The 72,089-nt window shown below is 42.5% G+C and overlaps 1 protein-coding gene across 1 annotated transcript; it reads right to left on the bottom strand.

Moving 5' to 3' along the window:
* Nucleotides 1–44,181: 44,181 nt before the first annotated feature.
* On the bottom strand, nucleotides 44,182–68,968 carry LOC142826958 (uncharacterized). Its single transcript, XM_075920196.1, has 5 exons — nucleotides 68,673–68,968; nucleotides 62,620–62,700; nucleotides 57,713–57,769; nucleotides 46,529–46,856; nucleotides 44,182–46,278 (listed from the first exon to the last, which is right to left on the bottom strand). Exons 1-5 carry the CDS (start codon nucleotides 68,802–68,804, stop codon nucleotides 46,226–46,228), a joined length of 651 nt encoding a protein of 216 aa, XP_075776311.1. The 5' UTR covers nucleotides 68,805–68,968; the 3' UTR covers nucleotides 44,182–46,225.
* Nucleotides 68,969–72,089: the final 3,121 nt, after the last annotated feature.

Here is a 72,089-nt window from a genome sequence, read left to right as displayed (position 1 = left end):
AAAGAAGCTAGGACTGTGGTCTGTTATCTGTGTATCAGGGGAACGCTGATAAATGCTGATATTACGTTTGGATAAATATAGGTTTGGGATAATGTAGAACAATATTTAGATTCATTGAGGATTTTTCTGCTTTGCAAATACTGAACTGGATTGCCCCAAGGAGTGTGTGTGTGTGTGGGGGGGGGGGGGGCGGCGAGATGTGACAGCTTCACAAGGAGTGCCCTTGGTCTGTGAATGCCCTTGAATATTCAAAAAACAGGACTATGTAGCACTTTAAAGACTAACAAGATGGTTTATTAGGTGGTGAGCTTTCGTGGGCCAGACCTACTTCCTCAGATCAAATAAAGCATCTTGTTAGTCTTTAAAGTGCTACATAGTCCTGTTTTTTGTTTCAGCTACACCAGACTAGCACAGCTACATTTCTATCACTTGAATATTCAGGAATCCCAAGGAAATTACAAGGAAATTACAAGAGGTGAGAGCTCTCCACACTGGCTCTAGAACACTCTCTCTGTGTTAGTGTAGCTGCATGACTGGCCATGGAGAGCCACATAAAGACAGTTTCCGTGGTGCCAAAGGGGCTAGAAAAACTCTCTGCTTGGGGTTTTCACAAGACTAGAAGGGGAGAAAATATACAGCCATTAGCCTCACTTCTGTCCCTCTCCCTCCTTTTCCCAGCTTGCCTCTTCTCCTCCTTCGAATATCCTCACCCAGAAGGGGGCTCTTTAGAAGGTCCAGTCTTAAGTTGATGGTGCTGCGATCCAGGGAAAAAGAACTCCCTTACCCTTAACATAGCCTAGACGAGCTAGCCCTTTAGCATTAGTGGCCAGCTCCATATTGACCCTACAGCATTTGATAGGCTGACAGTGAAAGGCTTCTCAGAACTCCTGCCCAGTGTGAACAGCATCCAGTGCTTGATGTTCAAGGCAGCAACTGCTGTAACCTCAATATATACAGTGCATTCCTATACTCTGGTATCACATGAAAGACATTCAACAGTTCAGGAACAAGATAGCCTTCCTAACAGAGTTTATGGTGGAACCACTAAGGCTATGTCTAGACTGCAAACCTCTTTCGAAAGAGGCTCTTTCGAAAGATACTTTCGAAAGAGCCTCTTTCGAAAGAGAGCGTCTAGACTGCACGTTGAACTTTCGAAAAAGCGGCTTGCTTTTTCGAAAGAAAGCATCCAGTGAGTCTGGATGCTCTCTTTTGAAGAAGCCCTATTTACATTGAAGAACGCCTTCTTTCTAAAGAGGAACTTTCGAAAGAAGGCGTTCTTCCTCGTGAAATGAGGTTTACCGCCATCGAAAGAAAAGCCACGTTTGGACGCAGGTGAGGTTTTTTCGAAAAAAGGCTACTTTTTTCGAAAAAACCCCTGAGTCTGGACACAGCTTAAGTATCTTATGTATCCCACACACCAGATTTTGAAATGCAGTCCACAGGTGCATGTCTTTGTGGAACACATTTCACTGTTTGCTTTGCTCACAGGGAGTGTATTTCTTTGGGTAATAACAAAGCCTAGGGATGAGAGGAAAATATCCTTTGAGGGCAGTTTTTGCAATTTTGAAAGACTTAGAGGATTTCTTCTGGGTGTTAGACAGGAAAGATCATGCCCCACCTCCTCTGCCCCTGCATCATTTGTTCATTTGGTTTTTATGTTTGTGTCCATTGTTATTGGAAGTTAAGTCAAAGGGAAAAGGAGGGAAGGAGAGAATTACTTATCTCTAATAGCAAAGAACAAAATGTTCATCCAGCGAATCTAGTTGATTGCAATCTACTGGATGACTTCTGCATGCTTGACTTATAATTAACTTCCATATATTTTATTAGGATTAGTGACTAGTCAGCATTTTTTGGAACTTGTTCTAAGGATTTAAAATAATAAGAGCATTTATCTTCTTTATGGGCATGTTTCAGTTTGGTTGATAAAGATAAGTGAGGAGTTACAACAGGTTTTCTTGGGCTTTTATTTTTAGGGCACAGAAAACATTATAAGCCTTTTAATTGAGTGGCATGTAAGAACAATTTCTTACAGTCAGCCTCTTACAGTCTGGCACTCATGACGAAATGGAGGAGCTCTTGACTCTCCACTGTGATCTGTTCGCAAAGCACTTTGCAGATAAGATTGCTCACATCCGGTCTGATTTGGACTCTGGCTGTTATGTAGGTGGAGTATGGAATGTGTTGAGTGCACCATTTAATCGTTTTTCTTTGGAACTGTTTCAGCTGTTGCAGACTGAGGATGTGGACAAGGTGCTTGGAGGAGTGTGACCAACCACGTGCACACTCAACACCAGCCCTTCATGGCTTCTTAAATCTAACCAGGAATGGATGACTGTTGGGTACAGGGGATTATTAATGCTTCTTTTAGTTCTGGGATGGTTCCCGCTGCCTTGAAAGAGGCAGTGATAAAACCGCTACTTAAGAAGCCTTCCCTGGACCCACATGATTTGAATAACTATCGCCCAGTTGCTAATATTCCCTTCATGGGCAAAGTACTCGACTGGGTGGTGGCGTTGCAGCTCCAAACTTTCTTGGAAGAAACAGATTATTTAGATCCATTTCTGTCTGGTTTTAGGCAAGGTTTTGGAACTGAAACTGCCTTGGTCACCCTGGTAGACAACCTATGCCGGGAGATAAACGGGGGGAGTCATCCCTGTTGATTCTCTTGGACCTCTCAGCGGCTCTTGATACCATCGACCATGGTATACTTCTGGAGCACCTGGTGGAGCTGGGTATTGGATGCACTGTTTTGGGGTGGTTCCAGTCTTACCTGTCAGGACACTTTTAGAAGGTGTAGGTAGGTGGCTGCTATTCAACCCCTTGGCAATTGTGGAACGGGGTCCCACAAGTTTCCATCTTGTCCCCTATGCTGTTTAACATCTATATGAAGCCACTGGGAGAGGTCATAAGGAATTTTGGAGGATGGTGCCATCAATATGCAAATGACACCCAACTCTATTTTTCGGTGACATTAGAACTAGGTGTGGCAGTGACTGATCTAAACTAGTTTCTGGAGGTGGTGATGAACTGGATGAGGTCAAATAAGCTGAAGCTAAATCCAGATAAGACTGAGGTCCTGTGGATCAGGAAGCCATCTTTTTGGGAATGTGGCATGGTACCTTTTCTAGACAGGGTTACAGTCCTCCTGAAAGAACAGGTACGCAACTTGGGAGTCCTCCTAGATGATTTTTTCAAAATTTGAGAACCAAATTTCTTTGGTGGCCAGGAATGTTTTTGGGCAGCTTCAGCTGACCCACCAGCTGTGACCCTTCCTGAATAAGCATGACTTGGCTACAGTGATCCATGCTCTGGTTATATCCCTACTGGATTATTGCAATGTGTTTTATGTGGGGCTGCCTCTAAAGAGCCTTCAGAAACTTCAACCGGTCCAGAATGCGGCTACTCAAGTTTTAACTAATATTTCTTATACGGAGCACATTATGCCAGTGCTCCGGCAGCTACACTGGCTTCCGGTATGTTTCCAGGAAAAATTTAAGGTCTTGGTTATGACCTATAAAGCTCTAAATGGGCTGGATCTGCAGTATCTGAAGGACTGTCTTCTTCCATATGAACCTGCCCAGGAATTGAGGTCAGCTGGGGAGGCTATGCTCTGTGTACCTCCACTTACGGAGATAAGATTAACATCTCATGGAGCAGGGCCTTCTCAGTTTTTGCTCCCAGGCTGTGGAATTCTCTCTCCCGGGATATTTGCCTGGCACCAATGCTAGCATTGTTTCGGTGCCAGGCTAACGCCACCCTTTTTACTTGTGCTTTTAGTGGTGTTTGAGTCTGTGTGTGTGTGTGTGTGTGTGTCCCTCCTCTCAAGATGTCTTAGCAGGGTTTATGTCTCCCTGGAGCCTCGTATTTTAATTTTTTATACATATTTATATTGTGTTTTAAAAATGTTGTAAGCCACCTCAAATATTTTAAATAGAGAAGCGGGGTAAAAATATTTTAAACAAACAAACAATTTCAGTTAGTAAAAAAATCTTTCAAGAAGTAGGAGACACAAAGAGCTTTCAGATCAGTATTAAATACAAACTTAAACCCTTTGGCCTACTGAACATCTTGTCCTTGCATTGCCATCTAAGGAGATGGAGCATCACTCTCTGAATTATATTTTACAAATTTAAAATTCCATTTATTCTGAAGTGTGTTATAAAGCCTCAGGACCCTCTTTCCCCATCACTGAAGTGCAATTGCTTCTGCGATAAAGTATAGCCACCATTAAATGGTGCATAGAAATACAAAGCAACATCTTAGGGCAGGACTATAGCCCACTGAAAATGTAAGGAGAAGTTAGGGAAGCAAAAAGAATGGTTAACATGAAAGGTTTACCAGCAAAATGTATTCAACTAATACAATGGGAATACCACTCCTCATTTTGCAAAGAATGACCAGGGAGATACAGTGACCACATATGTGCCTTTTGACCACATATGTGCCTTTTGAAGTTAATGAAAACATGTCTATTGACTTTAACATGAACAGAGTCAGGCCAATGGATGGAACCTAAGTGCTAGGCCTGACAGCACTTCTAGCAGCACAGTGCTGGCTAATCCTATGTTACGTGGAACATTGCTTCAGTGTAGCACCAAAATCACTCCCTTTAGTGGTAGCAGAGACCTGCTCCTTGAACATCTTTTTTCCAAGTACTAACCTAGCCTAGCCTTGATATTTCTTGAGAACTCAGATAAGACCAGAGCCTAAGATGACATAAGAACATAAGAATAGCCATACTGGGTTAGACCAAAGGTCAATCTAGCCCAGTATCCTGTCTGCCGACAGTGGCCAATGCCAGTTGCCCCAAAGAGGGTAGACCGAAGACAATGATCAAGCAATTTGTCTCCCACTATCCTTCTCCAGTCTTTGACAAACAGAGGACAGGGCACCATTCCTTACTCACTGGCTAATAGCCTTTTATGGACCTAACCTCCATGAATTTATCTATCTCTTTTTAAAACTCTATTATAGTCATAGCCTTCACAGCCTCCTCCGGCAAGGAGTTCCACAGGTTGACTGTACGTTGAATGAAGAAGAATTTTCTTTTATTAGTTTTAAACCTACTACCCATTAATTTCATTTGGAGTCCTCTAGTTCTTATATTATGGGAACAAGTAAATAACTTTTCTTTATTCACCCTCTCCACACTACTCATGATTTTATATGCCTATCATATCCCCCCTCAGTCTTCTCTTTTCTAAACTGAAAAGTCCCAGTCCCTTTAGCTTCTCCTCATATGGGACCTGTTCCAAACCCCTAATTATTTTAATTGTCCTTTTCTGCACCTTTTCTAATGGCAAAATATCTTTTTTGAGGTGAGGCGACCACATCTGTACACAGTATTCAAGTTGTGGGCGTACCATAGTTTTATACAGGGGCAGTAAGATATTCTTCGTCTTATTTTCTATCCCTTTTTTAATAAGTCCTGGCATCCTATTTGCTTTTTTGACTGCCGCTGCACATTGCATGGATGTTTTCAGAGAACTGTCCACGATAACTCCAAGATCTCTTTCCTGATTCGTTGTAGCTAAATTAGCCCCCATCGTATTGTATGTATAGTTGGGATTATTTTTTCCAATGTGCATTACTTTACACTTATCCACATTAAATTTCATTTGCCATTTTGTTGCCCAATCACTGAGTTTGGTGAGATCTTCTTGAAGTTCTTCACAGTCTGCTTTGATCTTGACTATCTTGAACAGTTTAGTATCGTCCACAAACTTTGCCACCTCACTGCTTACCCCTTTTTCTGGATCATTTTTTAATAAGTTGCATAGGATCGGTCCAAGGACTGACCCTTGAGGAACACCACTAGTTATATGGCTGCACTTGGTGTCATGTGCCATACAGGTAGCTGGCAGTATGAGGCAGTCAATTAAGGAATGCAGCTCTGTGTCTGTGTGTGCTCGCACACACTCTATATTTTTGCCCAGATCGTTGGGACGCATTTCTCCTCCTTCAGGCAAAATTGTCAGGGATCCCTGGGGTGCTGCAGCACTGCATTGCTCTTTGTGCAACGTGTGCATAGCCCCTATCAGGCTACACCAGTAGTTCTCAGTCTGTAGCCCATGAGCTTCTTGCAGCCCAGTTAGCACAGAGATGTGTCCCGTGAATCATCCTCAGGGAGTATTGAACACAATGGGATGCACAGGTGCACACAATGGTAAATAGGATGAGACCCACTGGTTTAGCCCCAGATTGCTCAGATGGGCTCCCTTCAATGTGTCTAAAACAGCGTTTCTCAGACTAGAGCTTCTGACCCAAAAGAGAGTCTAAAGACTCCTTTAGGGAGGGCAGGGATTGTGAGAGCAGCAGCTGCTGGGCTGGGTACCTAGCTCTGAAGGCAGTGTGGTTACCTGCTGCAGTCAGAAGTAAGGATAGAAAGATATGGGAGGGAGTGTCACTTTTTGAGGGGGGTCATCACAGCCTGAAATATTTTCAAAGGGGGATCCAAGCAAAAAAGTTTGAGAACCCCTGGTTTATAAATTCAAAGCTCCTGTGTCTGAAGTAGGTAGGAGTCCAAGAAAGAACATTCAGAGAAGCACTTATATGCATGCTTCAGCTCATCCCTATTCAGGATATCGCTTAAGTCATCCATAAAAGAGAAGAGCCATGAGGCTGGCAAAAGGATTAGAAAACATGCCTTACAGTGAGATTCAAGGAGCTCACTCTATGTATCTTAACAAAGAAGGGTAGGAGTGACTTGACTGCAGTGTATAGTAAGTACCTGCGTGGGAAAGATATATTTGACATGTTCCTTTTTTTAACCTTTCCTTTTTTTGTATCAGAAAAATATGTTTGGTCAAATAGGAATAAAGGAATTGCTATACTGGATCTTACCTGCGGTATGTGTTCTTTCTCCAAGACTGGCTAGGACCAGATGCTTGAGCGGAAGGTGCAAGAAACTTTGCACTGGGCATATTTGAAATAATCTTCCCCTACACACACATACAATTTTCTCCTAATCTTGAATATCTAGTTGATACATGAGATTTTTAATATTTTCAATATCATCTTACATTTTTTAGAAAGCCAGGAAAAATGAATCTATGGTTGTGTTGATGGAAAAATATTACTAGGTCTTTTTTAAATGAAATTAATTTTATTTTTCTTTGCCAGTACAAACATTTTAAAGTTTTGTGGTTAGTGTGCAATAAGAATATAACAAACTCTCTTCTGTTACAAATAATGTAACAGAAACCAGACAGAATCCACTGAGTGATACAGACATTGTGCCAAATTCTGATCTGATCTACACTGGTAAAAATCCAGAGTAACTCCCTTTAACTCACTGAAGTTACTCCTGATTTACAAGTGCAACTGAGATCAGAATTTACTCCACTGTGTTTAAATATTCTGATGCTTTATTTCCCCATAATTTTTCATTGTGATAATTAGTATCTCAGTGAAACATTATCTTCAAGCCCATTCTGTCCCCTACACAACAAAATACAGTGTTTTCCTCCATAAATTGCAGATTTACAGGAATTTGTCTTTTTGCCAAATCTTTCCATTAGTGCTTTCATTCTACATCATCAATTTTTAAATTGTTGCTTTTTAAAAAATAAAACAGAGCTCACTCCCTTTTTAAAATATTTAGAGACCCCCAAAAGAATCCTCAAATCCTAGTAATGAAAGGGAATTAGTCTACTCTCCTGCACTGATGGGAGAACTAAGTACAGGCAGTCCCACTTATGTCGGATCCGCACTTACGAACGGGGCTTTCTCGCCCCGGAGGTCGAGGTGGCGGATTGCTGCCTGCGAGCTCCGGGGAGAGAAAGCCCCGTTCGTAAGCTGCTCCGGTGCCCCTGGTCTGCTGGAGACCATCTCCAGCAGACCAGGGACACCAGGACTGAAGCCGCAGCAGTGGCGGGTTCCCGGGCTTCTGAGGCTTTGCTCTGGCAAAGTCTCAGAGGCGAGGGACCCCGCCGCTGCTGCGGCTTCGCTCCCGGTGCCCGTGGTCTGCTGGGGACGGTCCCCAGCAGACCACAGGCACTGGGACTGAAGCCGCAGCCGCGGCGGGGTCCCTCGCCTCTGAGACTTTGCCAGAGCAAAGCCTCAGAGGTGCAGCACCCCGCTGCCGCTGCGGCTCTGCTCCCCGTGTCCCTGGTCTTCTGGGGGGGGGGGTGCAGCTAGTGTGCCCCCCCCCCCTCAGCAGACCAGGCTTTTGTTGTGGAACCTCAGGCAGAGCAGCTGGGGCGCTGCCGATTGGTCCTGCAGCGCCGCTCTGGGCACTACTGGACCAACCCGGCAGCACCCCAGCTGCTCTGCCCCAGGTCCTGATTCAGCCGCTGCTGGTCAGTTTCAGCAGTGGCTGAATCAGGGCGCCTGGGGCATAGCAGCTGGGGTGCTGCTGGGTTGGTCCAGTAGCACCAAGGAGCGAGGAGTGGTGCTACTGGAGCAACCCAGCAGCACCCCAGCTGCTCTGCCCCAGGCGTCCCCAAGTCAGCCGCTGCTGAAACTGACCAGAGCTGACTACAGGAAGCCCGAGGCAGAGTTGCTCTGCCCCAGGCTTCCTGGAATCAGCCGCTGATCAGTTTCAGCAGCAGCTGACTTGGGGAGCTTGGGGTTCTTAAGTTGAATCTGTATGTAAGTCAGAACTGGCGGTCAGTTTCAGCAGCGGCTGAATCTGGACGCCAGTTCCGACTTACATACAGATTCAACTTAAGAACAAACCTACAGTCCCTATCTTGTACGTAACCTGGGGACTGCCTGTATTGTCCAGGCCTTCCATAATAGGTTTTTCTCTCCCCTCCTTTTAAAAATTTCCAATGATGGAGATTCCACAATCTCTCTGAGTAATTTTTTCAGTGCTTAATCACCCTGACAGTTAGGAAGATTTTCCTAATGTCCAACCTAAACCTCACTTGCTGCAGTTTAAGCCCATTGCTTCTTGTCCTGTCCTCAGATGTTAATGAGAACTATTTTTCTCCTTAGTCCTTGTACAAACCTCTTGGCTGTGTCTACACTGCACTCCTTTTCCGGAAAAGGGATGCAGATGAGACAAGTCAGAATTGCAAATGAAGTGGGGGATTTAAATATCCCCTGCTTCATTTGTATAAACATGGCTGCCGCTTTTTTCCGGCTCGGGGCTTTGCCGGAGAAAAGCGCCAGTCTAGACGGGATCTTTCGGAAAATAAACCCTTTTCCGAAAGATCCCTTATTCCTCTTAAAATCAGGAATTAACTAATTCGAACTAAGTTAGTTCAAATTAACGTTGTAGTGTAGACGTACCCTAGGATATCAATTTTTGACATTGAGCTAGAACTGAGGGAGATAAAGTTGGGTGCACTTCCCTCATAAGAATAAGAAATTTTGATGAGCTGTTTGATTTCAACAGGTGATAAACCTGAAGCATCAAACTTGCACTGAAAGGAGTTTCACACCCAATTATACATTGTCTAAGTTGGGGGGAAAGTATGCAAACAGTTCCTCAAGCTAGCTCAGATGTTCAGCAATCACCTGTGTGGGGGGCTGAATAAGTTTCCTGTCAACTAGGAACTTGCAAAACTGCAGGAAGGATTCATAGTTTGTCTTCAATAGAGTATTCCTCCAGAAAACATTTTTTTAAAATTAATCCTGTGATTCAATCATTCAGCTGAAGAATGTGAGCATTCTTTCCTTGTAGATTTGAATTCAATTAATTCAATTTCCTAAATATGTCTGGGACATTGGTAAGAAGGCTCATCTTCCTTTGTTCACAAAGAAAATCAATGTAGCCACTTTTTTGTAGTTACTATATGCACACAGCTCATCTCTTGATTCAGAAACTTGTCCAATGTTTTTCTCTTGAAGGTTAAGAAGCTTCAACATGGAACAACAAAACATCATGAATCAGACTCAATTTTTTCATACATTTACAAACAGATATGTGGGAAGAGGCTTAGTTTTGATGTAGTTTTCAAAGATGAGACCTGCTGTAAACTCCACGTAGCTCGGGACTCTGAGCTTAAGGGTGTGTCTAGACTTCAGGTTTTTTTTTAAGAAAAGTGGCCTTTTTTTAAAAAAAACTTCCTCTGAGTCTAGACTGCTGCTGTGTTCTTTCAAAAGTAAATTGAAAGAATTTGGCATTTTTTTTGACCGCAGAAAACCTTGTTTTACGAGGAAGAACGCCTTTTTTCGAAAGTGCTCTTTTGAAAAAAGGCGCTGTGTATTACAAACTGTGCTTTTTTGAAAGAGAGCATCCAGACTGCTTGGGTGCTCTCTTTTGAAAAAGCGGCTTGCTTTTTCGAAAGTACTGGTTGCAGTCTAGATGCTCCCTTAGTCCTTCTCTCCTTGAAGGCACCACTGACACTGAGCTGACTCTGGTCCTGCAGCTCCTTTTATAGGGCCTTCTTTGCCTCTGATTGGCTGCTTCCTCTTGCAGACACTCTAGCCTTCTTGGAGGACATCTCTATGGCCCTTTTCTGGCCTCAGGGCCTGCCTGTCCTGTCACAGGTACTAAGGGTGATATGATATGGTCCTGACTTAAGGAGGTTACATGCCACTGCTGATTCCTATGTCAGAGGCTAGCCCAGGCTCCTGTCATCTGAAGCAAAGAGGATGAGACTACTGCCCACAGATAAGGATCTTCTGCTTTCAAGTGCCTCAGATGGCTGCTTGCATACCTGTATCGTGCAAGAGCCCAAACAATTGTCTCTGCATAGCCAACATTCCTGGACCTGCTTTACCTGCTCACCAAACCAGGAGACTGCCATTTTGATCTACAAAATGGCAGCCTCACCACAATGTAACTTTGCACACACTGTATGTGCCAGGACCTGCTGTGCAGAGGCTGGTATTTTGTAGATCACAATGGCAGCCTCCTGATGTAGCATTTATGGAACAAGACCACACATGGGGGAGGGCAATTGGCATCACTTCTAGGGATGTCAATGTGTAGATGTCTGCACAATTAACTGATAAGCCTGGGCTTATCAGTTGATCTTGTCAACTACACACATTCCCCCCACTTGCTGCCTCCATATCAGAGGCAGCAGCACAGATGGTGAGGGGGGCAGGCAGAGCAGATACACATGGAAAGCGAGCTTTTAAGCTGGCTTCCCACAGGCACTGGCTCCTGCTTCCCTACCCTTGTTGACTCCTACCTAGGCAGAGAGAGGCAGGCAGGAATGTGTGCTGAGAGGAGCTGGCCTAAAAGCTGGCTCCACCCAGCACCTGCTCTGCATTGCCACTTGCCCCATCCACCACAATGCTGCCTCTATCAGAGGCAGCAGCATAGGAAGGGCAGGGGAGGCTGCTGCGAAGTAGCCTCTGTCCACAGCAGACCTGGGCTCACTGTGGACAGAGGCTGCTCCGCAACAGCAGCCCCTGTCCATGGGGGTGTGTGTCCAAACTCCCAGCAGACAGACGCTGCTGCCATGCTGCACGGTTGCCTCTGTATCAGAGGCAGCAGCGCAGGTTGGCTGGCAGGTGTTGGTCTGCACAAGGAGCTGGTTTTTAAACTGGTTCCCCTCATCAACTGGCTCCTGCTTGCCAACTGCACAGCTGCCTCTTATAGAGAGGCAGAAGAATGGCGTGGCAGGGGCCTCCCCAGAAGTGGGAGCGCACTGGCTGCTTGCTTCGTCCCCGGGGACTATCGAATAGTCATGCAACTGCTAAAATTTTATGTGGTTACATGACTATTCAAGTATATGCTATCCAACATCTCTAATCACTTTGCAGTCTGAATATGCAGCCCCACCTGCTGATGCTGTGACCCCAGTTAGGACTGAAATCCACAGTTTGGGAATTTATGCATTAATTCTGTCTGTCCTTAAACTCTATACACCTCTACTACTCTACTACTGTGTAAGAAATTAGGGCTGTGTTAGAAATTAAGGCTGATACGTTCACTTTTTTCTGCACAAAAATTATATGGATTCTAGTTTTAAACTATTTACTGAAATTGTTCAGAGGCAATCTTTACAAAAGTGGAAATGCAGATTCTGCCATATGTTCCTGTTGTGTGGTACCACACTCCTTGTAGTCCCACAGGGTCTACTCCTCTGTTAGCGTGTACCGGCCTATTGCCTTTTAAGTCAATAGAGCTGTGCTGCTTATACCAACTGTGGATCTGGCACCCTAAGCTGAAAGCAATGAGACTACTTGCAATCATTCAGTGTGTAAAGATAGCAGATTGTGGCCTTCAGGTCACAAGCACTATCAGAGAGTTTGTAATTGGCAGCACTAAACCTGCCATCATTCCCAGAATGCTGTTATTTTCATTAGTCTTCTTGACCTGATGCTTATTAAAACTCAAGAACCACTTTGGGAATGGGTAGGGATCTCCCATGGGATAAATGTAGACATCCAAGCCCATAAGCTGTGAGATGAGTAGACAGGAAAGTGTTATCAAATCTAAACTGCAAACTATTTCAGCTAAAAAATGCATTGGCACTTTCCGATGATATTTCTGTCTAGCCAGTCGCTATCATTCTGAAGGGAAGTAAATGCACGGAGAATGATTTTTTTTTTGACAAATGATTGTAAAAACAATGTTCACCACTCACTTGCACACATAAAATACTGCAGCACAGTAGTTGGAGAAATGTCAAATTACCGGTATACAGTGCAATAAAATTCCTATCTATCTTATAAAGAGTCCTAAGTGCATTGCTGATTATTATTTATTAGTACTGAGGTAGCACCAAGAAACCCAAGTCTGGGATTAGGTCCCATTGATCTTGACATGGCACACACATGTGACAAGAAGATAGTTCTTGTCCCAAAAATCTAAGACTGACATTTTTACCATACTAGATATGCATTTTGGAACCCTTCCTAAAGAGAAATTTCCTGAAGTTACTGTTAACGTCTCCATTTCTTTGAGGATCAATTTGTAAACTGTATATTAAAATTGAAAATGAATTGTGGGTAACTGATAAGCAAGAAGTTGGACCGTTTACGAGCTGCAAATAACCACTAACCAAGTGTATGAGTTGACTTGGTGAATGATTGTTCACATTGAAAGCAATTACTTGACTGTGAACATATATTTTCTGTCTGGCAGCAAATACAGAAAGCTTGTTTATTACTGGCTAACGTGTTCTCAGTTTTTAACACAGAGACCCTTTAGATAATCCAACACATTTTCAGCAGCAATATACCCAAACTGGAACTCCTCCAGTTAATAATAGTTCAAAAACTCTTACCAGTTCTTTTTTGAGTGAAGCTAAAGCACTTTCAATGTCTAAGCTCTGTCGATTTTGTCCATCTTCTGCTTGGTAATATCTGCAGGAAGAAACTTCTGTTGCATGCTGGCTATTAAATGTGGCAGATTTGGAAGAAAAATCTTTAATCTGTGTTAGAATGAGCTCCATTTTTCTAACTTTAAATTCAACTGAAAAGGATACAGCTTTGTCAAGGTTAACTTAGTTTTGTACAGGGATTTGGATGAGCTGGAATGAAAATCCTTGGAAGCTTGCAATGAATTGAATGCAAACCCTGATGTAATAAAATAGCCAATAGGACAGTGTACCATTATTTGTAACCTTGTTTCTTCCCCTCTACTTTTGTGATGTGATCACCAATGAAGTGTAGGGGTGGATCATCAAACAGACATTGCCTTTGTTAATACCAAGCTCAATTGGGCTCATTAAAAACAACTCCAGTGAACTTGAAGTTGATTAGTACTAGCTCTATTACCATTGAATTTACAAGAAATGCAAACACATACATAACAAAAATACCGGGTAAAGTATTAGTATAGTTTTCCCTTTAAGTGCCAGTAAGAGGAAAATAAAGATAACAAGATTTCCTAGATACAAAGGAAAAAATTAATTTAGAAACTAAACATAAGTCTCAGAGAGGTAGCTGTGTTAGTCTATAACTTTAAAAATGAGTAGTTCTCTGGCACCTTAGAGACTAACAAAAATCTATAGAATCATGCGCTTTTGGGGGTAAAACGCACTTTGATGAAGTGGGTTTTATTCACAAAATCTCATGATTCTATATATTTTTGTTAGTTCTCTAAGGTGCCACAGATCTAAATAGTTGTTTTTAAACTAAACATAGTGGTTTATGATGGTGAGAAACACAGTCCAGCTAAGCTGTTTCTGACAGTACACTGTACCACTTGAGTCTGAAGAAGGCATAAAATTCCTATCATGCACGGAGACCTATAAAAAACTGCATCTTGGCTGCTGTGGGGATTGGGGAATGAATTTCTTCCTGACATCAGCCAACAGTGCATCCTGAAGCGAGATGATTGATACACATTATAATAGTTATCCTACACAGTATAACTGCAGATTCTGTTCTTACATGAAATGTAGTTGTAGTTGTGTCAGTCCCAGATTATTAGAGAGACAAGGTGAGTGAGGTAAGATCTTTTATTGGACCAGTTTCTGTAGGCTCAAAAGCTTCTCTGTCTCACCAAAAGAAGTTGGTCCACTAAAAGAATCTGTCCTTATTCAGAGATTAGATGGGAGTAACTCCCCTGAGGTATTGTGGATAACAGAGCTAGTCTGGAACTACTCCAGTCTACGAGCAGAATTTGACCCTTATGTTCTAATCTCTTTTTGAATCTAAGCAAGCCTCATTAGCTCACTGTCTCAGCTCAAAGAGCTGCGCATGGTAATAACACTATTTACAAGAAAGGATTTCCCTTTGTCCATACTAAATTAGTTTCATCTAGCTTCATTGACTTTGACCCTTTCACATAAGAAATAAATAAGGATGACTGAACATTCCCTGTTCTATACCATATCCCCCAGAAGCACTGATTCTCTAATGAGCCGGGGGCAGGAGGGTACCCAATCTTCACTACTTCCTAAGGCTCCACTACCAGCTAGCCTCTTCCCGCCCTGCCCGTGCTTCTTCCTGCCCTGTTCCACTCCCTCCCTGAAGCACACTCCATCCTCACTCCTCCTCTACCCTCCGATCACCTCTTGCATGCCAGTAAATAGCTGACTGAGATGGGCAGGAAGTGCTGGGAGAGAGCGGGAGGCACTGACTGGTGGGGCCCATCAGTGGGAGGGAATTGATGAGGGGTAGGAAGGAGCTGATCAGCATGGCTGCCGGTGAATGCTGAGCACCCACCACTTCCTTTCATGGGTGCTCCATCCCCGGAGTGCTCACAGAGTCAGCACCTATAATATGTTCTCTTAGTCGTCTTATTTACATGTAAAATAATCCTAGCGCCAGATTCTCAGCCACACTCCACTTTCACTGTTCTGGCAGCAAAGTGAATTTAACCAGGCTTTGGAGGATCCCCAAGGCTGAGGGACAAGGGCAGAGAGGTGTGGATGAAAGAGAAATCCCTTCTAGGTGGTGCTTGGTCCTGCTGAGAGGGCAGGAATTGGACTTGATGACCTCTCGAGGTCCCTTCCAGTTCTAGTATTCTATGATTCTATGTTACAGTTGTTCTCTGTGGGATATTTAAATGGTAGTTTAATTCCACCATCATTTTGGCCTTGGGGCCTCTCCCCCACTTGCACAAGTTTTTTTGGCACCCCAGATAGTACAAAGCGGGGGAAAGGACAGCAGAATTGAGTTTCATATGAATAATGTAAAAGTCTTTGAAGTAGATAAGAATTTACTTTTGGTGGGGTAGGAGAGAAAGCAACATCTCAGCAATGTTTAAATCCTATAAAGAGTGAAACTTTATTACTATGTCAAGACTTTTCCCACACTAGCATCCATTAAAAAGATAGAGAAGGATTTATGTCTACTGAAATTCTGGGACTGGTTCTGAACCCCCAATGCTAGTCCTTTGAACAAGGGCATGCCAGTTCAAAGTATAAGAACCCAATCACAGATAGGAGACTCTCCTTGCTTTGCTGACAGTGAACTGATTCTGCCAGCACAAATAACATGTATTTCACTTAGTGTCTTCATTCTTCCTTCACTGTTTTCATTTAGTGGGTAGACAGTTGAAATACTGCCAATGAAGGAAAACATATTTTATGATAAATAGTCCTGCACCATGAAAAATGAGATTAGTGGGATGCCTAAACTAATTTCGGATTATTATGATCTTCATCTTGGACTAATTCTCAGTAGCTTTACTTCAGGTTTATGGACAGAAATGTAGAGCCAGTGTATTTTATCATCAGTATTATTCAGTCTTGCTTTTTACTGAAGCTTTGCAATGTTCTCTTTAATTTCCAGGAGAATAAATTTCACCTTTTAAAACATTCAAAGACAATTATACTGTCTGCATGATGAATGATTTCACCCTGATCTAAGCAATAAAAGAGAATGTATTAATGCCAATAAACACACTGATGGTATCACTCCTTCTGATTTTATTTTATTTTATTTTATTGTTAAGTAGCAACAGCATGCAACCTGGAGATTTTAAATAGTTAACACTTCCAGTAACCATATGGTGACTCTTTAAATCTTGGTTTTGTCATAGGCTGGGGTGAATGGCACAAATAAATAATTGAATACACCAGCAAAACAAAGCCTTGATCTATGGGCTAGTCGTAAACTGAATTTGGTTTAAAGATTTATTCACACTCTTCTGGAAATGGTTGAGCTGTGCCTTCTAGAAGTAGCAGTACAATACAATATGTTTTACATTATGTCTTTTGAAGCAGAAAAGTGCTTTGCAATGAATATAATCCTGGATTTGGAAATTGGTACAAAATCTTGGATCAATTCCCTTTGAAGTCAATGGGGTTGATTTTGGGTCTTACATGAGATTAAATGAGAGCTATCTCCATTGAAATCAAAAGGATGACAAAAATATGATAGCAGCATCAGGTCCAATAATGAGGCTATTCTCTGTAGCTCTGTATTCAGCCGGAGCAGACTGCCATGTCTGCTTGGAGGGTATAATCTTGTCTTTCAGTCTCATTTTCTTTGTTTTCTTTTTCTATAGTAATTTGATCTTCAAACAATTCCAAAAAGCACCAGTGTTTTGAACACTGGACAAATAGAGGTTCCCCAGACCTGTATGCAATCTCACTTCCCAACATGTCACATTCAAATAGCACTGCTGACTTCAAAAGAGCAAATTCACACCTGCACTCTAACCAAGATTTGAATCTGATTCCTTTTTTATTCATCCCCACCCTGACAAACAGAATACTAAATGATTCTGCATGAGTGGAAAGGTGTTTCTTTTTTGATCATCAAAATATTGATCATGATAAAATTGCTGGAAAATGAAATGGAAAATGCCTTTGATAAAAAAAATCATTGTACAGACACATGCAGTATTGTTACACATCTCCTTTAAAACATAGTCAGGTGCTGCCATCTTGTGTTGCAAAGAAAATTATAGGGAGAGGGCCAGCTGGAATCCTTCCACTGTTACTGGTTACACACTCTCTGGTTATGTTGCGGAGGTCTACAAATGCGAATGAATGGAACTGACTGTGTGCTTACTGCTTTGGACAGCAAGTACTTTCCTTAGACAACAATAGCATTGTCTGTTTGTGAAGCTTTTTGATGGTATAAAGTAATTATTAAGAAGTAAATAATGTGTAGTATTCTGATTTATTCCCTGCATTCCTCTTCCTTTGTTTCCTCAACCTTTAGAAACAAGTATTTATTTTCTTGGTAGCCGAAACAATTGTCTAGTTACAGATTGATTCTTTTTTATAACATATTTGTAATTTTCCCTGGACCTGTCATAAACAGACCTGCAAGAAATGATGCACATGTATTCTAATGCAATACTGGAAATCAGGACTCCTTAGTTTGAGCCATCTAGTTCTGCTACTTGCTTGCTGTGTAACCTAGAGAAAGTTACTAAATTCTTCTGGGTCAACTGTAAAGCTAATGAGAAATCTTGTATATGTCAGAAGGGTGATGTAAGGTTTGACTAAACAGGATCGAAGTAAGGTTTCTAGGTTGGGATTTTTCAATGAACCTTTAGGGCAATAAATACCCAACCTTTTCTCTCCCACCCTGCCATCACTATGAATGTCAATGAGAGTTGGGCACCTTATACCCTTAGGCTTCCGTGAAAACTCCTGCCCAAGAATTTAGAGCAGCTCTGTAAGGAGGGATGCTGCCCAGATATCAATACCTGAATGCACTGCACTTCCTGGTTCATTAACAGAAATGAGCTCATGAGAGACCCTTGCTATAATAGCAGGGGAGTGCCCAGCACCCTCCTCCATGCTTTGCTTTGCAAGAGAATAGGATAACGGCCATGCACCTGCTCCAACAAGACATGCCCTCCCTGGGCCAGCAGCACTTGCAGTGTGATCCTCCTCTTTGTCCCCCAGAGCAAGACAGACAAATTATGGTACCTACTTAGAATCATAGAGCCATAAGGCTAGAAGAGTTTGCAGGCCCTGTCAAGAGTCAGAGTTTATTGTGTCTAAAGCATCCAAGAAGCTTCTTGTCTTCCCACAATACCCAGAATGCTATGCAGCCCTTAGTGTTTGTTAAACACTTTGGCTGTGTCCAGACTCAGGGTTTTTTTCGAAAAAAGTAGCCTTTTTTTGAAAAAACTTCACCTGCGTCTAGACTGCAGCCGCGTTCTTTCGAAATTAAATCGAAAGAATGCGGCTTTTCTTTCGACGGTGGTAAACCTAATTCCACGAGGAAGAACGCCTTCTTTCGAAAGTGCTCTTTCGAAAGAAGGCGTTCTTGAAAGCAAACAGGCTTTTTAGAAAGAGAGCATCCAGACTCACTGGGTGCTTTCTTTCGAAAAAGCGGCTTGCTTTTTCGAAAGTTCCGCATGCAGTCTAGACGCTCTCTTTCGAAAGAGGCTTGCAGTCTAGACATAGCCTTTCAGATCCCTCTTGTGCCCTCAGCTGCCATGAGCACAAGGAGTTAGTGGCACTCACCAAATAAATGGAAAAACTTGAAAAACAATGAATAGTCTAGCAGCCCCTTAAAGACTAAGAAAACATGTAGATGGTGAAAGGTGAATGTGGGCCAGCTCCTCTGTCCCTTTGATCATAAAGCAGGAGTAACCCCTGGGTGTGACCTGTTGGTAAGCATGCGGTATAAACTCCCATTGCAGCTGATCAGCAGAGGGTTTAAGATGCTCTAGCCCCTAGTTTCAGAAACGTGGTTCTTTAGATCAAGCTGTTGCAGCTCATGCTTTTAACTCTGGATTGTTCCTGACTTAATCCCTGAGATCAGATATTAAGGAAGCTGGCATAGAGGGGTTTTACTTTACTACCCTTCAGAAAAACCACTAGCTATTATAGAACTAGTATATGCTATTGTTGGCTTGAGAATTAGAAATATAATAAAATGCCTAATAAATATTTAGATGTATACAGGTTGAACCTCTATTCTCTGGCACCCTGGACCTGACCAGTGCCAAAGTGGCGAATTTGCCAAACCACAGGAGGTCAATATTGTCTAGCAGCAGTACCAACACTTCCATTGTTTACCGGGCTCTTAGAGGAGATTTAGCGGTAAATTAGAGCTAAATAATGGCACAGAATGCTGAGGGCCAGGACTGGCAGCTGTAAATACATTTTATGGGACCACAGGAAACTTGGCCACACCCATGCTAAGTGGACATCCAGCTAACTAAATCATGCTGGACCAGAAAGTGCTGGATTAGAGAGGCTCAACTTGTACTAAGAAATATTAAATTACCATTAGTGGTTATCAATAAATGCCAATATTTGTCAGTAGATACCACCTTATACCAATTAAACAAAGAAAGGTCCTGTTCTAAGTGTATATAAATGGTTATATCTTAAACCCCACTACATGCTAACTGCTGGCAAATGCTGACTTTTATTAATAGCATCCACTATAGCAAAAGCAATAGCAAAGACCACATAGGTGGCCTTTCTTTAAGTCTCTGAAAACACAGAGTTAATTATGCTAATAGCAGTTACAATATTGGCAAAACACGACAATGCCAAAGTTGGGAACATCCGCAAGACAGTCAATCGGTTTGCCTAATAACTGAACTTGAAAGCAAGTTAACAGCTGTCTGCTTCCTGTACGCAGCCATCCTATTAACTACCAGGGAGAGTTTAGTCTCCACAGCCACAGTCTGAGTCTTCAGAAAGAAGCTCCTGGCAATTTTTATGATAATGACAATAAGGATAAGAAATATTGGGTGGGGGGGAATGCTAATATTGGAGCCTTAGGTTACAATGTAATCTGTTTGCCGAATGTTCCTGAGATATCTACATCTGCTGCAGCACAGGGATATGTTGTGAGGAGACGAAAGAAAGAAAGAAAGAAAGAAAGAAAGAAAGAAAGAAAGAAAGAAAGAAAGAAAGAAAGAAAGAAAGAAAGAAAGAAAGAAAATAAACAGTGAGGGGAAAGCCTAGAAGGGCAGTAAACTTTTCTTGCCTGCTCTAAAACAGAAAGGTGCCTCTATAAGGAAGGAAAGGAAAGGATTTGCAAACTAGGCAGAAAGCAACGGCAAACTAATCCAAAGTTCAGGGCTGAACGGAAAGCTTTGGGCATGCTAGTGGGGCCACAGAAATCTCTCCTTTGTTCTGTATACATATCTGAAGTTTCTGAGTTGAAGCCAAATGAAAGGGAGGCACCGGCTCAAGGGGGAATAAGTCACTGGATAACTTCAACATGGCAGTATAGAGCACAGGCTGCATGGGGAACAGGACAAGTTGATATTGAATGCTAAGTAGGCTTGAGGCAAAGCCTATTCTCCTCCCTCCTCCCAGCCAATTTTTAATCATATGTAATCATGAGAAGGATTAACTTGTACAAGGACATATTTTAAAAACAGTATGGTTTCTTTCTGGCTTGATGGAATTTGGATTTTATGAAAGAAAGGGGCATTAACAAAGCAAAGCAGGCCAGGTGTCTTGCAAGCTTTCCCAACAGATCTCTGTTGATATCCCTCATACCTTGCTAGCAGCACCCTTGTCACTATGGTCTTGACGACAGACTCACAAATGTGTTATATCACGGCTGACTGTCCAGAGGTTTTGTGGCGTGCAAGGCTGGCCAATAGGAAGAGACTGTCAAACATATGGTGATTGTGCAGTGAACTGATATGTGGAGACATATTACATTTTACATATGACATCTTATTGAACCATGCATTGCTTTTTTAAAGTAGGGGGTTTGTTCTTAGTCCAAGGACTAATCCATTTATAGCTTATGCCATTTCAAATGCCCTTTTCACAAACAGCCCTAAACAATTACCTAAATGGAAAGATCTAAGGACTTTAATGATAGGCGTAGCAAATAATCCACGTAAGTGATGGGAACCTCATTTCTGAGCTGTACTCACCTCTGTGATTTTAACATTATTCCTAACTTGGCACTTCAAAGGACATGTCTGCAGCATTGCAAAGGTGGCCTTTATATTATCAAGACTGATGGAAGTATACCTATATGGTGCATCTTCAACATATGAGGTGACCAGTGCTCGCCACTCTTTTAATTCAGAGTGGAAATGCCAGGACTGCACACAAGCAGAATAGACGTGACCCTACTACATCATTACTTTTTATTATTCACCCTGCAGCATCTCTGTAAAACAGGGAGATGACAAACCACAAAACTACTTTAATTCCTTGACAGAATGAGTCTCTAGCTCTGGCCCTATTACAGTGTGTGTGTGCGTGCGTGCGTGCGTGCATGCATGTGTGTGCAGTGAAAAGCATTTTTCTCATTGACTAGAAATTTAGAGCCAAACCACTGTTGAACAGGTCAGTCACCACGGAAGACTAAATGAAACATTTATATCAGTTCCTGTAATACTGGTGCTCTAAGTTATTGTGTTTTTGTTTCCTTTTCCTTAAAGCTCAGTTTAGGGTTGTAAGGGCCTTTGAGGTAGATGGCGGACCCTTTCCAGAGAGTGCTTCATTTTTGTTTCTAAGGTCATATACAGTGAGGGAAAGCCAGGAGGAGGACCTATGTCTTTTCTCCAAGGGTTACATGTATATCTTGAGGATGAGGAGATATAGCAGGACAAATTCTAATCTTAGTTATAGAACTGGCTAGGAACTTTTCACAAAAATGTTTTTCTGTGGGAAAACGCCAATTTGTCAAAATTAGAGGTGGGCGAATTATTGATTTTTTTGGGTTCACTGACCGTTCTTAATAAAAAATGAAGAAAAAATTTAAGTTCAGGTCAAATACAACTCCAAAAAGTGTGAAAAATTTTGGATAACTGAAAAAAAAGTACTAAAGAAAGCGCATTTAGTTTGATCTGAAATGGAGGTGGGGAGGGGGCAGGAAAGTAGGAAGACTTTCCTTCTGGCACAAAGGTTAATGCTTTCACCTAGACTGTGAAAGACCCAAATTCAATTTCTCCCTTTGCATGAGATAGGAAAGGATGTTGAACTTGCTTTTCTGTGTCACAGGAGCATATCCTATCTACTGGGCAGTAAATCAATAAGGGCTAAAACTATCTCAAAGCTTTCCACCACATAGAAATAATTAGAGTTATTTGAGTAGGAACTTGAAATTGGGTCGTTCACAGCCCACACGAGTGTTCAAACCACTGGTCAGTGTCATTTACTAGTCTTGTCCCAGGGATTATTCCTCATAATTAGGGGTGTCAAGCAATTAAAAAAAGAATTGTGATTAATCACAACATAAAAAATGTGATTAATTGCATGATTACACTGTTTAACAATAACAGAATACCATTTAAATATTTTGACTGCTTTCTACATTTTCAAATGTATTGATTTTAGTGACAACACAGAACACTTTATTTTTATCACAAATATTTGCACTGTAAAAGAACAAAAAAAATAATATTTCTCAGTTCGCCTCTCATGAGTACTACAGTTCAATCTTTTTATCATGAAAGCTGAACTTACAAATGTATAATTATGTACAAAAATAACTGCACAGTGAAATAAATCAATGTAAACAAGTCCATTCAGCCCTACTTCTTGTTCAGGCAATCACTCAAACAAACAAGTTTGATTACATTTACAGGTGATAATGTTACCCACGTCTTGCTTACAGTGTCACCTGAAAGTGAGAACAGGTGTTTGTATGACACTGTTGTAGCTGGTGTCACATGATATTTGATGCATTAAAGATTCATATGTCCCTTCATGCTTTGACCATTCCAGAGGGCATGTGTTCACGTTGATGACAGATTCTGCTTAATAATGGTCCAAAGCAGCGTGGCCTGAAGCATATTCATTTTCATCATCTGAGTCAGATGCCACCAGAAGAAAGTTGATTTTTTTTTGTTGGTTCAGGTTCTGAAGTTTCCACATCAGAATGTAGTTCTCTTTAGACTTTTGAAAGCATTTGTCCCTCTAAAATACTGGCAGGCACTTCAGATTTTTAAACCTAGGGTAGAATGCTATAGCTGTCTTTAAAAGTCTCACATTGGTATCTCCTTTGCATTTTGTCAAACCTGCTGTGAAAGTGTTCTTAAAATGAACAACATATGCTCGGTCATCATTCAAGACGTCTATAACTGAAATATATGGCAGTATGTGGAGAAACAAAGCAGGAGACATAAAATTCTCCCCCAAGGAGTCAGTCATACATTTAATTAACACATTTTTAATGAGTGTCATCAGCATGAAATGGTGGTCGAAGCATGAAGGTTAAAGAATGTTTAGCATATCAGGCATGTAAATACTTTGCAATGCTAGCTATAAATTGCCATGCAAATGCCTGTTCTTACTTTCAAGTGACATTGTAAATAAGAAGCAGGTAGGACTATAAAGAAGATTGTTTGTTTTAGTGATTGGCTTAACAAGAAGTAGGACTGAGTGGTTTTGTAGGCTTAAAGTTTTACATTGTTTTATTTTTAGTGCCATTATGTAACAAAAACATTCCACATTTTATAAGCTGTACTTTTGCAGTAAAGAGATTGCACTACAGTACTTGTATGAGGTGAATTGAAATATACTATCTTTTGTTTTGTTTATCATTTTTACAGAGCAAATATTTGTAATAAAAATAATAATATAAAGGGGGCATTGTACACTCTTGTCTTCTGTGTTGTAATTGAAATGCATATATTTGAAATTGTAGAAAACATCCAAAATATTTAATAAATATTAATTGATATTTTATTGCTTAAAAGTGAAATTAAAATTGATTAATCACGATTCATTTTTAAATAATGGTTCATGTTTTTAGTTACTCATGTGAGTTAACTGCAATTAACTGACAGCCATAATTATAATTCATAACAATGCTTAGTATCCAAACCCTCATATTTAAGTAAATACTTAAGTGGTCTTAATTTCACAGGTGCTTTGCATTTGAAGCACCCTTTACAGAAGCATCCATAAGGGCTGCATGATCAGGTCCCTTTTCCCTTCCTGTTTGGCTGTCTATGCAGTTGAAGATTCATTATTATGGTTATTTTAAAATAGACTGGATACCTACTAGTCACATTTGACGTTTATATTCTGTGTCCCCTAGCCAGGGAAAGATGACAAAGAAAAACAGCTGTGGTAGGAATGTAAAAGCTTAGTGATTCATATGCACACACAAAAATGTTCCCTTCTCTGTAGCGTGCCTGCCAAGTTCCCAGTTTCAGCTTCTGCTGCCCTTACTCTTAATCCACTGGAGCAGATCCTAAGTTGTTTCCCCAAAAGGCAGCCACAGTTGCTTGGCTAAATGGCATGAGACCTAATAGCAGCAGCAATCACAGGCGCAGCAGGCTCTCAGTTGTCTCTTTGGATGTCCTCTTGATTTAATCTCTTGAATGTTACTTCCACTCTGGGCTTCTTGTTCAGTGTTTCTCCAGCTAATGTGTCCATTAAAGATTCTTCTCTCTCTTATGCTACTCTCATGCTCGAATTTGCCATAGTTAAAATAGCCTCCCCATAATGGGAGGGTTTCTATAATGAATTGAACAATGTAACTGAATGCTTCTGTAAAGAATGAGCTCCAGTGATACTGTACTGGGCCTGTTAGAGGTACAAGCACAGAGCTTGCATTTCTGCAGTGGAGTGTGTTAAAATAGCTTTAAGCCCCATTTGCACTCTCTTGATTCTTCACTACTTAGGGGGCTGGAGAGATCCCTGATGTAACATAAATCAATCACGGGGACTTTTCTAAATTATGGTACCCCTGGAGCTGCACTATGCACTTTTAAAGTCAGTCTCATATCTGTATTATACAGTGCTTGAGCCAAAGGAGCTTTCCTCTAGCCAGAACTAAGGCTTTTAGGGCTTCTCTATGCCACTCTGATCCTTTCACCTGCCATAAATGAGTCAGGGAAGGGGTGAGGATTCCACACCGTTTGTGGAGATGTGACCTGTTTGAGAGACAGTCTGTATTCATGAAGTGATCAATCCATGACCTTAGTCAAAAGCAACATTTTCAAAAGCACATAGATGACTTAAGAACATAAGTCCATTTTCAAAAGTGATTTGGGCACTGAGGAGCCTAAATCTCACTGACAGTGTGAGTGGGATGTAGCTTCCTTCATCACTTACTGAAAACAATCCCCCTTATTCTCTGAGGGTAGGAGAAAATTCTCAAACGAGCCCTCTTTTTATACATACCTGAAAAGAGAAACCTGCCCCCATTGCTGAAACAGATCATTCGTATTTCTATAGTTAGAGCCTGAGATGTGAAATACCAATCACCAACTGTCCTAATCTCTAAGCAGAGTTGCCTGGAACATTTTGACAAATGAACTTTCAATGCCAAACAAATGAATTTTCATGCAGATTTTTGCATTATTTCCTTTCCCATTTCCTCAACTCTTTCCACAGAGGAAACAGCCTATGCATTCTCTACATGGGCAAACAGGAATTGAGAGATGAAATGGCATGCCCAAGATCATGTACATCAATTGCAGAGCCCAGAATAGAATCCAGCAGTCCTGCCTCCCTGTCTCCTGCTCTAACCAGTTGAAGATACAGCCCACAGAACTGTCCAAGATGAGAGAGGCTTATGCACAGCTTTGAGCTTATGTAATTCACTTCTGTGTCGGAGAACAGACAGCCTCAAGTTTGTCCTTTGATAGTCTCATAATCTGTCCTTGATGACAGATATTCTCCACAGGTCAGCCAAAAATAGACATTTACCATTGGTTCTTAATCCCATTCCACATTAAGTAAATACCAATCCATGGCAAAACAAAGACTCTTGGCTCATCTCAGGAACTTTCAGTCAAGAACATGCACAGTGGCTTGGCTTTTAGCCTCTGGAGTGGGCCAGTCTGATAGCCAACTGGCCTAATGGGAAGGAAGTACCTTCACGTTCTTTCTAGAGGGGCCCTGCCCTGCTCATTCTAGAGAGGACCCTGACAGTTCAAATGCAGCAGGCTTTAGTCTCTCCTATTTGTCCTCTCTTCAGGGTTCTGTCGCAATAGAGAGAAAGCAAATCCAGGCCCTCTCGCTCCAACAGATTCTGACCAAAAGCCCTAAAGAGATGTTGCAATGCCCAACTCGCTCATTGCTGATATTTCTTTTATCAGTTCTTAGTCATTTTTCATCAGAAGAGTCTGAACAAACACACCTGATAAATTTTATGTCCTTTTCTGTTCACAGAATGTCCATGAATAGAGCTATTTTTTCCCTCAAATGTATTACATTCTCAAACTTTTAATCATTTGTTTTCCCCAGGCCTTGCTCTTTCAGCTGTTTAACTGTGATTGATCACAGACATAAATTACATGGCATTGATTCTGTTTCTTCATAGGGGGATTGTAATTAAGGTTCCAGCGGAAATGTTTGCAGGAAGCTAAAGTAAAGATAGTTTTTTACAAGTATTTCATGTAAGAACATCAGAAGGGCCATATGGGTCAGACCAAAGGCCCATCTAGCCCAGTATTCTGTCTTCCAACAGTGGCCAGTGCCATGTGCTTCAGAGGGAATGAACAGAACAGGACAATTATCATCCAGGCCCAGATTATGGTAGTAGGAAGTTTAGGGACACCTGGAGCATAGGGTTGGATATCTGACCATCTTGGCTAATTGCCACTGATGCACCTATCTTCAATGAACTTACCTAGTTCTTTTGGCCTTCACAACATCCCAGTGTGTGTTGCTTGATGTGATAAACTACTTCCTTTTATTTGTTTTAAATATGTTTTCTATTAACCTAAACGGGAGACTCATGGTTTTTGCGTATGTCAAAGAGTAAACAGCACTATCCAAAAAATGAGAAGTAACATTAGTTCGAACCAAGGGCTTTGGTTCAAACTAATGTGTCCCAGCGCACACTTCCTGGTTCGAATCAGCTGTGATTCGAATTAGCACGCCAGTGAGATCATGCTAATGGAGCGTGTGATATTTAAATCCCGGCCTCATTAGCTACTTCGCTCGTCTGCATTTGCATCCCAAGTCCGAACTAGGGAGCAAATGTAGATGTACCCCTGCAGACTAAACAAGCCCAAATCCCTCAACATTTCCTCATAGGTCATATGCTCCAGCCCCCTAAGCATTTTGGTTTCCCTCTGCTGGACCATCTCCTATGCGTCCACATCCTTTATATAGTGGGGAGGGTGGAGGCCCAGAACTGGACACAATACTTTAGATGTAACCTCACCAGAGCCGAATAAAGAGGAATAATCACTTCTCTAGATCTGCGGGCAATGCTCCTCCCAATCAACCTAATATTCCATTCACCTTCTTGGCTATAAGGGCACACTGTTGACTCATATCCAGCTTCTCATCCACTGTAATTCCCAGGTCCTTTTCTGCCAAACTGCTACTTAGCCATTCGGTCCCCAACCTGTAACAGTGCTTGGGATTCATCCATCCTGTCCTTGTTGAACCTCATCAGAATTCTTTTGACCCAATCCTCTAATCTGTCTAGGTCACTCTAGACCCTATCCCTACCCTCCAATGTATCTACCTCTCCCCCTAGTTTAGTGTCATCTGCAAACTTGCTGAGGGTGCAATCTATCCCCTCATCCACATCATTAATAAAGATGTTGAACAAAACCAGCTGTAGAACCGATCCTTGGGGCACTCTGCTAGAAACCGATTGCCAGCCTGACATCGAGCTGTTAATCACTACCCATTGGGCCCAACAGTCTAGCCAGCTTTCTATCTATCTTACAGTCCAATTATCCAATCCATACTTCCTTAACTTGCTGGCAAGAATATTCTGGGAGACTGTATCAGAAGCTTTGCTAAAGTTAAGGTATATCACACCCACCAACTTTCCCATATCCACAGAGTCGGTTACCTCATCATAGAAGCTAATCAGATTGTTCAGGCACGACTTGCCCTTCGTGAATTCATGTTGACTATTACTGATCACTTTCCCCTCTTCCAAGTGCTTCAAAATGGATTCCTTGAGGATCCCCTCCATGACTTTTCCGGGGACTGAGGTACCCCTCCAAAACCCCTCCTACAGGTCAGAATCCTCTCCTGCACCCATGCCCCCTCCCAGACCCTGAACTCCCTCCTGTACCCCAATTCCCTGCCCTGGGTCACAACCTCCTTCCTGTTCTAGGTCACAACCCAAAAACTCTGAACCCCTTCCTGCATCCATGCCTCTACTCACCACCCCCTCCTAGACTCTGCATCCCAATCCCGTGTCCTAGGGCACAGCCCCTTACTTCAACTTCTCAGACGCCACACCCAGTCCTGCATCCCAGTTCCCTACTCCAAGTTTCCTTCTGCACCAAACCCCCATCCAAGACCCCGCTTCTCCTCCATTAATATCATAGAAGAGTGCAGCCCTTGACCACATACCAAATTCTTGGAGTGGCCCCCCATAAAAAAGTATAGCCCACCCCTGCTCTAGAGCAACAAACTCACTGGTATAACCTGTAGCAGGGAGATGGTGACTATTTCTTTTGTTGCCCTGCTAATCCAGAGACAGAAATAAATAATTTACTCCTCAAAGATTCTCTCTTTTTGCAGTGATCTTTGCTCTTCTGAAGTCTGATTGGATTTAAATCCCTGCCTACTCAGTTGTGCCCTTCTGACTGCCTTTCCTCTTCAACAAGCCAAAATCTGAGTGCACAAACCTTAACAATTGATGCTCTTTTCCCAGCATAGCACAGGCTGTTTTTCAGCTGACCCTATTTACCTTTAAAATCCAACACTGTGGCCTTTATCTCCACACTCCTTTTATAGGAGAACAAATATAGAAAATAAAAGCATCTCAACCAATTTCTTCATGTTCTCTACCCTTCATCTATCTCCTTGTTCTTTCTGACCCTCTCAGAACCAGAATTGCCCTGCCTGATTTTCCAACAATAAAATAAAATGGAACAAATGAATACAAGATAAAATTCATATCTCAAAAGCAAAGTAACCATGAAAAAACCATAGCAGTTCAATAGGTCTTGTTATTAGCACAACTCTCATCAATATCACCTCCACTGTGACCCCAAAAGCTGTACGGTTTTGTTCTGTAACATAGGATCCTATAATATCATGGAATGTGTGAACAATGTTCTGATAAACTTCAAGTAAACATATGGTAGGTTTGTAAATTAGAAAGGACATGCCATGGGGGGAGCAAGCATGATTTGTGAACCTCTTCCACTATTTTCTGAGCTTGCAGAGTTTACAATGCTAATGCAAGTTCACGAACCTTTTTCCTATAATGTAAACTCCTCGTATTTTTCAAAGGTGAATTCTTATTTTAAAAGGTTTCTCTAGCTCAAAGGAAGTCTGTGCAATAGGTTAGGGATAGATTGTCCCTTCCCGAAGGCTAATCTGAAGATGAGGGGAAGCCTGAAATTTACTTGGAGAAAGGATTCTGCCAGCGAAGGGAGGTTTTTGAGGCCCTACTACTTTAGAAACTAAACATTAGTAGACTCTCTATCCCTGCTCAATCAATTTGGGAAGACATTTCCAAAGGCACAAAGGGCAGTTAAACATCCAGCTTCCATTGGAGCCATTGAGAGCTGGGAGTCTAAATCCTACTTGAATATCTCCCTCTCTACTTCTAAAGTGCCAGTCACTTTGGTGCAAAATGCAGGACAATGTAGCACTTTGGTATCTTCTCCCTGCTGGTCATGCTATTGTGCAGTGAGTTTCCATAACAAAAGGTGACACTGAAGGTAGCAGCATAGTTGGCTCATAAGGGTCATGATAAAGCTGAAATGCTATGCAAAACAGCATGCATGGAGAAATCCACAATCAGAGGCTCCATCTAGCCTTCCCATTCAGTTGGGAGGAGGGAAAGCAGCAGTTCAGAGTCTATGTTTTGTGTGACACCTCTGTTCAGGTACTCCAAAGGTCATGGCTAAGTTCTTTCACACAAGGAAGGTGGTGAAGACCTACCATTCCTGGTATAACAAGTGTAACTTACTGAGCAGCACAGAAGGGCAAAACCAAGCATGTCAATGTTTTCACTTTGCACATAACTCAAGTTTATGTGGATAATCAGGCACAGGCCAAACACAGGGAGGGTATGTGTGATATTTTTTCCTAATGCATTTATACCACCTAAGCAAATCTGGGCTATAGCTTCTGCTGCAAAAGTTTACTTTACGAGAGCTATTTTAATGGAAGGCAATGGAAAGTGGAACAAGTAATTCTTAATGCACACCTCTTCCATTTGTTCTATTATGCAGTGATGAGAGAAGTTGCATATCATTAGGGATGTTTGAAACTTGGACTCTTTTTAATGAATTTTTTATTTTTCCACCTATTAATGGGAGAAATGACAGAAAACTCCTCTTGTACTCAATTTCTGCTGCTTGTGTAACCTTTTCCTGGTGGGTTTCTAAGAACTAAGTCAAGAGGGGAACCTGCATAGTGCCAAGGACAAATTCTGAATGCAATGCAGGGAAATTCAGATTCAGCTCACTTCCCACATAGCTTGTTATCTTATCTTTCTTGCCCCATTTTTTCCCTCCTTTCATTTTGCAAATTGTCTGCACCTCTGCCACCTTAATTGCCCTTCCTTCATATTGCTTTCTTGTTTTTGTCCCTTGCTTTCTAAAATATTTTTCATCTTCTTTCATGTTTTCCTGGCAATATAGCTGAAAGAAAATGTGGCCTGGATCAGCTATTCAGAGTGTTGCCAACCTTCCTAGGGCTTGTTGCTTCTTAGCTGCTGTTAAAGGCAAGTATTTAATTACAAGAGACACTCGCAATTTGCAGAATCACTAGTCTGCAGAGCTGCGGATCTCCTGTCCCAGCCTCAGGGGGGCAGCAGGTACTGGGAGCTTCAGGGAACTCACCTCAGCTGTGGTTAGTTCCATGTGGCTCCCAGCCACTGCTTACTGCAGAGGCCAGGAGCCACGGTGCCCAGTATTTGTGTATTTCACCATTTGCAGTGGATGCAGGAATGCATTCACTGCAAATGGCAAGGGTTTCCTGTATGTTCATAGCTTAAAAGTTTTTAAGACCACATAGGACAATTATGATCATCTAGCCCAACTTTTTGGATAGTCCAGATTATAGTTTCACTCAGTGATTCCTGAATTCAGCCCTGAAACTTGTGGCTCAGCTAGAAAACACCTTTTAGAAAGATGGCCAGTCTTGTCTATGAGACTAAATGAAAGATAATGTATTATATCCCTTGGTAGTCAGTTCCAGTTAGCACCGTCTAGAAAATGTATTTTCCCATTGAAAAGTCATCTTTTGGAAAAAAACCTGAAATGCAAGATTTTTGGCTGAAAAAATGCAATAATTTAATTCAGAAATGTTTCCATAACATCTTCTGGGGGTTGTAGTTCAGGTGCCTCATTTTCCCATTCTCCACTATCAGCTGGGTTCTCCAGACAGCATATATCTCCCATGATGCATCAGTCTCTTTTTTGCACAAAGTCGATACATCATGGGATCTTCTGGCCATGGGGCATCTGGGGACACAGGAGTGTGGCTGCATAGCCTGAACCATAGAGAACAATGAGGAACTGCAGTAGTAACATATCCAAGATGTAATATTTCTCCGTTTGACAGAATACTTCTTGGATTTGTGGTGTTAATTTTTTGGATGAAAACGTGGTAACCTCCATGGAAAACCAACACTTTTTACATCTATTTTGTATATTCAAACTCCCAATGTTCTGTCAAAAAAAAATAGTTGTATGGAAAACTTTTGGCCAGTTCTAGTTCCAATGATTCACTCACTGTTAAAAATTTTGCATCTTATTTGCACTTTGAACTTGATTAACTTCAATAAACCAATTGTCTGGTATTAAATTAAAGATTAACAAGCTCTCTGGTACCAGGTATCTTCTCTTGTAGACCCCAATTAATAGTTGCTTTGCCTTTCATAAGTACATACATTGGGACTCTTTAGTTTCCGTTGTAAGGTAGAGCCTCTAGACCACAAACCCCCTTTAAAGAGTTTTATATTTTAAAATGTTCATCAGTTTGTCTCACACATTTCTCAGGTACCTTCTCTCTGATATCTAGGTGCCATGTGATGACGCTAATGATGGATCCAACGGACTGTTACCTAAGTCGCGGTGTAGGTAGACACTGGACCCAGAATTAATTTTTGATTAATTGCTTATTTAAAAGATAGCTGTAAAATGACTTAAGTAACAGATATTGGGCCCTATACTTAGCTATGCTGTGGCCACTTTTATCCACTCCACCAGACCAAAGCAGCTGTAAAGCTACCATAGCCAGTCAGGGGAACATCACTCTGGTGTAGGAGGATCCTCCATTGTCACAGAGCTCAGGAGCTCACATAACAGCTCCAACTCAATCCCTTCAAGTAGGAGGCCTGACTATGGCTTTTCCCACTCTCTAGTAATCCTGTTTCAATACTGGCCCCATGAAGTTACTGTCAGTTGTCACACATTAGAGTAGGCTGGAGTGTGCTTTAACTTGTGCTGTGAACACAGACTGGTGCATTGTCATCTAGGATTGCCTGAGTGTAAATGTCACTAAAACCAAATTATCTACCCTAGGTACTTCCATGGTTCCAGTTACCATTGTATTGGCACCTTGCAGTCTTTAAAATGTTTACTAGCACAGGTAGGGCAGTGTGAGTATCCTCTTTATATACATAAGGAGCTGAGGCACAGATAGATTATGTTACGCAGCAAGTCTGTGGCAGAGCAGCGAATTGAATCCAGGTCTCTGGCTAGCACCCTCACCACTATGCCAGCCTACCACCTTCTCCTGAGTCCTTTAGGGCCATTAGCTTTAAACTTGCAAGGCAAAATTCCTTTTCAGTAACTTTAATCTATGTGCTCCTCTATGCAAAAATGGGAGGGAGGCGGAGGAGGGAAGGGAAGAAAGTAATGCAAATGTTCTATCGCACCAATGGAGAGTATACATTGTGGACCTGAATCTGCATGGCAGGAGAGTAGACTAGGCTGGGAGGGGGCTTGAGAAAAAAGGGAGAGAGAGTCCAGGATCTATGGGAATCTTGACACCTAATCCTGTGACCCTGAAGCAGCTGTGTGGAGGGATTACCATCCACCTGCTGTCTCCCTAGCACGCATGGCAGAGCAACAAAAGATCAAGCCATTACCTGCTGGCCCCTGGCTTGCATTCTGCTTCTCTGGCAGAGCATGCAATGGAACGTAACAGGCAGCATTAATGCTCTGTGAATGTTGTTAGAAATGAACAGGTTACCCAGACAGAGGTGAATGGAGTAAACAGGCTTCTGTATTGCAGATACTCTTTCTGTGTCGGACCTCCCCACACACCTTGGGATCTGAGTGAGCTACAAATTCACCACAGGTACACCATTTCATCTTAGTTAGAGTGTAAATACATGTATCAATTGCATCACACTTTAAGCCCTAATTCCATGTGAACAGCCATATAATGCATTTACACAACCATTGGTACAATGGTTTACACCCTTGTTTACAGCTTTTTAGTTGATGTAAGTAGTCCTCACATCACAAACCTCCTTAAATCAGCAATTTACAAGGGGAAAAAGATATGTGCCACTGACTGTATACTTCAGAGCGAATGGGAACAGATAAGGGGGGTAGGAAGATGGCATTGTTAACACATACTGCATTCATTAAAAGTTACATCTTTGGTACAAGCTACGTACTTATCTATCCCAAGCAAGCAGGAAAGGAGCAAAGCATGTCTCTAAGTCAATAGGGACAGTGCCTGCCTATGTTGTACCCCCATCTGGTAGTGAGTACCCACACCCTTTATTAAACCCTTACACACTCCAGACCTGCCACAGTTTGTGGGTGAAATGTTCTGCTAAGAGTCTGTCTACACTGAAAAACTAAAGTATGATTGCAGCACATGCAATTATAATCTAGCTATCACATGGGTAGCAATAGGGTGAGCTACCCACTATCTGGGAGCTTGAGTGTGTGCTCATCTAGGGTATGTCTACACTACCCCGCTAGTTCGAACTAGCGGGGGTAATGTAGTCATCCGCAATTGCAAATGAAGCCCGGGATTTGAATTTCCCGGGCTTCATTTGCATAAGCGGGGAGCCGCCATTTTTAAATGCTGGCTAGTTCGAACCCCGTGCCGCGCGGCTACACGCGGCACGGAGTAGCTAGTTTGGATTAGGCTTCTAATCCGAACTAGCTGTACTCCTTGTGGAATGAGGAGTACAGCTAGTTGTTCGGATTAGGCTTCCTAATCCGAACTAGCTACTCCATGCCGCGTGTAGCCGCGCGGCACGGGGTTCGAACTAGCCAGCATTTAAAAATGGCGCTGGCCGGCTTCATGCAAATGAAGCCCGGGAAATTCAAATCCCGGGCTTCATTTGCAATTGCGGATGACTACATTACCCCCGCTAGTTCGAACTAGCAGGGTAGTGTAGACATACCCCTAGTGACTGGCCTTTAAAGCAGCCCATGCTGCCTTGGCTTCATAGCTATTGATCCCAAGATTAAAGCTAGCTTGGGTATTCTAGTGTGCAGCAATTTGTATCCCTGCTTGCAGTGCACCCAGCTCCTTCCCTCCCTCTAGCCCTTCCCCATCTTGTGCAATGGGAAAAGGTGACTTTAACAAGGGCAGGGAACATTCCACTTCCCTTCTTCATGGGTCTGCCATGCCTTTCGCTGGGGTTTGTGCCTTTCCATGCCCAGCGAGGCTAAGGGGAGTATATGTAATTTATAGTGTCAGTTGGCTACTTCGCTAGCAGCATGTGCACATCATGTGGTATGTCCAACTCTCATCATAGGTGTAAGTGGGGGGAAGATTCCAGGAACAAAAGCTATTTTCTTTTGAGAACCAAAGCTAGCAAAACACTTGCTATTTTAACATATACATTCAGGATACAGCTAAACTCCACCACATCCAGAGAATGCGTTTGCTCTTCCACTTTTTTTTTGTGGAAGAGCTAACACGCTCTTTCGGAAGCCCTGTCTTCCTCGTTCTACGAGGAAGAATGGCTCTTCTGAAAGAGGTTTTTCTGAAATTTGGCAGAGTGTAGATGAGCCAAATTTTGGAAAAGCCTCTTCCGACTGCAATTTGGGTACCTTTTTCTGAAAAACCACTGTAGTGTAGATATAGCCTCGGTCATACAGCTGCTGGCATATGAATTTTCAGTTAATTTTGCAAGGTCTGCAAAGACGGAGGAGAGCAGGAGAAACAGGTGATGAGGAGTTACTTCCCTCTCCAGTGTTTTCTAGAATGGGTGTGTCGGGGGTCACTTCCCTCTCTCGAATCCTGCTGCTGTTGCTGAGAGAGATCACTCCCCTCTAGGAATTGTTATTTGCATTGCTTGGGCTTCCGACTGACCCCTGTTTATTTTGTATTTAGTTAATACCTGCATATTTAAGCAGAGGCGGGAAGAGCATGTAAGAAAGAAACACTAGCTAAATACATTTCCTCTTTTACTGGACCCACTCCCATGGATGAGGAAGCAGCAAGAGTAAAAAAGTTAAAACTCACGACAACTGATTTTCTATTTTCTTTTATTCCACGTTGACCATAGTAGCTGAAGCCATTGGTGTGGTCCCTTCCTGCCTCTGACTCAGGATGGGACAAACTCAGCAGCCATTGCCAGTAGTGAGCAGCCAGAGAGCAGCAGGGCACCTAGTTAACTAGAAGATTTCCCACCATTGTATGAGAAGGGAGGACACTGGAGTAAATCCTACTCTTAATTTCACAGAGAGTATGTCTACACTACCACCCTAGTTCGAACTAGGGTGGTAATGTAGGCAACCGGAGTTGCAAATGAAGCCCGGGATTTGAATTTCCCAGGCTTCATTTGCATAAAGCCGGGCGCCACCATTTTTAAATGTCTGCTAGTGCGGACTCCGTGCTGCATGTAGCCACGCAGCACGGAGTCCGCACTAGCGGACATTTAAAAATGGCGGCGCCCGGCGAGATGCAAATGAAGCCCAGGAAATTCAAATCCCGGGCTTCATTTGCAACTCCGGTTGCCTACATTACCACCCTAGTTCGAACTAGGGTGGTAGTGTAGACATACCCAGAAATAGCTCTCTGATAATGCCACTGAGGAAAGTAGAGTTATTTTGGATTTACTTGGGTGTCAGTGAAATCACAGGAATTATATCATATGCCTAAATCCTAGAAGCGAATACTGTTAAAAGAACCAGTTAGCCATGTGAGGAACACACATAGTAAGGTCTCAAAGGGGTAGCCATGTTAGTCTGTATCTGCACAAACAACAAGGACTCCTATGGCACCTTAGGGTACGTCTACACGGCAACATTATTTCAAAACAATTAGCATTATTTTGAAATAACTTAGTCTGTGTCTACACAGCAGGCAGTTTTCAAAATAATGTCGAAATACTGTCAAGCTGGAGGACTTCTTACTCCGACTCCTATAAGCCTTATTGTACGAGGAGTAAGGGAAGTCAGAGGAAGAGTGCTCTATTTTGAAATAAGTGTTGTGTAGATGATCCCAATTTCAATTTCAAAATAAGATACTAAATAGATGTAGCTCAATTTGTGTAGCTTAGTTCAAGTTAAGCCCTGCTGTGTAGACTCACCCTTGGAGACTAAGGGTATGTCTATTCAGTAGCATTATTTGGAATAACTGACATTATTCCAAAAAAACAAAAAGTGTTTCTATACTACAAGCCTTTATTTCAAAATAATGACAAGCTGGAGGACTTCTTACTCTGACTCCTGTAGCCCTCATTTCACGAGGAATAAGGGAAGTCAAAGGAAGAGTGTTCTTCCTTTGATTTCCTGCTGTGTAGACAGTGCCTAAAGCTGAGTTAAGCAATTTTGACCTAAGCTACGCTATTGACATAGCTGAAGTTGCATAGTTTAATTCGACTTTAGCCCTGCTGTATAGACGTACCTTAACAGATTCATTAGAGAATACGCTTTCCTGGGTAAAATACACTTAATCAGAATCTCCATTCATCTGATGAAGTAGGGTTTACCCACGAAAGCTTCTGCCCAAATAAATCCGTTAGGGTACATCTATACTGCATGCTTATTTTGAAATAAGCTATTCCGGAAGAAATACTCTGAAACAGCTTATTTTGAAATAGCATGTCTACACTACAGGGAAGCTTCACAATTAGGCTGAGGCAGGCTTCCCTAATGTGGACGTACAACATCAATTTAGAGCCACAGGAGGCAATGGGGAGTAATTAGTGTTACTTGTCCTGGGGAGGAACTATTTAGAAATAGCAGCAGTGGAGCGTCCACACTATAGCTATTTTGAAATAGCTATTTTGGAATAGATGTTATTCCTTGTGGACTGAGGTTTACAGAAGTCAGAATAAGCCGTCTGTTATTTCAGATTTATTTTGAAATAACAGAATTGCTGTGTAGATGCTCGCATTGTTATTTCAGAGTTACAGCCATTATTCTAAAGTAACGCTGCTGTGTAGTTGCACCTTAGTCCCTAAGGGTATGTCTACACTAGCTCATTAGTTCGAGCTAGGTAGGCAAATGAGGGCAACTGGAGTTGCAAATGAAGCCCGGGATTTAAATCCCACCATTTTTAAATCCCCCTTAGTCCAAACTCTGTGCCCACAGCTACAAGCGGCACGTAGTAGGTAGTTCAAATTAGGATCTCTAATTCAAACTATCGGTACACCTAAGTTCGGACTAAGGGGGATTTTAAAATGGTGGCACCTGGGAAGATGCTATTTAAATCCCGGGCTTCATTTGCAACTCCGGTTGCCCTCATTTGCCTACCTAGTTCAAACTAACGAGCTAGTGTAGACATACTCTAAGGTGACACAGGACTCTTCACTGATTTTACACACTGTAAAGTACTTCTGCATCACCATTCAAAAGTACTTGTTTATACTATCATAGCCTTGATCAAGTACAATTGAGTATCAAATTGCACAAGGACATGCATTTTCCTACCTGATGATTATTAAATCAGAATAATAGTTTGTTTTACCACTTAAATGCATGATAAAACTGTAGGTAAGCATCAACTAAACTATTTCTTTGCTATTAAATGCACAATGGATGATACTGTATATAATCAACTTGTCCAAATTAGAGTGCCTAATGTGAAACACCCAATCTATATTTTTACACCTAATTTAAATGGCTTAATTTTCAAAGATGCTGCTCACTTCTGAATTCCTGTGGATAAACATGTACATACCACGTTTAAGTTTTGATCTGTCTCTTGACATCTTCACTAGTCTTACTCTAATAGGCTTTTATTCACTATAAATAAAGATGAATTTTTTATATTAGCGAATGTGTTAAAATTTTCATGCAGGCAATGAAAATTAGATTGAACGTGTTAACTGATCAAAGGGAACCCAACGACCCTACCAGCTAAAACATGTTAAAACTACAACTCGTTTTGCCTTCATTAGAGATTAAACATAAGCGAGCTAGCACACTTTAAAAAACCCATATTCTTTTTATCCTAATAAAGACAAGGTTTAGGACCAGTGTTCCCTCTAACATTTTCTATCCTTGGGCAGGTTGAATTTTCTTTTGGGAGTGCTGAAATGACTTATGTACAACACCAATATTGAGGTAGTGTGTAGACATGCACCATCAATAGAAACAAAACACACACACAAACATGTATTAAGCAGTCCATATGTGTGGAACAAAATATATTAAAACAAGGGATAGTTAACAAGGAACGGTGCTTAGAATATGTAATATGTAATCAAATAAAAAAAGAAAATTAACACTACCCTTGGAGTACATGTATCATCATTCTTTCTAACATCTCAAGATAGTAAACACACCAAAACACACATTATCCACACATAGCTCAGCTTTAAGATGCTAAACAAATCTATGAGTCAACTAGAAATAGTATTTGCAAGGAGAGCATGACTAATGAAATGTTTACTGACACAGGAAAGTAAAGTAAAAGGCATTCACTAAGGCTTATACAGCTTTTCTGTGGAATGTTTAGGATAATATTCTGTAAAAAGCAGATAAAAGTTCTCATGGTTTGAAACTTTCACCTTGTGTGTGTCTCCAACTCAAAGATTCAGAGGGATAGCTGTGTTAGCCTGTAGCTGAAAAAACAATGAATGGTCCTGCAGCACCTTAGAGACTAATAAAACTTAGAGAGCAGAAGCCCCAGAACAAATTAAAACATAGCTTCAGGGTTTGTAGAGAGATGCATGTTTCAAAGAGCTTGCAAATAAGTTTAACTCTAAAAACAACTAGCATCACAACTAGTACTTGCTACTTCTGACTCCTAAGAGCCAGAACTCTCCCACATCGCAGAAATCTGGCCTACATGCAATGCAATATATCATGTATTAATTAGTAACTTAAGATTTAAAAAAATCAATAAGATCAGGGTTTTGGATATCTACAACACCCCCAAAAAATTCTGTTAAAAGAATATGTTTCTTTCTTACCTTAAGCCATTAACACATATGTAAACTCTGTTTGAAACGTAATCATGCAAAAAAATGTCCTGGCACACACTCACCCCATGCAGCCTGCTCCCCTCCCCCTCCAATCTAGCCAGACAGAGAGGACTGCAGCAAGTGAGTCAGGGATACCCCAAACAAACTCCCCTCACCTCCACCTCACTGCACAGACACCAGCACCCCCTCACTCTCTTTCCCCCATGTATCCCTGGGCAATCTGCTCCCTACAGCCCATGTTGGGGCTGAGATAAAATCCTGCTTCTCAAACTAGCAGGCACCAGAAGTCTGTCCTGTCCTAACTCCCAGCTAAAGCACAAACACACTATCCACACCTTTCCCACCTCACGGCACAAACAACCCCCCCACACCACCGCGTCCCCCATTGCCAGCACCTACCCCCTCCATTTCCCCACCTGCCCCATGCAGTCAGCCCCTTATCTCCATTCCCAAGAGGCTTGAGAGTGCTGAGTTTCTGCCTCTCTCTCCTTGCCCAGGTGGGACTCTCCAAACTCCCTTCTCCTCTGAATCCCCCTCAGCCAATTATTCCCTCCTTGTCCTCCCCCAGCCACTTATTCCCTCCATAGCTCACTTTTTACTTGCTTTGGGAGCTGCTCAGTTTCAAGCATGGAGCAGCCCTTTTTAGCTGCTTGCTTAGTGAAATGCTCCCATCATCCTCCGCCAGTCAGCTAAGCTTGCAGCCATGCAGCTTACAGAGAACTTAGTTTAGGAATAATGGTGTGATTTTAAAGCAAGAGGTTTTAACATGTTTCTGACCTGTTCTAAAACCCTACCACACAAAGCAGATTGTATGGTAAATTATTGTTCACCAGTCCAGGTGGATGCTGGGGGGAGTTTCTGCTACAACAAAACCAATTAGCACAGGTGTTCCCTGTAAGCTGTGCATTTGTGCGGCCGCTCAGGAGAGATTTAAATGCCACCCAACTAATTAATAGAATGCCCCCAGAAAAGTTTTGTGTTTCTATTTATGGTGTGAAGATTAGAGAGCACATTGGTTAGCACATGTTAAAATTCCATTTCCTTATAGTATTTATGTGTTCTTTACTCTAGTCCTAATATTGATAGGCTGGGAAAAGTGGTTAAAGAGTGCTCCCCACTAGCAAGGATGCCATTCTGGGAGAGAGGCAGGGGGAGGAGGGAAGGGAACAGCTGCAGTGCATACCAGGATGCAGCTTGCTTTTCTTCCCATTCCTCTGATTATCAGGGAGCTTCTGTGCACTCCCCTCGCTCCTGGTTGGTAAAAGGAGGGGGCAGAAGCAACCCAGGAAGATGCAATTGGGAATTTCTTCCTGTGGGGTACCCCTAAACTCTTTAATCCTTCTTCAGGAAAGAGCTTGAAAACAAACTAAAATTTCTGACCTTCTGTCTTAGGCATGTGCACACAGAACTTCCTGATTTCTAGTACAAAGGAATCAGATCATGGTCTTAAAAAGGTGATTTTATTAACAAAACAATGAAAATATATTTGGTAAAGCATACTTAGTTGCGAGGTATTACAGAGAAACTGAAAAAGGCAGATTGAAAACAGAGAATTGCTTTGCTGGGATTCAGTGTAAAAGTTACAATGTACAGGGGAAAAGAGTACACAAATCAACACAGAGGAATCCAACAAATCAAGAAATAAAGAAAATAACTTGATTGTATCTAACTAAACATTCCCTGTTCTACTTACATCTCTTTGTTTCAAAGTCAGATCTTTCTAGACATGGATATTGCTGATAATTCCATGGCTGGTCCTTGGATCACTTCATCTCTGTGTCTCCTCAGGTCATACAAAGACTACAGCAGGTAGATCATAGTTTCAATTTAAATACCTGTTTGGCTGGTGTTTCACGGTGTACACCGACCACTGCCCCCTGACCTGGCTGCACCAGATGAAGGGGACCAACACCAAGCTGCTGAGGTGGAGCCTGCTCCTGCAGGACTACGACATGGAAGTGATCCACGTCAAGGGGAGTGCCAACATCATCGCCGACGCACTGTCCTGAACGAGGGGCCTGAACCTCCCCAGGCCACCGGCAGAGTGGCCCCACTCAGTTCGCTCTCGGGGGAAAGGGGGGACAGGTTTGATGTAGTGTTGGTACCTTGCTGGTTGCTATGCTGGGCGGTGGGTGACCCCCACTGGTGGCTATTTGTAACACGGCCCAGCAGGACAGGGGATGAGTCATTATGCAAGGGGCTCCCAACCTGTCTGACCAGTTGGCTCCCAGGGAGGGAGACAAAGGAAGGAGGGCAAGGCCCAGCCCCTGGCTGGGGGGCAGGGCTGAAAGAGGGGTTTTTAGTTTCTGTCTGATATCATGGAGGAAGTAGCTTAAGCAACAGGCTGGGATTTAGGGGCCCAGTCTCCCCCATCTCTAGGGGGGCTGAGGCATCCTAGGCGTGCCCTGTAACCAGATTACATCTAGGTTGTGCTGTATCCTGGAGAAGCAATAAACTCCTTCTATTCTACTGGCTGGTGGAGTCTGTTTGTTCCACTTTGGGGGTGCAGGAGGCGGGGAACCCCGATGCGCCACCACAGTGGTGTCAGAAGAGGGATCCCTGGTCTGTGAGGACCTCCTTGGGGAACCCTACCCTTCTGAAAAGGGCCAGCAGTGCATCTGCCACCGCGTCTGCCTCGCTAGAGGGCAGAGCCATGGCGTCGGGGCAGTGGGTAGCCATATCCACGACTACCAGGATGTATTTGTTCCGTGTCCGGGTCGCCTGGCTGACCGGCCCCACTATCTCTAATGCTGCTTTCCGGAACCGCTCCTCTATATGGAGTAGGGGCCCCCAAGCAGCTTTCCTCCCATCTTGGGCCTTCCCGTCTCTCTGGCAGGAGTCTCAGGACCAGCAATATCGCTGCACGGCCGCAAATATCCCCGGCCAGTAGAAGTGTTGGAACAGCCTCAGCCGTGTGCGCCGGATCCCTCAGTGGCCTGCAAAGGGGACGTTGTGGGCCAAATACAGAAGCTTGAGGTGATACTTTTGGGGGACTACCAGCTGCTGCTGGACCCCCCCCCCATGCCCTCACCTTCCTGGGGGGAAGCCATTCCCGGAACAGGAATCCCCGCTCCCATAGGAATCTCTCCTGGCCACCTCCCCACAGGGGCTGAGCTGCACGGAGGCAAACCTGGTCCCTCAGCCTCTGCAAGGAGGGGTCTGCCTGCACCTCAGCCTGGAATTCAGCCGCTGGGGCAGGGATCAGGACCTGTTCCCCACCTTTGCCTAGGTCCGGAGTCCCAGCCTGGTGTCCGAGGCATTGGTAAACACGATAAAGGGCTTGTCAAAGTCTGGGTTTACCAACACTGGGGCCTTGACCAGGGCTTCCTTCAGTGCACAGAGAGCCCTCTGGAGGAAGTGGGTCTGGCCCACGAAAGCTCATCACCTAATAAACCATCTTGTTAGTCTTTAAAGTGCTACATAGTCCTGTTTTTTGTCTCTTCCCATTGGCTCTCCTAGCTCCCTGCTTACACTTTCTGGAGATTTTTAAGGACTCGCTGTCTCTGGGTTAAACCCTATACAGGCAATTTAGTTAACTGAATGACTGGGGTGACTAGAAAAGAGCATTACCCCTCCTATCCATCACAACCCTAAGGCTGTGTCTAGACTACATGCCTCTGTTGGCAGAGGCATGTAGATTAGACACATAGGCAAAGGCAAATGAAGCCGCGATCAGCTGATCAGCTGTTTGTCGGCTCAGCGCGGCAGCCATGTAAATGTAAATGAAGCCGCGATCATTTAAATCACGGCTTCATTTGCCTTTGCCTATGTGTCTAATCTACATGCCTCTGCCGACAGAGGCATGTAGTCTAGACACAGCCTAAATGACATATATAGCTTATCATAGATATTCCTATTACTTCTTTAACCTTACAAATGGAATTCATTAGTGTGTGTATACATGTATTTGTATGTATTTACCTGCTTTAACCTTGTAAATAATACTTATCTGCTTTTCCCCACTACGGTAGTTTATTATAGTATTGTCTTTGGTCTGAGATCAAAAGTGCAGTTGACCGAGTGACTGGTCTTTTTGGACTGTGAATAACCCAAATATTTCCGAGCTGTGCTATAAGGGATTATCTATAACAAAGGTGAATTTATCTCAGTGGTAAGACACATTAGGGAATGCAAAGGGACAATCTGTGACTGCATGTTAAGGCTGAGGAGTTTAAACTTGAGGACTAGTTGGTGAAATGTGTGGAACTCACAGCCAATTTGTGGTATAATGATAGAAATGTAGCCGTGTTAGTCTGGTGTAGCTGAAACAAAAAATAGGACTATGTAGCACTTTAAAGACTAACAAGATAGTTTATTAGGTGATGAGCTTTCGTGGGCCAGACCCACTTCCTCAGATCAAATAGTGGAAGAAAATTGTCACAACCATATATACCAAAGGATACAATTAAAAAAATTGAACATATATGAAAAGGATAAATCAAATTTCAGAAAAGGAGGATGGGGGGGGGGGGGGAGGTAAATGTCTGTGAGCTAATGATATTAGAGGTGATAATTGGGGAAGCTATCTTTGTAATGAGTAAGATAATTAATGTCTTTATTTACACCTTTATTTTACGCCTTAATTTAAACAAAGCTATATTTGTAATGGGTAAGATAATCAATGTCTTTGTTTATGCCTTTACTTTATGCCTAAGTTTAAACAAAGACATTAATTATCTTATCCATTACAAAGATAGCTTCCCCAATTATCACCTCTAATATCATTAGCTCAGACATTTACCTTCGCCCCCATTCCCCTTTTGTTCTGAAATTTGATTTGTCCTTTTCATATGTGTTCATGTGCCTGCATGACACTTTCAACAACATAAAACTGTTGCAACTGCATAAGAAGTTGGCTGCAACCGATTTTTTTTTTCAAAAAAAGTAAAAAAAAACCCACCTTCTTAGAAGTTCAGATGCAATTCCACAGAGCAGGTTTGCTAAAGAAAGGACCTGTTTTTATGGGCAAACTGTTCCTTGCCGCCCTATAACACCTTTGTACTGAAATATTCATATTCATAGATCAGAAGTAATTTAATTTTTCTGAACTGCTCTGCATTGTCTTATTAACAGAGCAATTGGCTTAAGCAGCACTCACTGTATTAGACATGATGTAACCTTGACTATGCCCTTCTGTTCTTCCCCGTCAAGAATGACTCTCATAGAAAAAAACAGTATTGCAGAACATTTTTGAAATAAATCTTTGAAAACTTCTCTTCCTATTTCTTACACTACCGAAATCAACTCTGTCCCCCTTGCACCAGATTTTGAAGTGGCCACTTAGAATAAAAACAAGCCTGAAATGTCTCATGGTGGTTTTTTCTGTTGTGATAAACATCAAGGTAATAGTACACACAGGATAGTATGAGGGTCCCTTGCAACCATGTTTCATCATTATAGTAAGAGACTTTCTTTATAATTTCTGCTATGCAAAACAAACAGCTTTTTATTGACAACATCTTCCCGCCAAACCCTGAAACTGTCCTTGTTAAAATGAGCCTTAAAACATTAAATATGACATGGAAAACCAGCTGTCATTTGACTCCATATTTAATCAAAATACAAAAGCTAAGCAGCAGGAAAACATAAGGAAGCTGAGTTTTGTTGTTCTCACACATTATATTTTTGAATTTGCATCAGCAAATTTCTGCATCAAATGAAGGTTTGTTGTGCATGGTGTGCTGAATTTCAGAAACCGATCAAGAGAGTTCCAAGGGATAATATTAAAAATGTCAAATAAAATAATTTTAAGTTCACATGCCTAAACTACAGCTTCCCTCCTACTCATTATTCAGTGATGTGTATACCAGCTAGATCTAAATGATGTTCTCTAAAGGAAATGGAAAAATACCAGCTTCGCTGGGAAATTTTATTAGTAGCTTTCTACTCCAAAATTATTTTGAATGATAGTGTGAACAATCTTCAGGCAGCACCATTCCTTTCCTACTTCTCATATCATTGTTTTTCCAAAAAGCGAGGATAGCATAAAGCACCCAACTCCTATTTGTCACTTGCCAGAAGATTGCACTCATCCTGGCAATGTCTAGACTGCTGAGTTTTTCCGGGGCACCATGTCCAGGGAATGCGTCCTCTTTTTTTGGAACATCTCCCGCAGGGCTTCCTGGATCCAGACGGCCCCCCACTGGGCATCCCGGGCGGTGGCGGTACAGGGCTGCACATACTGGCCAGCCATGCGGACAGCCTCAGAAAGCCTCCCCCTTCCGTTCACATAAATTGTGCAGCACACAACATGCTGCCACCATGGGAGGTATATTGCGCTCGGCGAGGTTGAGGTGGTGAGGAGGCACCTAAAGCATGCTTTCAGTCGGCCGAAGGCCCCCTCGACCACAATGCGGGCCCTGGTGAGCCTGGCATTGAAGACCTGTGGACTTCTTCATCAGCCAGGGCTGTAGGAGGTAGGCTGCATCCCCCACCAGGCAGATGTGCATGTCCACATCCCCGACCCTGATATGGTAGTCGGGGAAGAAGGTCCCAGCCTACAGCCTCTGGCACATGGAGGAGTTGCAGAACACCCTGGCATCATGTGCCTTGCCGGACCAGCCCACATTAATGTCCGTGAACTGGCCGCAGTGGTCAGACACGGCCTGCAGGAGGACGGAGAAGTACCCCTTGCGGTTGATGTACTGGGAGGCCTGGTGTTCTGGGGCACAGATGGGGATGTGCGTCCCATCGATGGCCACCCTCCCCCCCGCAGTTGGGGAAGCTGAGGGCACCAAACTCCTGGATAACCACGTCCAGGTCAGCGAGGCGGACAACCCTGAGGAGCAGCACCCAGTTGATGGCCTTGACCACCTGCAGAGAGTCACAGAAAACCATGAATCACTGGGGCGCCCGGGTGTCTGGGAGTGTTCGTTCCCTGGCACTGCCCCGTGCTCCATTCCTAGAAGCAACCCCCGCGGGTGGCGTGTAGTACGGCCGGGACAGACCGAAACCTCCTGTGTGGGGCATTTTCGCCTCCCCCCCCCCCCGTTTTCCCTGGGGCGGCCCATCCCCTACTTGCAGCCCCTCTCCCCCTCGGCCCAGTGGCCAGTGGGTGCCATACCTGCATGAGCACTGCTCTGATGGTGGATTTCACTATGCCGAATTAGTTCCCAATGGCTCGGTAGCTGTCCGGCATGGAGAGCTTCCGCAGGGCGATGGCCACACACTTCTGGAAGGGGATGGCGGGCCTCATGCAAGTGTCCCGTCGACGCAGAGCAGGGGAGAGCCACTCGCAGAGCTCCAGGAAGGTGTCCTTCTTCATCCTGAAGTTCTGGGTCCACTGTTGGTCTCCCCAGCGCTCCAGGATGATGTGGTCCCACCAGTCGCTGCTGGTGTCCAGACGCCAGATGTGGCGGGGCACGGTGGCATCCAGGCGCTGCTGCGATCCTCTAGGGAGGCCAGGGGGAGAGGCAGGGGACTGACGTGCACCAGATGGTTCCAGGCAGCCTCCAGCCATTCCTGGCAGGCTTGCAGCAGCAAGTCCACAAACTGGAGCAGCATGCCCAGGGCAAGCTCTGGCTCCATGGTGCCAACTGCGGCGACGTCCCCAATGGGAACCACCAACACAGGCACGTGGAGAGGAAAATGCTTTGCTGTCACTTGGCGAGGTAGACAAGCAAGCGGAAAAGCTGATAACTGGCTGTCTAGGGGAGTCCCTTTAAGCACAAGCCTCAGATAGCCTCAGACAGCAGCCACACAAAGCAACTACTGACCTGATGCTCTGCCGGAACCGGTTTCAGCTGCCCTTAAATGCGGCCCAGCATCCAATCAGTGTGGACACGCTATTTCGAATTAGCAAAATGCTAATTTTAATTAGTTTTTGGGTCTAGATGCACTAATTCGAATTAGCTTAGTTCGAATTAACTAATTCAAATTAAGTTATTTCTAATTAGTGCTGTAGTGCAGACATACACTAATAGACTAACTCGGCTACCCCCTGAAGCTCCTATTCTTTCTGAAGTTACTTTGTTATTTTCAGTGATTCCCATCATAGAGTGAGTACAGATAGACAGAGCCAAATTCTCCTCTCACACCTGCATACCCATGGATTTCAGTGAAATTGAACTTGTGTAAGCCCATAATGTAGGATCAGTGCATAGAGAGAGCTCCAGTCAGTATTATACAGCACAGCAGACAATGGGATTTCTGTTTTGGAAACACAAACAGGTGGAAGCTGCAGAGGAACAGGGCAGGTTTATATTGAAATAAGCCTTATGGGGAGTTTGAATCACCTCCAAACAGAACCTACTGGAAATGATGCAAGATGACTCAGAAAGTCAACCTGATATTACTGGTCAATTGCTTGTATGGAAAAGAATATATTTTTCATAGTGAAGTAGTTTACAATCCTCCTTACATCTGGAAATCAGAATGCTAGCTCAAAAACTAATCTCTTTCTTCCACAGATAATGCTTCAATAAAGATATCACTTCTCGCCCACTATGTCTCTCTAATATCCTGGGACCAGCATAGCTACCACAACACTGGAAGGAACAGTGAATGTTTTGGTCATGTAAATATCGATGCTAGTGTTTTTACCTTTATCCGTGTAAAATATAACCTTCTTTTTTGTGCACACAAAAGATGCTGGATTCAGAACCTGGAGTCTAAAATACTCTGAGCCATAAAAGAGACAATAGAATGTTTATCCATATGAATCAGCAGGGACTGCCTCATCTGCTTCAGTCTCTGTGCTCTTTCAATCCTCCATCTCACTGCCGAGACTGATGGCTTTGGAAACTGGATGCCTGCCTATTGACTAGGCACTTCTCTATGGCCATCAACCTATTTCATATAAGCTACTGACATCAGATGGCAGTGCATGTTGGTAACTACTGATACAGGCTTCCTGGAATTTTATTCACTAAGTTCCAGAAGCCACACGGCATCACAGTAATATTATAATAGTACTCTGGTGTTATGTCTATACTGCACCCATTTTGCACAAGAAATATGCAAATGAGGCTAAGCATGGACTATCTCCAAACCTCATTTGCATAATTAATGAGTGCCCGCTTTTTGTGCAAGAGGCTTTTGTGCAAAAAGGAGCCATCTACACAGCATCTACACAGAATGGACATTCAATTGCTGAATCACTAAAAATTCCAAATGTTCAAATTCAACCTGAATCAATTTGGGGGTGGGGGCTGGGTTTCAGCAAGGGTTGAGCAACTCCAGGGAAAATTAAAAGTTGGCTTCAGGGACTGCGAAAATTTTTAAATAAAAATGGTGGTCCTCAGATGGTTGCAGTTTGAGAACTGCTGACCTAGATCTTTGATTCTTAAACTTTTAAACATGACAACCCCCTTTTCCATACATATAACTCATCTGTTGTCTCACCAGGACACTTCTTCTATTTGGAAATGTGGAAGGACAGAATGAAGCCCTGAAGCTGTCTGCATCCCCCTTGTTGAGACCCCTTGGTATAGACATGAGCTTCACTTAGTTACACAGATAGAGATAAATGTAGAATTCAAGGTCTTCTAAAGGATGGTGGGAGGGATTATAAAGTGGCATCCAAAATACTGTGAATGCTCATATTTTTCATTAACTATACATTTAAACATGTTAGCAGGTCTTGGAGAAAGTTGAGAGATCAGCCCCTGCATGAATGGTGTCCTTACAGACATGTGTGTGTGTGGAGAGGGTGTGGGGGGAGGGAGGCAATATACAATCCCATCCTATGAGTCTGAGAGCTGCATATAAAAGAATTATTAATAAAATACAGACAGGCCTTTATATTTGAGAAAACCGGCATTCTATTTAGGTTAGAAAGTTCAGTTTACATCCTTGTGTGAGATGAACAGCCCTTTATCTCCCAGCCCTGAAATACTCATTTTAAACTATAACGTCTCTATTACAGTTTGAGGCAGGCATGCCATAATTAAGTGAAAAAATTGCTCTCTCATCAGGCTTATATGCTTTTTAGTTTTTTCTAGCAAGCTAAGCCTTTAACAAAGAGTCTCAGTTCCATGATGACAAATACTGAAAGCATAAAGGAATTCTTCAGAGGAAATTTAATAGCAAAAGCACCATCACAGAAACTAAAGGGTAAAGCTCTGTTGCTGGGTCTGGACAGGTCTTCTGAGGCTCCATTTTGTGTGTATCGGTGTGTGTTTTGCATCACCCCAGAATCAGGTGGAATACATCTGGGCGTAGAGAGAATATGTATGGCAGCAGCCGCTCGTAAACCCTTTAATAAGGTAAAATATAGAGGTCCCTCTGCCCAGGATCTGCTCTTCTGGCTAATGCAGAAGGGAAACAAAGCCAGGGGCTCATCATCAGTGTTCCCCTTTGCAGTTCCTTTGGGGTTTCCACTGCCAGCAGCATGCTAGCCTCTCCCTGTTCTTGGCTGCTCAAGCATAGGACTGTGATTGGCCTTGGTATTGGGTATGAAGAGGAGAATGATCTTTTCATTTTTCTCCCTTGTATATTCACAGATGATCTATCATCTAACTCTCAGAATGTAAGACAAATATTCCATAAAGTCCTTACTCAGCCAAAACTCCCAGTATCAAGCAATACCTGCCCTGTGGACAGGTGGCATATGTGTGCATTCGATGCAAGGAGCTCCTGGCCCTCAGAGACCATGTACGGGCTTTGGAGGCCAGGATGCCTGAGTTGGAGGAGCTAAGAGAGGCAGAGAGGTACATAGATGAGGCTTTCTGGGACACTGTAGAACTGTCCCACCTCCAGTCAGACAGCCCCTGTGCTGGTAAGGAAGATGAAAGGCTCGGGGAAGGAAAACAGTCAACTGGAGCAAAAGGAAATAGTTGGGACCTTCTTTCCAGAGGATGTTGTGGTATCCTCTCACACTGAGGGTATGTCTACACTACCCTCCTAGTTCGAACTAGCGGGGTAATGTAGGCATACCACACTTGCAAATGAAGCCCGGGATTTGAATTACCCGGGCTTCATGTGCATAAGCGGGGAGCCGCCATTTTTAAAACCCCACTGGTTCGAACCCCGTGCAGCGCGGCTACACGGGGCTCGAACTAGGTAGTTCGAACTAGGATTCCTATTCCGAACTACCGGTCCACGTTCCTCGTTCCACGAGGTGTACCGGTAGTTCGGAATAGGAATCCTAGTTCGGACTACCTAGTTCGAGCCCCGTGTAGCCGCGCTGCACGGGATTCGAACCAGCGGGGTTTTAAAAATGGCGGCTCCCCGCTTATGCAAATGAAGCCCAGGAAATTCAAATCCCGGGCTTCATTTGCAAGTGCGGTATGCCTACATTACCCTACTAGTTCGAACTAGGAGGGTAGTGTAGACATACCCTGAGGATACATCTCCAGGGGAGGGAACGCCAGTCATTAGGAAAAGGCAGGTGTTATTAACGTGGGATTTGATCATTAGAAACACAGATAGCTAAGTTTGTGATGATAGGAGAAATGTATGGCCGCGTTTCTCAAACTGTGAGGCCTGACCCCTGGGGGGGGTCACGAGCAACTTAGAGGGGGGTCGCAGCTGTATTTGGTTTTTCTCTTGAAAAAATGTGTGATTACTAGTAAAATGTCTTTAGTAGTCTTTGGAATGTATGTGAAGTTCCATTCTTTTATCAATTATTATAAATTTATAAAAACTTTTATGTTATTTTAAATTTTTAGCATTACAACATGGAAAGGCTTTTGTTGGGTGATAAGCGAAAAGCTGATGACAAATCTACCGATATTGCTGATAAAAATAGGCCTAAATCAAGAAAGTATGATGAAAGTTACATATCTTTTGGTTTTGTAAGTGTTTGTTACTGGGATAGAACAGCCTCAATGTGTTATTTGTCAGAAAATGCTATCCGCTGAAAGTATGAAGCCAAGCAAACTAAAACAATATCTGGAAACAAGTCATGCAGACTTAACTAACAAACCTCGAGATTTTTTCATTCGAAAAAGAGATAAATGAAACAACAAAATGTGAGTCTAGTTAAATATATAACTGTCCCTTGAAAATCACTTTTAGCTTCTTATCAAGTTGCATACAGAATTGCTCAGTGCAAAACGCCTGACACAACTGTCCCTTGAAAATTACTTTTAGCTTCTTATCAAGTTGCATACAGAATTGCTCAGTGCAAAACGCCTGACACAACTGGAGAAAATTTAATACTTCCATCAGATATTGATATGGTTACAACTATGTTGGGGGAGTCTAGTGCTAAACAGCTTTTAAGTATCCCTTTGTCTAATGACACTGTTTGCCACCGAATTGCAGATACGGCAGAAGATCTTAATGAGCAACTAATTGAAAAAATAAGAAGCAAATCATTTGCCATTCAGATAGATGAGTCAACGGATAACGCTAAAGATGCTCATTTAATAACATACGTTAGATTAGTTGATTATGGTAAAATAAATGAAGATTTACTCTTCTGTAAAGAAATTACAGGGTCGAGTAAAGCTGAGGATCTTTTCAATATAATTGATATCTTTATAAAGTCAAATCTCTTATAGTGATTGAACTGCGTGGGCATATGCACTGACGGAGCACGCTCTATGTCAGGCTTTCATAAAGGACTTCAAGATTTAATATGCCAAAAATATCCTGGTGCTGTTTGGACACACTGTATGATTCATAGGAAAACTCTTGCTTCAAAAGATTTGAGCCCGGCATTGGTGAATGTTCTACAAGCAACCATAAATGTTGTGAACTATATAAAAACTGGGCCTATAAAGCCAAGGATGTTTGCAAGATTTTGAGAGAGATGGGCGCTGAACTCACTTCCTTGCTGTTTTACTGTGAGGCTAAGATGGCTGTCTCGGGGAAACGTTTTGACACGTGTTTTCGAACTAAGGAATGAACTTCACCAGTATTTAATTGAGGAAAGGCATAATAGTGCACACATGTTTATTGACTAATTCCAATATGCAGTTAGCATATTTAAGTGACATATTAATAAGATGAACACTCTTAATACCTCACTGCAAGGTGGTAATAATAATATTCTTGAACTCTATGATAAATTGAAAGTGTTTATTAGGAAAGTTGAACTGTCGCAGAGCAAAATGAAAAATTCAAATTTAGATGTTTCCTACTTTAAAACAATTTATTGAAAGCAATAACACACATATTAGTGAAGATGTGAAATTTTGTATTTTAAATCACCTTTCTTCTTTAAAATTTCACTTTAAGAACTATTTCTCAGATATTGATATTGAAAAATTTGATTGGATAAGGAACCCATTCAACGCTAAACTAATAGCTGATACACTCACTACTACCGAGGAGGAGTAAATCATTGATATCTCTTCTGACATTGCTTTAAAAATAAAATTCTCAACAATGTCTCTCTGAATTTTGGATCAGTGTGCAAAATGAGTACAAAGAATTAAGCGAGAAGACTATGAAAATACTAATCCCATTTGCAACATCTTATTTGTGCGAGTCAGGGTTTTCTGCAGTTGCTGCTATGAAAAGCAAATATCGATCAAAAGTAAATGTAGAACAAGATATGAGAGTGGCTAGCTTGACAATGAAACCCAGATTTCAAAAATTATACATAACAAGCTCATTCTTCACATTAAACAATATGATTCCAAATTTGATATTTTTTTGTCTAGTTCCAATAAAAATTTAGTTATCAAAAGCTATTGGCATATTTATTTCTTGTCCAATCCTAATCCCAATAAAATGATTAGCTTTACTCATGGAGCAGTGAGGGTGGGGTCACACAAATTCATTTAGCATTTTAGGGGATCGCGAGTATCACAAAGTTTGAGAACCTCTGCCATATGGTGACTTGCCTGCCCAGTGCGAAGGTTGCAGATCTCTCGAGACTTCTAGATAGACTTATGTGTAGTGCTGGGGAGGAGCTGGTGGTCGTGGTACATGTAGGTAACAACAATATAGGAAAGGGTAGCAGAAAAATTCTGGAGGCCAAATTTAGGCTGCTAGGAAAAAGACTGAAATCCAGGACCTCTATGGTAGCGTTCTCTGAAATGCTTCCAGTTCCACACACAGGGCCAGGTAGGCAGGCAGAGCTTCAGAGTCTCAATGTGCGGATGAGATGATGATATCAAAAGCAGGGGTTTAGATTTTAGGAGCTGGGGATAGGGGGAGCCTATACAGGAAGGATGGGCTCCACCTAAACCAAAATGGAACTGGACTGCTGGCACTTAACATTAAAAAGGTTGTAGACCAGTTTTTAAACTAAAGGCTAGGGGAAAGCCGATGGGTGCAGAAGAGCACATGGATTGAGCAGAGTCATCTCTTAGGGGACAGTCTATTAATAGAGATTCTCTATATTCTAGTCAGGAGGAGAGGATGAAAGTATGGGTCAGATCAGATGAGACAATCAAATGAAAAAGTGTCTAACATCAGGAAACGGCAGACAGATAAATAGTGACAAATTATTAAAGTGCTTATACACAAATGCTAGAAGTCTAAATAATAAGATGGGTGAACTAGAGTCCCTCATTTCAAAGGAGGATATTGATATAATAGGCATCACAGAAACTTGGTGGAATGAGGACAATCAATGGGACACAGTCATACCAGGGGACAAAATATATCGGAAGGACAGAACAGGTCATGCTGGTGGGGGAGTGGCACTATACATGAAAGAAAATGTAGAATCAAATGAAGTAAAAATCTTAATTGAGCCAAAATGTTCATAGAATCTCTATGGATAGTAATCCCATGCTCCAATAATAAGAATATAGTAGTAGAGATATATTATTGACCACCTGATCAGGACAGTGATAGTGACTATGAAATGCTAAGGGAGATTAGAGAGGCTATCAAAATAAAAAACTCAATAACAGCGGGGGATTTCAACTATCCCCATATTGACTGGGTACACGTCCCTAAGGAGGGAATACAGACATAACATTTCTTGGTACCTTAAATGACTGCTTCTTGGAGCAGCTGGTTCTGGAACACTCAAGGGGACGAGCTATTCTTGCTTTAGTCCTAAATGGAGTGCAGGATCTGGTCCAAGAGGTAAATATAACCGGACTGCTTGGATATAGTGACCATAATCTAATAAAATTTAATATCCCTGTGGTGGGAAAAACACCTCAGCAGCCCAACACTGTGGCATTTATTTTCAAAAAGGGGAACTACACAAAAATGACAAAGTTAGTTAAACAGAAATTAAGAGGTACAGTGCAAAAGTAAAATATCTGAAAGCTGCATGGAAACTTTTCAAAGACACCATAATAGAGGCCCAACTTAAATGTATACCTCAAATTAAAAAACACAGTAAAAGAACCAAAAAAGTGCCACAGTGGCTTAACAACCAAGTAAAAGAAGCAGTAAGAGATAAAAAGACATCTTTTAAAAAGTGGAAGTCAAATCCTAGTGAGGAAAATAGAAAGAAGCATAAATTTGTCAAATTAAGTATAAAAATATAATAAGAAAAGCCAAAAAGGAGTTTGAAGAACAGCTAGCCAAAAACTCAAAAAATAATAACAAAATGAGTTTTTAAAGTACATCAGAAGCAGGAAGTCTGCTAAACAACCAGTGGGGCCCTTGGATGATTGAGATGCTGAAGGAGCATGCAAAGATGAGAAAGTCTTTGCGGAGAAGCTGAATGAATTCTTTGCTTCAGTCTTCATGGCTGAGGATATCGGGGAGATTCCCAAACCTGAGACATTCTTTTTAGGAGATAAATCTGAGGAACTGTCCCAGATTGAGGTATCATTAAATGAGGTTTTAGAACACATTGATAAACTTAACAGTAACAAATCACCAGGACCAGATGGCATTCACCCAAGAGTTCTCAAACAACTCAAATGTGAAATTGCAGAACTATTAACTGTGGTTTGTATCCTAGTCTTTAAATCAGTTTCAGTACCTAATGACTGAAAGATAGCTAACATGATGCCAATATTTAAAAAGGGCTCTAGAGGTGATTCTGACAATTATAGACTGGTAAGTCTAACGTCAAAACCAGTCAAATTAGTTAAAACTATAGTAAAGAATAAAATTGTCAGACACATAGATTAACATAATTTGTTGGGGGAAAGTCAACATGGTTTCTGCAAAGGGAAATCATGCCTTTCTAATCTACTAGAGTTCTTTGAGGGGGTCAACAATCACATGGATATGGGGGATCCAGTGGATATAGTATACTTAGATTTCCAGAAAGCCTTTGACAAGGTCCCTCACCAAAGGCTCTTAAGTAAAGTAAGTGAGGAGGTGTTGACTTATATATTAAAAATGAACACACTTGAAGTGAGATGGTGAGGGACATAGGAGACGGAAGTGTTGAGAGTCTCTGGGTTAGGCTAAAAGGGGTTAAAAACAAGGGAGATGTCATGCTAGGAGTCTACTACAGGCCACCTACCCTGGTGGAAGAAGTGGATGAGGCCTTTTTTAAACAGCTAACAATAAATCATCCAAAACCCCAAATTTGGTGGTGATGGGGGACTTCACTATCTAGATATATGTTGGGAAAACAACACAGCGGGGCACAGACTATCCAATAAGTTCTTGGACTGCATCGGAGACAACTTTTTATTTCCGAAAGTTGAAAAAGCTACCGCAGGGAGCTGTTCTAGATTTGATCCTAACAAATAGGGAGGAACTGGTTGAGAATTTGAAAGTGGAAGGCAGCGTGGGTGAAAGTGATCATAAATTCTAAGGAAGGGTAGAAGGGAGATCAGCAAAATAGAAACAATGGATTTAAACTGCAGCAAGGGAGATTTAGGTTGGACATTAGGAAAAAATTCCTAACTGTCAGGGTGGTTAAACACTGGAATAAATTGCCTAAGGAGGTTGTAGAATCTCCATCTCTGGAGATATTTAAGAGTAGGTATCAGGGGGTTCACACCCCAGTGTGCCTCAGTGCCCCCTGACTGTCCTCATATAGCCCCTCTCAGGGCAAGTTACAGTCTTTACGGGTTGCTCATCATCGGCAACAATGTCGTATATAGCTGGCCCTTTAAGCAAGGCCGAGTCCACAAAGCAGTTTATAACTGTTGTAGCGGGGCGCACCCCAGGTAGGGAGACCCGGGCCCACCCTACTCCACCGGGTCCCAGCCCAGGGCCCTGTGAGTGACTTGGTACTGGATCACTCCCTCGGTGGCCGTCCAGCCGAAACGCACCGAGGTTCTCTGGCCGGGAGGGGCGACTCCCGCTCCTGCCCTGGGCTACTTCCTACCTGGATCCCCGAGGTTTCCTTCCCTGGACTTGCCCGGCTGGCTGCGATCTCCAGGCCGGCATCCCCTCGACAGGCAGTCTCCGGTTGGCACCAACTTTCCTCCGCCTTCCTCCGGCCTCTTCTGGGTCCCTGGCAACCGCTGAGGGAAAGCTCCCAGCTCCCGTTCCTCTACTTCGGCTGTCTCCCTCCAAGGAGCTCCTGCTTCCCCTGCAGTCAGCCCTCCACTGGCCTTTCCTAAGCAACCTGTGCTTCTCTATTTATACAGGCCAGCTGGGCTCTCACTCCCCTAATGGGTTCAGCTGGTTTCCACAAGCCAACTGGGCTGCCCTAGATAGTTGCCAGCTGGGCTCTCACTGGCCCTAAACCGCTCCAGCTGGCCTCTTTCTGTCTAGCCCCGGCTCCGGGCCTGAGTCCTGGTCTTAAAGGGCTAGTGCAGGGCAGGCACCCTGTCACAGTAGGTTAGATAAATGTCTACCAGGGATAGTCTAGACAGTACTGGGTCCTGCCATGAGGGTAGGGAACTGGACTTGATGACCTCTCGAGGTCCCTGCCAGTCCTAGTATTCTATGATTCTAAGTAGTCATGGGATAAGAAGAAAGGTCCTTTCATGGATTGATAATTGGATAAAAGACAGAAAACAAAGGGTAGGAATAAATGGTAAGTTTTCCAAGTGGAGAGAGGTAACTAGTGGGTACCCCCAAGGGTCTGTCCTGGCATCCATCCTATTCAACTTATTTATAAATGATCTAGAGAAAGGGGTGAACAGTGAGGTGGCAAAATGTGCAGATGATACCAAACTGCTCAAAATAGGTAAGAACAAAGAAGACTCTGAAGAGCTTCTAAAAGATCTCACCAAACTAAGTGATTGGGCAACGAAATGGCAAATTAAATTTAATGTGGATAACTGATAAATTTAATGTGGATAACTGATAAATTTAATGTGGATAATGCACATTGGAAAAAATAATCTCAACTATACATACAATATGACGGGGACTAATTAACTACTCAAGAGAGAGATCTTGGAATCATTGTGGATAGTTCTCTGAAAACATCCACTCAGTGTGCAGCAGCCGTCAAAAAAAGCAAATAGAACGTTAGGAATAATTTAAAAAAGGATAGAGAATAAGACAGAAAATACCTTATTACCTTTATATAGTGGTATGCCCACATCTTGAATACTGCATACAGATGTGGTCGCCTCATCTAAAAAAAAGATATACTGGCATTGGAAAAGGTTCAGAAAAGGGCAACAAAAATTATTAGGGTTTTGGAACAGGTCCCAGATGAAGAGAGATTGGACTTTTCAGCTTAGAAAAGAGGAGACTAAGGGGAGGATATGAAAGAGGTCTATAAAATCATGACTGGTGTGGAAAAAGTGAATAAGGAAAAGTTATTCTCACAATATAAGAACTAGGGGTCACCAAATGAAATTAATAGGAAGCAAGTTTAAAACAAACAAAAAAAAGTTTTTCTTCACTCAGTACACAGTCAACCTGTGGAACTCCTTGCCATAGGATGTGGTGAAGACTAGGACTTTAACAGATTCATGGAGGTTAGGTCTATCAATGGCTATTAGCCAGGATGGGTAGGAATGGTATCCCTAGCCTCTGTTTTCCTGGAAATGTGTGATAGGACAGGGATCACATGAGGACTACCTGTTGTGTTCCCTTCCTCTGGGCATCTGCTATTGGCCACTGTTGGCAGACAGGATACTGAGATAGATGGACCTTTGGTCTGACCCAGTATGGCCATTCCTATGTTCTTAATAGAAAAAGCACTGGAGAGAAAACTACACACAGTGAGAGAAATTTTGTTGTTGTGGTCACCCATGCAATTCCAAAAGAGGAGAATTTTTCTCTCACATCCAGCGTGTCAATGGAATCTTACAGGGTTAAATGAAAGCAGATTATGGTCCCACATACTCAACGACCAGGCTGACAGAAAAGCTCTGCACAGAATAGTATCATGTGCGCCAGTATTCAATTGCATTGACAGTTCTTTTGCAAAATGTCATCTTTCTCACTGTACCCAACGTGCACGGTTGGAATTAGATACTGGAAACTTAGTGGCTCCTCATATATTGTTGTCTGAGGGTATGTCTACACTACAAAGTTAATTCGAACTAACAGACGTTAGTTCGAATTAACTTTGATAGGCGCTACACAAGCGCTCCGCTAGTTCGAACTTAATTCGAACTAGTGGAGCGCTTAGTTCGAACTAGGTAAACCTCATTCTACGAGGACTAAGCCTAGTTCGAACTTACTAGTTCGAATTAAGGGCTGTGTAGCCCCTTAATTCGAACTAGTGGGAGGCTAGCCCGCCCCAGGTTTCCCTGGTGGCCACTCTGGCCAACACCAGGGAAACTCGTCTGCCCCCCTCCCGGCCCCGGACCCCTTAAAGGGGCACGGGCTGGCTACGGTGCCCGTGCCAGGTGCAAGCCTGCCAGCACCCAGCCAGCAGACCCTGCACCTGGCACGGATCGAGCCACCCACCCGATGCCCCCCAGCCCTCCCCCTCTTCCCGGGACCAGGCTGGCGGCTCCCGGGAGCTTGCCCGGGACCGCAAGAGGCAGGCACCCGCTTGGGCTAGTGTAGACATCGTGGACCTCGGCCACGATCTCCGCACTAGGCACAGGAAAGTGGCCGTCTAGGGCAGGAGAGCTGCCAGCCTGGCCACCCAGGAGCAGGTGTGCATGAAAATCAAGAGGGTCCACTGAGATCCCCAACCCTGAGCCCTGAGCTTACAATGGCCGTCCTGGGTCAGACCAAAGGTCCATCTCGCCCAGTAGCCTGTCTGCCGACAGCAGCCAACCCTAGGGACCCTGGAGGGGATGGACCGAAGACAGTGACCAAGCCATTTGTCTCGTGCCATCCCTCTCCAGTCTTCCACAAACTTTGGGCAGGGACACCACTCCTACCCCCTGCCTAAGACTACTCCATGGACCCAACCTCCATGACTTGATCTCACTTCCCTTTAAACTCTGTTCTAGCTGTAGCCTTCACAGCCTCCTGCAGCAAGGAGTTCCACAGGTTAACTATTTGCTTTGTGAAGAACAACTTTCTCTTACTAGTTTGAAGCCTGCTACCCATTCCTTTCCTTTGGTGTCCTCTAGTCCTTCTTTATGGGAACTCATGAAGAACTTTTCTGTATGCACCCTCTCCACCCCACTCATGCTTTTATAGACCTCTATCATATCCCCCCTCCATCTCCTCTTTTCTAAGCTGAAAAGTCCCAGTCTGTTTAGCCTCTCTTCATATGGGACCTGTTCCAAACCCCTCATCATTGTAGTTGCCCTCCCCTCTCCCACCCTCTCTCTTCCCCTCTCCCACCTCCTTTTCCCAGTCTCCCCCAGTTTTGTTCAATAAAGAGAGATTCTATTTTTGAACACAATTGTCCTTTATTTTGTACATCAGGAAGGGGGCTAGGGAAGGGTAAGTGGAAGGAGGTGAGGGAGGAATGGGGTACGAGCCCCCGATGGGGAGGACTGGGCTGGCTCTGCGGGCTTCTGGGGGTGCTCTCCTGCAGCCCCCCAATTGCCCCCTCTCCCCAGATGGCAGCCTGCGGCAAGTGCAGCCGGTCTGATGGCCGAGGGCTGTGATGTGCCCAGTGTGGGCACTCCGGGCACTCCAAGCCAGGACTGGTTTTCAAGCGGGGCACCCCTGAGAACTGTCTGTCCGGGATGGGGGTCGGGTCCCTTTAAGCGCAGCCCTCGGCTAGCCTGAGACAGCAGCTCCACGCTCTAAGTCCTCCTCTGATGCCCTGCCGGCACTGCTTCCGGCCATCCTTAAGCCCTGTTCAGGGTCCACTCAATGTGGACATGCTAGTTCGAATTAGCAAAACGCTAATTCAAACTAGTTTTTAGTTCTAGACGCGTTAGTTCGAATTAGCTTAGTTCGAATTAACTAATTCGAACTAAGTTAGTTTGAACTAACTCTGTAGTGTAGACATACCCTAAGTTAGTTCGAATTAACGTTGTAGTGTAGACATACCCAGAGAGAGCAGTTTAGCTTCACACCTTCATGTGGGCAATCTACACATCCACTTCAAACATGGGACCATCCATTTCCATACTAATAACAAGGATTAGTGAAATTCTGCTCTTAGTAGTTCCTATGAAATACATGGAATTATTCCAGAGTAACACTGCAGTAATTTAGAGCAGAAATTGATTTTTTATACCTTTGTTTTATCATTGCTAAACTCTGCAGTAGCAATGGACCACTTCTACTTCTCTGGGGATTCAAGAAAAGGTTAATTCAAGCGTTGTAAATTCAGGTTGGTTTTGGATTAGTCCCTCTTGGAATTCAATATGGTAGTGGTGGGCATTCATAAATTCCTTTATTTTTATCTCTCTCTGCAGACACATCTGTAATCTTTCCTCTTGGGCATCATGCTACTATTAATCTGTGCTTTTGTAGCTTCTGCATCGGATCAATGTAATATGCTCCACGTAGGGACACACTTGAAAACCAGACAGAAATTACATCTGGTGCGGAATGTGGCTGCCTGACTGCTTAGCACTGTTCACAGGAGGAAACATATTGGGCCTATTCAGTGACAGCTGCTCTGGTTTTCTATTAGCTTGCAGGTGCAATTCAAGCATTACAATTGAAATATGTTACAATTTGTTTGTATCCTAGCTGTGTGAGTAGCATCTCCCTCTGAGCAGCATGAGTTTTCCCTTAATTTTCATCATTGTGGGCTTGGTAGCCAAGGGTTCTCAGTGGAGATCTCTTGAATTTGGAATTTGTTGCCTCTGCTGGTTCAACAACCCCTGAGTTGTTTGAACATTGAAACTGCTGTTCTGGATCAACCACCATGTCCATCTATTCCAGTATCTGGTGGAGTACCAGATACGGAAAAAGTAGGTATAAGAACCCCACAATAGGCAGATATGGAATAATCTGCCCTTTGCCCCCATGTTAGATTGTATTTTGTTTTATTAAAATGATTTTAATGGATTTAATAACTCTTCCAAAATTTTTATTATAATTCATTATGATGATTCTGGATATTTGTGGTATCCACATGAATAGTAAGAATATTTTAATTTTTTTTTTCAAGTTCATGGTCTCAATAGAAGACCCACGGCAGTGAGTTCCACAGTTCTATGCAGTGGGTGAAGAAATTTCTTCTATTGATTTTGCATTTCCCACTTTTTAATTTAATTGAATAGCCCTTTGTTCTTAGGCTCAGGGAGACAAAAAGTTCTGATCTCCCTTACTGTGGCCATTCCTCACTTTATTTATTTTATTCCAGTATTATTAGTTTACTTCCATAATTCAACAGTTACCCTAAAGTAGATTCGATATACTGGGATGAAGCTACATTTATTTTAGAATAGAGTGTTGACACGGGGTATTTGACTGGCTTAGCGATAGCGATACAATTATTCTGCTATAGCTATGCTGGTCAGTCCTTAAGCACTTGTTTGTAAATCTCTTCTTAAAAATTGTTTAAGCTCATCAGTGTCTATGAACATTTGATTCTAGAAGTCTTGCTCCCATTTACCTTTGTGACACAGAAGCTTGTGTCCTTTGTTGGTATTATAATGTAATAATCTATATGATATTATGGACACAAATTCTTACATTTCACTAGCATGTTAGACTCATCATTTACTTTTACTGTTTTAATAATAATTGAAGAAAGAGAGGAAATAAAGTTCCTGCCTCAAGATGGCTTCACTGGATTCCCAAAAGCTGTTTAGGGCATTCAGGTTTCTTATAGCTCCTGTAACCTCCATTTTCCTTTTCCTACAGCATTAGGTCTTCTAGTGAATAACCATTTGCTGGTACCTGTGAAGAGGGCAAAGGAAGCTCTACAGGGCCTTTTCAGCAAGAACATAACAAATATGTCCAATTTAAAATGAAGAACTGTGCAATAGGCAGGGAGGAGATTAGAATGGCATTGTGGGCAGGGGAAATTGACTGCCATTACTACCTTGCTGTTCAGATTTTTAACAATAACAATATTTTTTCAAGATTAATTTCTTCCACTAACCCTCCCCACTTCTTTGGAAAAATGTAGTTTCAACTCTTCCAATCACTTACCCTCTGAAGATTCAATAACAGCTGACTCTCAGTGCTAACCCAGCATAGTAAAGGTGATGTTAACATACCAAGCTGTGGAGCCTAAAGAAACATACCGTAAATTCAGTGCAAATCTTCCCATGTTAATTCAGTGTTAATGTGGTAAATGAGCATACAAAAGAAAAAGAGATCTGCAGTTCAAGCTCCTATTCTCTTCTTATTTGTTCTGGTGTAAATCTGGAGTAACTCTACTCGAGTTTGTTAGTCAGAAGGCATAGCTGTGATCACACCACTTCTTCTCCTCTACTCCCCTCACTAAACCCCTGCTCTTCTTGTGCAAATGTAGTCCCTACAGGACATAGCTGCATGAATTTCTAAGGCTGTGTCTAGACTGGCCAGTTTTTCCGGAAAATCAGCCACTTTTCCGGAAAAGCTTGCCAGCTGTCTACACTGGCCGCTTGAATTTCCGCAAAAGCACTGACTTCCTACTGTAAGAAATCAGTGCTTCTTGCAGAAATACTATTCTGCTCCCGTTTGGGCAAAAGTCCCTTTTAGACAGCTCAGATTTGTTTTCCACAAAAAAGCCCCGATCGTGAAAATGGCAATCGGGGCTTTTTTGTGGAAAAGCACATCTAGATTGGCACAGACGCTTTTCCGCAAAAGTGCTTTTGCGGAAAAGCGTCCATGCCAATCTAGACGCTCTGTTCCGAAAACGCTTTTAACAGAAAACTTTTCTGTTAAAAGCATTTCTGGAAAATCATGCCAATCTAGACGCAGCCTAAGGTTGCACAAGCCTCCTCTGGTGCCCTCTCAGGGCACATCTACACAACATTATTATTTCGGAATAACTAATGTTATTCCGAAATAACATAGTGTGCGTCTACACTACAAGCCTTTATTTCAAAATAATGTCAAGCTGGAGGACTTCTTACTCAGACTCATAGTAACCCTCAATTCACGAGAAGTAAGGGAGGTCAAGGAAGAGTGTTCCTCCCTCAACTTCCTGCTGTGTAGACAGCACCAAAAGCTGAATTAAGCTATTTTAGTTTAAGCTACGCAATTGGCATAGCTGAAGTTGCGTAGCTTAATTTGACTTTAGCCCCTCTGTGTAGATGTACCCTCAGACCCCAGATTCCACTTGTGCCCAGCAGAACTTTATTGGTTCTGGGGTCTTTTGTGCCATACTTTCTCACTGAGGGTTAAAGGGGAACCAGATTTTCCCCTTTCATGCTAAGTTAATCACAGTTATATACAGGGATGGCTCTAGGCACCAGCACAACAAGCAGGTGCTTGGGGCGGCACATTGTTGGGGCGGCATTCCGGCCTGCAGGAGGAACAGGGTGGCGGGGAGCCCCGCAGAGGCCGAACCGAGCTGGGAGCCCCACACCCAGCTGCTCAGAGCCTGCACCTGTCCCCGGGGTGCTGGGAGCTCTGCATGCGCAGCCCTGAGGTGCAGCCCCTGCTGGGGGCTTCCTGGAGGGCGGCGCAGGGTGGCTGCGGTTGGTGAGGCTGAGCCCGGCGTCCTTTTCGTCACCTTTGTGAGTGCAGACCCCCCGGTCCGTGTGCTCCCCCCGGCCGGCCACCACCCCCCATGCTCCACCCCCACAACTCCACCTCCTCTGGCCCCCCGCTGCTTGTGTTCTCTTCCCCACATCTCCCCTGCCTGTGAACCTCTCTTGCCCGACAGTTCCCCTCTGGCCTGTGTGCCCCTGCCCACTGTCCCGCGACTCCCTCCCCCCCGCTACCTCTTCCTTCTCTTCTCCTCCCCTGGTTCGGCCTCTGCCCAGCAACCCCACCTCCTGGCCCACTGCAACTCTGCTGGGACCCCGTCTCCTCTTCTTTCCCCCCCGCCTCCCACCTGGATCCCCATCTCCTGTCTGGCTCTCTAAACTATCCCCCCTCCCCCTACTCTCTGGGCCCTGAACCCTCCCCGCACACACACAGCCCCCTTGTGCTGTGTGCTGACAACATCACCCCTGCCTGGGACCCAGGTGATTCTCCCTCTCCCTTTGTCTGAGGAAGGGGAACTCTGGTGTTCCCAGTGCTCATGTCCCCAAGTTCCTTCCTGTCTGGGACAGGAGAGCTTTATTAAAATTGGAAATGTGATCCCATTTAAATAGGCTTTGTTTTAAATAATATACCTTTAAAATTAAATTAAAAATTGTTATGGCCTAAATTTATCATAACCTATTTAAATAACTTATAAATTAAATTTAAAAATTAAATAGAACATGTCTCCTGTCAACTTTTAAAGAAATTCTACCAGTTCACTAGTGTAAATACCCAGAAGCAGTGTTTACATCAGCAGTAGCTTCTTCTGCAGGTGAAAAGAGAATGTTTTTATCACTTTGGTTTATTCAGCTAGTTCAATTCAATGATTAGTTCATTCACTGTTGCAAAACCAAGAGTTGACGAACCAGAAAAACTTGTTTTCCTCTTCTCTCAGTAAAAAACTGGTTATGAGAGCGTTCTAACATCTTGAAGAACATAATGATTAGATTCAATCTGGTAAATTTACTATGGATATTTCCTTTGTTTAATAAATGAATTTTAGATGCAAAATGTGTTTGGATACTTTTTTGTTATGTGTCCTTCACATTTAAGGTAGTTTTATTTCATACAAAAATTAAATGATGGTTTTGTTTATATTAAATAGAATTTCCGTCCAGACAAAAGTAGATGCAAATCGGATGTTTTAAAAAAAGTAGCCACCACTTAGCAAATAATAAATGGGGTAAAACCTGTCTCTTAAGTATTCCTATTACACACCATTTTGTAATAGAATAAAAATATAAAAATTAAGAATCTGATTACATGTAAGTTACACAATTATTTGGGCATTTATTTATTTGGTAGCTATACTGAGTGTATTCTCCTGGTTAGTAAATAGATGCACCAAATTTGGCATACAGGTTATATTTAGTTGTAAATCAACATGTTTTAAAGGTTGCTAATCAATAAGACTCAACCATCCTCTAGGATAATATTTTAAAAGTATAATTTAAATGATTAATTGCTCATTTAAACCTAGGTTTTCTGCTTGCCAATTTAAATCATGATTAAAATTAGAGATTTAAATCAAAGCTATTTAAATCAATCCACCTTGCTTCAGAGGCTGTTTGGTCCGTCCCTGAAGGAGAAAGCACAGGGCTGCACTCATAGAATAGGTCCTAGGCTAGTGGGGTTTTCTTGTCTGGTGCCTGTCTTGTTCTGGACAGTTGAGCTGGGGAGTTGAAACAAAAGTTCTCTTAATCCCTTTGAACTGTCTCATTGTATAGTGAGGCTGATTCTTGTCCATGGACACCAAGAGTTGGACAGCTTATGTGTGGGGGTTGGATTCTGAGTGATTATAAGGCTTCTAATAATAAAATCCCTTTGCAGAGTAAGGAGTGGGACTGGGACTCCAGCACTAGGTGATGTGAACAGCTGAGTGCTTTGGAAGTCTTTAGCTGACTTGCTTTGGATGAACCTGCCCTCCCATTGTCCTCATGTGGGGAGTCCCTGGTGCTCTCCTAGGAGATGAAAATGCCCCGCGGTTTGGGCTCCCCCTGAAGCGTATGCCCCACTCCCAGGAAGCCGCACAAGCTGCATTTGCGCGTGCACCCACAGCAAGCCATGCAAGCTGCATTTGTATGCACACCCTCCTCGGACAAAAAAGGGGGAGGGCCAAAAAAACCTAGAGCTGGCCTTGGCTATATACAAATATGTTGTTCCATTAGGAACATTTGGGATCCTTCAGTTTCTAAATGTCTATCACTGCATGCTACTGAAAGAAGAAATGTTCTGTCTTCTAATTCTACTGTGCATCTTTGATGCAACCTTCCAAACACTAATAATTCAAATCTACCATTACAATTTGATTCCGATTTCTTCAGAATCTCTTCTATTATGTATCTGAGTTAGGAACACTACAATGGGGTCCAATCCTAGCTGATGTCTCTGGACGCTACCATAATACACATAAAAATAAAATAGTTATTAAATATTTGCCTGAATTATTTGTGAAAGTCTGTCTCAGCAAGAATATGGAACGTGGCTTATTATTACAGTTAGTTATTGCTGGCAAAGGTGGCTGGTTTTTTTTTAACTCCCTGATAACTCATTCCAAATATGAGCTCTGTAGAGTGTTTTAGTTCATTACACTTTTAAGTGAGCTAACTTTAATTAGAATCTCCTGAGCTCAATAGCTCATATTTATCACTGAATTTTCTAACTATATCATATAGATCATGTACATTATTTCTCACTGCTCTTGAAAGTTTATAAGAACATAAAACTACTGCAAATTTGGTGTTCGTAAAATTAATATTTTATGGCAGTTCCTTATATAATGCCATATTAAAGGACAACAACTATTCTAATTGCAGATTTATCCTTAAAAAGAGCTACATGATGCCCATTAATATAGCAGGCATGTTAATTCTATGTTTGAATCATTATTCTTTTCAATGTTGCAGGATGACTTGGTTGACTGCTTAGCCATATTGTTATTGACATTATTACAACAGAAAAAATTCTTCATAACTCAGAGCAACACAGACTAGTAAATTTATAGTGGAAGTTAATAGCACTGCCATGGTCTATTATATTTGACATAAGAACATTTTTCCTTCCAAAAATTACGAATGTCTAAATTTGATACTGTTACAGTTCCCAACTCAGTCTATATGTTTCTGTGTCAGTTCAAAAGCTGTCACTCCAGAGGTGTTTACATTTCATTGGTGGATGATGTAATCAGAGCTGGGTGCAATTTTGTTATGAAAACATTTTTCCCAATGAAAAATGGCTTCTTGAACATAACTTTTCACAGAAAATTTTAAAATATTAAAATATTTCAGTTTTTTGACAAACACTGGAAAATGAAAGCTTTTTTGGAAAGCAAAACAAAACAAACATTCCCGAATATGGGCTTCATGAATGTCAAAAAACTAAAAAAGAATTACAAGAAATTATGCTTAATTCCCCATGAAAAATAAATGGCAAGTTAACATAGATCTGTTTGAGCCTTTTCCCCTAGATAGGTGGAGGTGAGCTAAAGCATATGCAATATATTTTTGTGATCTTCCTACAGATAAGTGAGCAAGTTAAAGCAAGTTGGTAGGTAAGGATTCTGAAGTTCATGGTCTTTTTTGGACCACAAAAACATGGAAATAACTGGTTAGGACAGAAATAAGAGAAGTGAGGATTTGCTAATATAACCTATAGCTACAAATAGGTTATTAATATGAATGAAAATGTCATAACATTTTGTGGGTAAGGAAATTAAGTTTGGATCTGGAAGGAAGGCACTTAGATCTCAGATCTTATAATAGAACAACCAACTATGTTGGGCAGGTTCGGCTTGTGCATTGTTAGTTGACATTGTTAGTTCTTAATTATTTGTTTTAAGCAAACTTTACGCTATCTTCTATAGTCTTTCTAAAGCTTTTAGCACTAGCTTCTTCTATGTTTTTCACCTCTCACACAAGACTGACTTGGATCATCCTATTTGCTTGGCCTGTCCCGTATGACCAGGTTATCAAGGAATGTTGTGAGTATATTAATCAATAATCTTTTATAATATATAATACCACAGGTACTGCTAGAACAATATAATTGCTTTTGTAATTGGTTGATTATTTGATTCTTATTTAAGTATGACTCCATTACTATTCCCTTCATCTCAATAAAAGGGTTAAAGCTGCTTTTTCTTCTCAGTGTGAGTTTCTTTCTCATACATCCCAAGGCTCCCTGCAAATTCTATGTAGCCTGATTCTGGGACAAGAACCTTATTATACTCTGCTCAGCTTAATTGGCAAGTCCATAACCCATATTATCTAACTAATATTATTAATCTCCCATAAAATCAGGCAACAGAGGGGAAGCTACAGCCCGAGGGTGGGGATGGCAGCCAGGGTAAAAGGATCCAGGCCTGTCCTGCTCTATTGGATCCCAACCCAAGGCTCTGACAGGAGCAGAGGTTTCCACCACTGGGTCAGCCACAACACACTGACCTGGATTCAGGCAGCAGTGCAGCTGGATGAGAATCAGCTGTCCCTGGGCTACATTCTCCCTTCTCTTCCTGCAGGACATACCTGGGTCCTGAGGTTGTCCTCCATCTCCCTGGGGTACATCCCCAGTGACAGTCCAAGCAATTCCTCAGTGTCTCTCATAGGACTGGCAATCCCTGATGCAGCAGAGTTCCTCTTTAGGTTCCCCTGATGCATTCGTTGGGAGCATTTGTCTCCCTCAACAGCACCTTCCCAACTGAGCCACAGGGCCTGCCTGTTTTACAACTCCAGTCCCATCCCTCAGCTTCTGGTGTGGCAACCATGGCCTTCCTGGCTCCACCCACAAGGGAGCAGATGATAGTTCTTCCCCGTCAGTCTTGAACGGTACCCATGCCCCCTTGCTACAGAGACACGAACTCTTATTTTACTAAATCAGTTCAAATGACAATGCTATCGTGATAACTGCAAAATCTCAATTAATTGAAAACAGAAAGATAGTGCCAAATTTATCAACAGGCTTTAGATAGGTTCTTCAGCTGTCATATTAAATAGAAACATAGCAGAATTTACCAGTTTCTTATTATCCACAGTAGTGTCAGATAGCTGAGGGACTTGACTACAATCATCACAACAATGTTATAACAAAGGATTATAAATCTCTTGTTGCCAACTTGGGAACAATCTGAAATGCTCCTATTGTAAGACCAGCATTCAGTCTCTTTTAACTTTGCTAGATTAAAAACATATAAAAACTCACTGTATAATTTTTACTATGCTCCAGCCATGAGAGACCCATTATTTAATTCTTCGTTTAATTTCCAGATGCTGTATATGCACAATGTAATGGGTGCCCAGAGAATGCAGGCAAGAAACAGTCATATTAGGCAGTGCTGACTTATACGCATGTGGGAAAAGCCATTAAAATTAGAACGTGCATGCTGTGTGTGTAGTGGCTTCTTCAAACTAGAATTCCTTAACTCTTGTCACTACCTGGGAGCTTCAGTTTACAGTTCACTGTTTCTTTCACGCTGGCAGGAATCTCATTACCTACCAGGAGCCTCCAAAACCAGACATGCCAGCAACAGGAAAGGCAAAGTGAACAAGGCCTATCACTTGTACTCTGCAACATACCATGGACGTGCCCTCCTTCATGCTAAATATCCAATAGCAGAAGCAAAACTCAGCAGTGTTCCTTTGTCTGGCTAGGAAATTGCATCCCATCCCCTGGAATGCAGACCTAGCTCCATCAGTGCATGTATCCAATGTTGCCAATTATGCCATTTTGTGGTTTTCCTAAAACCTCCGCTCCTGAAGTCATCGGAATATGTGAGAACCTCAGCATTCATTTAAACGCCTCTCTTCTACCTTTATCATAAATGTGACCTGAGTGTACTGTGAAAGGTTTAGAATCCAAAAAACAAACAAAACAAATGTATTTTATAAAGCTTTTTGATTTGAAACAAATCTTATGATTATTCAGTGGGTGGGGTTGGCACAGGACCTCCAAGCTTCAATGGTTAAAACACTACTGGGAATGAATTCATAGTCATCAAAATTCCCCTGGTATGGAACAAACACGTTATTTAGGTTCTGCCATCATTGCACTGATTACCTGTTGAATCTTGGGACAAGTTTAAAATTCTCTTCTTGCTTTTCAGTGCTCTCCATCCTGCCTGAGACCACTTCTCCCATTCTGAGCATGATTATTCAATGAAGCAATGATCTTTCAGGGGTAATGACATTCCCAGATGATAGTATAACCCAGAAGCACTGAGACAGGAGAATGAAGTCTGCTCTAAAGCTTTAGCTAAGAGCTAGTTGCATTCTAGCTTAGGTGGTAGAGACTCATGGCTTCCATTTCTGAGGGCACAGATTCAGTCTTACCTGCTGACAACCAGGGCCTGTCGGCATTGTAACTGGGTTTAAACCTGGGACCTTAAGGGGAAAAAAGTCATGGGCCTCTAACTCATAAACTAAAAGGCAGCTGGTTCTTAGCTAAGGCTCAGTACACTACACGCAGAAGGTGTATAGGTTATAATAATAAGCTGGAAACCCAGCCTGTTTGGCTGCTGACCTATGGCTAAGGATCAAGAGGATCATCAGAAACCCTGACTATTCAGGGCATAATCCAAGACTCAAAGATGGTGCAGCTTGCTGTCCCATAACACTAATGAGAATGGTATAATAATCTTACTCTGTCTGCTGTCAGGGTAGGGCCAAAGCAAAAGGTCAGTGGAGTGAGCATGTGAAGATGTAAATAGCCAATTTTTAAAGGAATATATTCAGTGCACAAAGTGGGCATTCAGTGAAACAAGTCACTGCCTCTATGAGAGCCTATTTCAAAGCCCATTGGAATCAATATGGAACACCTTGCTTGAGGTCAGTAAGCTTTTCACTGGGACCAGTATGCGCATTTCAGGTCGGACAGGGTGTTCTCGCACTGTCTATAGTAAATAGTTCCACAGAATGAAATGTATTTTGTCTACAATTGTTCCTTTTAGAGAAACCTAAAAAATTCAAATAAAAAAAATGGTGATAAATGAATAAAAGTCTCAGAGGTGTAGCCAATATTAGTCTGTATCTGAAAAAACTAAAAAAAAAAAACAACCATGAATAGTTTTGCAGCGCCTTAGAGACTAATAAAAATATTGATGATATCATGAGCTTTCATGGGCACAACTTACTTCTTCAAATGAAAGTTCTTGGTATCATCTACATGTTTTGTTAGTCGTTAAGGTGCTGAAGGACTGCACATTGTTTTTTAAGTTTTTTGATAAATGAATGTTAATTTTGGAAAATGAAGCACTCAAAAATCAGGAAAAGCAGAGTTTAAAGTCACCTCTTTATGCATGATGCTGCCTCCTTGTATATATACAATGCATCAATGTCTTTCAGTGTGTCAACCTATGCTATTATTGCTATGGGACCACTACCTCACTCACTTAATACTGTAGCTATGTTGTTGAAATGTTATAGGATTACAGGAAGAGGCTTCTGAAGGTAGCCACCCTAAGAAGGGTGAAACCAGTGCCTAAAGCTAGCTCGGAATAGTCTCTCTGAGTCCCATAGCAATTTAGGTTGGCTCCTTTATTATTGGCTTATGACCAGTAATAATCTGGTTCTAAGTTCTCCAGTGGATCATGGCTTTATGGCTTGGAAGCCAAATTCTGCTCAGTTATGCTATGGTAAATGTCACTGATTTCAGTAGAGATATTCCTCAACTTACACGGAAAGCAGTCGTGTGCCTCATGTATTAGGTATTACTGAAAAGGAAAATTTACAAAGAAAGTTTAATGTAAATTGAAACATGCTTTGGAAAATGGGCAGTGTGAATTGTGTGGATAAGTGTGAAATGGACTCTGTTTAAAATCAACATCAGCTTGACTGGCTTGAGGAACCCTGGTTGCTGGGAAGCCTTGAAGTATAATGCCACCTGTGTAGGCTTTTGCCAGGTTGCCATGTCCTTTCCCAATTCAAATAGCAATTATAAGGATGATAAAA

Source organism: Pelodiscus sinensis, chromosome 2 (assembly GCF_049634645.1).
Source record: "Pelodiscus sinensis isolate JC-2024 chromosome 2, ASM4963464v1, whole genome shotgun sequence".
Classification (NCBI taxonomy): Eukaryota; Metazoa; Chordata; order Testudines; family Trionychidae; genus Pelodiscus; species Pelodiscus sinensis.
This window is presented reverse-complemented; position numbering and strand designations above follow the sequence as displayed.

Bases quoted from the DNA above. Each gene is read 5' to 3' on its own strand.
- LOC142826958 (XM_075920196.1), bottom strand. From the start codon at position 68,804: ATGCATCAGGGGAACCTAAAGAGGAACTCTGCTGCATCAGGGATTGCC. The intron at 46,857-57,712 runs GTAATAAGGTAT...TGGCCTCCCTAG, and splicing joins GGGCATACCACTATATAAAG to AGGATCGCAGCAGCGCCTGG. The intron at 46,279-46,528 runs GTATGGCACCCA...GACTCTCTGCAG, and splicing joins TCAGAGCAGTGCTCATGCAG to GTGGTCAAGGCCATCAACTG.